Raw genomic sequence first — 72,089 nt, 5'->3', positions numbered from 1 at the left:
TAACAATGTACGGCAGAAAATTAGATCCTTTCAGAAGATTGAGAGAGCCATTAGGCGCAAGAGCCGTGCGTCAGTCGGTGACCATCACCAACAATCCCAGCAAGATAGACCAGAATCAAACTCTGCTGGTTAGATTTCCAAACCTTGGTGAGAATGACCTCATTGTACCAGGCACTGTTCGACTGGCGTTCAATATCACGTTGACCTCCGACAACGACAAACGCGAGCTAGTGCGGAACGTGGGTCGAGCTATCATCAAGAAAACGACCGTCAAGATCAGCGGTAACGAGGTGCTGAGCATCGACGACAGCGACGTGTTTCACTGCTACAGGGATCTCTGGAAAAGCGAGAGAGAACGAGTCAATGATGTGTACCAGGGTATCAGCAAATCAACCCGGGCGCGCATAGGGTATGTCTTCACGCCAGACCAGCAAGACAAGCTATCGGACGGTGAAAAGGCCATCGCTCGAGCATACGGGAATCGATTCTGCGTGCCGCTCGACTTCGAGTTGCTCACGGGACACGCGCCGTTTTACCAGGCCGCGCTGGGTGATAGGCTTGAATACGAGCTCACGTTTAACGACTATAGCAAAGTAGTGCGTACGCCGAACGGTGATGAGGCCAGTTATACCATAGACAACATCTCTCTGGAGTTCGACATGGTCACTAGCCCGGAGCTGGCCAGGCAGGTTCGAAACCAGTACTCTGGGAAGATGGCTATCCTGTACGATCGCGTACTGAGACATAGATCAGTCGTGCGAGATAAGAGCGACACTGTGTGGAATATCAACCTGAACGTGCCGGCACGATCGATGAAAGGTATCCTGGTCGTCCCCGTGGAGGATTACGATCCATTCCGGAGGGACAGCGAGAAGTTTTTCAACCCCGAGATTGAAAAGGTGGAAGTGACCATCGAGGGCGTGCCCAACCAGCTGTTCAGTCATGGTATGAGACCACACCAGCAGTGGGATGAGATAAAAAAGCTACCAGGGACAGTGGGGGGAGCCCCACATTATATAACAAAGGACCTGGACCTCGGCTCCGTGCAGATCGGTGAATACCTGACCACCAAGTACGCCCTATGGTTGGACATGCGATCCACGGATGATGATAAACTGCACGGTAGCGGGCGCCGTATAGATAACGGCAGCGAAGGGATAACCATCCAGATTACTAAGAAGGCTCAAACCGCTGGTAAGTTGAAATTATATCTGTACGTTATTATGGACGCGCAACTTAATATAGACAATGGGAGATTCGTGCAAGCCATCTACTAGTGGGGGAGACCCCCAGGGGTACCCACAACTGCCCACTGACCCACACTGCGCCATAGTGTGCGGGCAGACTGGCTGTAGGAAGACCGTTTTCGTGTTGGATATGTTGGAGGGTTACTACAAGGATGTGTTCGATAACATCGTTATCATGTGCCCTACTCTGAGCATGAATAAAACGTACGCGCGACCTTGGGTGATGACGGACCCGGACGTACACAAAATCGACCCTGGAACATGCCTGCAGGACTGGTTGAAAGCTCTTCACGAGAAATTTAAAGGAGAACCGACGCTGTTTATACTGGACGACTGCAGCGCTAATCGCGAGATAACAAAAAAAAGAGACATGCTATCGTACCTGGCCTTCTCCTGCCGGCATGCAAATCACAGCGTCTGGGTGCTAACGCAGAAGTTCAACTCGGTGTTGAAAGACCTCAGGGAGCAGACGCGATGGGTGGCCTTATTTCACTGCAAGGACAGGGATTCGTTCGAGGAGTGTTTGAGAGAGAACGATGTGATGAGCAAATTAGAACGGGAACGGGTGAAGAAACAGCTCGCTGAAACTAAACACGCTAAGCTCGTTCTAAAAACCGACCAACCAGTAGCATATATAGTATGCTAAGCAAAGCTAAGCAAAGCTAAGCAAAGCTAAGCAAAGCTAAGCATATAGCTATGATATTTGAAGTATTTGTCGTGTGCAACTTAACCTTCATTTCTCTGTGTTTTGTCTGTATCGGGTATTATATAGTTAAAACTAAATCTTACTTGTTATATTATAAGATGGAGTGTGAGGAATTGCTCGAACAGTTGGGGGTCTCCCCCACTGTGGGGGATTCCCCCAAGCGAGAGAAACTGGTGGCGTTGGCTGTTGGCGGCAAAGCCAAACATTACTTTGGAGACTACACCCCGGATAAAATTCACAAAATATCAACCGAAGAAATCGATAAGCTGTACGCTAGATACGAGTCCCGACTCGGAGCAGAAATGACAAAAACAATAGGATCGGCTATGACCCAGATATACACCGGTATTGTATCACACTTCCTTCCCATTCCACCAGAGCGCCGACTTTACCTGTGGGAGGACCTCGAGAAAGACCCTTTTATCGAACACGCCATGAGCTCTATCAGCTGCGGGCTGTACCACAAATATGGTATGTTGTTGGCTCCAGTGACGGCGGCGATTATCACGGCAAAACATTGTCAATTTGAGAGAAAGAATAATAATAATAGTATAGATGGATGCTGCACAGGAACCAGTGGAGGTACCCCCAACAGTGGAGGAGACCCCTTCACAGGAACCAGTGACCCCAGTGGGGGTACCCCCAACAGTAACCAGACAGAAGAATCCTAAGAGAGTAGCTGCCGGTAAAAAGCGGTGGTGTAACCAACATAAAGTGACCAACCCCCGACTGTTGTTGGCTGTAGGTGTAACTGCTGCCCTGGCTATCTCGTGGTTATACGTGGGGGTACCCTCCCACAGTGAGCCCCCACCCAACATTGAGCCCCCCACCCCCACGGTAGACCCGCATATCATGTTATAATTTTAATATTTTATATCATATACATAATGTCTGAGGGGAAAACGTTCGTCAACGACGCATACCACGCCACAGTGGTCGCCAGTCTAGCCGTAGGGTACGCTCGGTTGACTAAAATGGTGCTTAAACAACCAACTATCAAGCTAGATTTCAACCTGCAGGATATGGGTATGCTTATAATGAACCTTGGTATGGCGATGGCCACAAAAGACATCCTAGTAAAACAAGGAATAATACCTGATAATATAATGAAATAAATATAAGGATGGCCACGATAGCTATGATGGTCGGTGGGGCGTTAGTGAATGCCCTGGCATTTTCCGGGAGTAATTTCCTCTTCTCGAAACTACGAGATGATCACGCGGCTGAAATACAGGAAGAAAGGAAGCGACACGATCTCGCTACTGAGAAATTACAAAGAGCACAGGCTGATTACGCTAAAAAACGCCTCCAGAGGATCGATTTTATTAACGAACAACTCAAGCGTGAAAACCATGCCGTTCAAACATTCTACGATGTCGATGAAGCAATGAAAGGATACTATCTACTAACTGGTAAACAATTGGAACCGCTCAATAAACCCACACTCGCTCAGTACTACACACCATCCAAGGGACAAATGAATCGTGAACTGGGCTTCATAGTGTTGGGTATAGCAGCTACTGCGTTGGTTGCGAAGCAATTAAATTAAAATACCTATATGAGTAAGTAAACATGAGACCCGCTCCATACCGATGCGAATACATACTTATGGGGAAGACCGAGGCCTGTGGTAGGAAATGCAGGAATCAGGGGTTCTGTTGTTTCCATATGGGAAGTCCTAACTACACGTGTTCTGTGTGTGGTATCGGGGTTAAAGGACACTACTGTCTATGTAAAGCTCACGGAGCGAACGTAGTCAGACATCAACTCATCTACGAGAATAAAAAAGGCTACATAAAAGAACGTAGGCGACTGCTCAAGATAGACTCCAGTGCGTGAAAGGGTTACCTCCCCTTACTGTGAACCAATTAGACATTGGTTCTCTTAGGTGTAAACACGATGTCTACTGTACGCGAGCTGAAGAGGGTCGCAAAACAGAGAGGTGTGATCGGGTATTCTCGAATGCGGAAGTCAGCATTGTTGAGATTACTAGGTTTAGAAGCCCCTCCTACGGTAAAACAATTAAAAGCTCAAGCAAAACAGCTTGGATACACGGGTTATTCAAACCTGGGGAGAGCCGGGTTAACCGCATTGTTATCACATGCCCCCGTAGCACGTCCCACTGTAAAACAACTGAAAACTGAGGCACACGATTTGGGTTTAGGCGGGTATTCCCGTATGAGAAAACCACAGCTTGTAGAATTATTACGACAGAATAGAGCTATTGACCTACAGTTCGTGCGCACCCACAAAACACAAGAGCATAAAGCCTGTTCGTTTGGATACATTGTTGTCCGTTGTGACGGGGAAACGAAAGCTCCGGTAGTGTATAGGGGCCCTGACGCGGCTGAAAGGTTTCTAAAGTGTTTGCAGGAGGAAGAAAAAATTATTAGGAATACATTGTATAAAATCGCTCCCATGCGTCTGACCCGAGTCGACAGGCTAGCCCACGCTAGTAGCACTAACTGTCACGTGTGTGACTCACCACTTAACGGTGATTCGGTGAGAGATCACTGTCACATAACTGGTAAGTATAGAGGCGCCGCTCACAACGCGTGCAACCTCAAGCTTAAAATCAACCCTAAGACAATAAACATCCCCGTTGTATTTCACAACTTGAGAGGGTACGACTCACACTTGATCATGCAGGCCATCGCGAAAATCGATGGTAATATAACGTGCATCCCCAACAACATGGAGAGATACATCTCCTTCAGTTTAAACGGACTTAGGTTCATTGACTCGTTTCAGTTCCTCCTGTCGTCACTCGACAGTCTGGTCAAGGCCAACAATACCTTCCCTATCACCGATCGATACACAGACGCCGAGACTAGACCCCTGCTTATGAGGAAGGGTGTGTACCCCTATGAGTACATGGATAGTTGGGTCAAGTTCACCGAGACCAGACTACCCCCTATTGACTGCTTTTATAGCAAGCTGAATGAGGCGTCCGTCTCACGAGATGATTACTCGCACGCGACTAACGTATGGAATAAACTGGGTTGTAAGAACCTGGGTGATTATCACGACCTGTACTTGAGGACAGATGTACTGCTGTTAGCCGACGTGTTTGAGACGTTTAGGCGGACGTGTTTAAAGCAGTATAAACTCGACCCCGCATGGTATTACACCAGCCCAGGTCTGTCGTGGGACGCCTTGCTTAAAAAGACCGGAGTTAATTTGGAATTGCTCACAGATTACGACATGCACCTATTCATTGAGAAAGGTTTGCGAGGTGGGATTTCCATGGCATCCAAACGATACGCGAAAGCAAATAATCAATACGTGAAAGGTTACGATCCTAACAAGCCAACCAATCACATTCTCTACCTCGACGCAAACAACCTGTACGGCTGGGCCATGAGCCAGTATCTACCTACAGGGGGATTCGAATGGGTACCCCACGTTGATGTTATGGGGGTTGCACCAGATTCGAACAAAGGGTATATCCTCGAGGTTGACTTAGAGTATACCAAGGAATTACACACATCACACAACAGCTACCCCCTGGCCCCCGAACGTATGAGGGTTAACCCAGACTGGATGTCTGAGTACCAACAGAACTTGCCAGGTGGGCGTGTGACAGACGTTGAAAAACTCGTGCCTAACTTAATGAATAAGACCAAGTACATCGTTCACTATCGCAACCTACAGCTGTACCTGTCGTTGGGTATGAGGCTGACCAAAATACACAGGGTGCTCATGTTCGACCAGAGCCCATGGATGGAGCCCTACATCAGAATGAACACAGACCTACGAAAAAAAGCCACCAGTGATTTTGAGAAAAATCTCTACAAGCTCATGAACAACTCGGTGTTTGGTAAGACTATGGAGAACCTGAGGAAACGCGTGACCGTGAAGCTGGTTCGGTCGAGTGAGGAAGACAAGCTCAGGAGATTAATATTGATAGCCAGTCCGGCATTCAACCGTAGTAAGATATTCACAGACAACCTGGTTGCCCTACACATGAAGAAAAGCCACATAAAATTCAACCGGCCTGTTTACGTGGGGATGAGCATCCTCGATTTATCCAAACACCTGATGTACGATTTTTACTACAACGAGCTCAAGAAACAGTACGGTGACAGGTGTGAAGTGCTGTACACTGACACGGATTCCCTGCTGATGGAGATTCGAACCGAGGACGTGTACAAGGACATGAAAAAACACCTCGATTTATACGACACCAGCGACTACCCTAAGACCCATGCCATACACAGTACGGTAAATAAAAAGGTCCTAGGTAAGATGAAGGACGAGTGTGCTGGCACGCCCATAGCCGAGTACATAGGTTTGAGACCTAAGATGTACTCCATACTGAAAGCCGACAATAGTGAGATCCGGAAGGCTAAGGGGGTTAAGAAGTATGTGGTGAAACAACACATCAAACACGCCAGATTCAAGGAAGCCCTGTTCAAGACCCGTACCTTTAGACATAAAATGAACACACTTAGAAGTGATGGACATAAGATATACGGACTGACTATAAACAAGACGTCCCTGTCGCCTATGGACACGAAACGTTGGATAGCTATTGATGGGATAAACACATACGCGTATGGACATGAAAAAATTTGAGGCTATTTACTACAGCCCGCGTGGGTACTGGAAAGGAGCTAGCGCAGTAGATAAGCTAGCTAAAATAGCGCGAGTACCCCCGGAGGAAGCCAAAGCGTGGCTTGAAAAACAAGCCCTGTGGCAGATCTATTTGCCGGCACCACGCTACGTGCCTAGAAGGAGGTTCGGTATTAACATACCTAATAGCGTTCACCAGGCAGACCTACTGTTCCTACCCCACGACAAGAGGTACAAGTATGCCTTAACCGTAGTGGACGTAGCCAGTCGTTACAAGGAAGCCGAACCCTTGACCACGAAAGATTCGGCCCAGGTAGCCAGAGGATTCGAACGCATATACAAACGCAGTCCGCTGACGTGGCCAACAGAGCTGCAAGTTGACCCCGGACGGGAGTTCATGGGTGCCGTGTCACAACTGCTAGCCAAACACGATACAAAGGTCAGGCGTGGCACGGCCGGAGCCCATCGCAGCCAAGCCATAGTTGAGAGATTTAATAGGACTTTGGCTGAGCGCTTGTTCGGTCATCAGTATGCTAGGGAGATGGCCACCCCTGGAAAACGATCGACTGAATGGGTCACGAGGTTACCCAAGGTGGTGTCGGCAATCAATCATGAAGTCACCCGTCTCACCGGTAAGAAACCGGCAGACGCTATCAAACTAAAATCAATAGTTGCAGAGTCGGCCGCTCCATTGCGTGGGAAGGAGAAACAGATACCAGATAGGGCCCTAGTGAGGTATCTATACCAACCGGGGGAACACGAGGGTGATAGCCGTAAGCGGGCCACCGATCCTATATGGTCAGTCAAAACTTACAACATAGATAAAGTGGATATGAAAGCCGACGAACCTAACTTGTACTACTTGAGGGGTGGGCCGGGTAGGGGGTTTGTAAGAGAAGAATTATTGATCGTACCGTACGGCACAGTGTTACCTCCAACACACGTTAAGTAGTAGGGGTAATAGTAGCAAGAGCTAAGGACCCAACCAAAGCCTTATTTACTAAATAAGGCTTTGTAGAGACTTTTCTTGAAAGTGTTTTAGAACTGTCATTCCCTATACTACTGATAGGCTAGAGGCTCATAAAGCCTACTGTTACAAAAAGGCTCAAAGAGTGGTTTTACCTAAACCAGAAGAAGCAGTGTATCAGTTTGGGTTAAGATCACAAAGCAAGACTGAGAGGGCTAAATTTTTTATTGTAGCTGATTTTGAAAGTTTATTAGTAGCAGAGAGAAACAATACTTCACGCGTGAACCGTCATGTACCCTGTGCTTATGCTTACAAGGTGGTGTGTACTGATGAACAATACTCCAAACCTATTCAAACTTATGTGGGGGAAAATGCTGCAGAACATTTCATTGAAAATATATTAAAAGAATATGATGAGATTATGAACTTGTTTGCTTCAGTTAAACCAATGCAGCTTACCAATGAAGATAAAATAACTATTGCAAATTCAACTCACTGCGGTTTATGTAAACAGCTGTTTGGATCAGATAGAGTATTAGATCATGACCACTTGTCTGGTAAATTTAGACAAGTCTTGCATAAGAAATGCAATCTTAACTTTCAGTTAAGAAAAAAGGTAATCGTGATGTTTCATAATTTGGAACATTATGACGCACATCTTTTGTTCGAAGTAGCACACAATTTTGGTGATCGAGAGATTTCTGTCATACCTCATACCACAGAACAATTTCTATCGTTTACTGTTGACAATAAGTTGGTCTTCTTGGATTCCTACAAATTTTTACAAAGTTCTTTGGATGCACTGACACAAAATCAGTTAAATAAAGGACTTGATTCTTTCATTAATCTGAAAGAAGAATATCCACAACATATAGACTTATTAACGCGAAAACTTCCATTTCCATATGAATACATGGATTCATGGCAGAAATTGCAGGAGAAGAAATTACCACCAAAAGAAGCTTTTCACAGTTCATTGACTGATCAGGACATTAGCGATGATGACTATGCATTCGCTCAACAGTTGTGGTATACATTTGTATGTCAGTCTATGTCAGATTTCATGAGATTGTATGTGACAGTAGATGTCTTGTTACTAACTGATATTATTGAAACCTTCAGAACTGGTTGTTTAACTGACTATGGACTAGACATTTGCCATTACTATTCCATGCCAGGTTTCTGTTTAGATGCTGCTATGAAAATCACAGGAGCAAAATTGGACTTATTTACAGATGTAGACACTTATAATTTCATTGAAAATTCTATTCGTGGTGGAGTAAGTGTCATTGGTAAAAAGTATGCAGAAGGCAACAATGAACACATGGATAATTTTGCTCCTGAGAAAGACACTTCCACACTTCTCTATTTTGATGTGAATTCATTGTATGCCACTGTAATGTTACAACCTCTTCCTATAGAAAATTATCATTTCCTTGAACCTGCTGAGTTCAATAGCATAGACTGGATAAACATAGACACAAAAGGAGACCATGGTTACATCTTAGAAGTTGATTTGAAATACCCTAATCATTTACATAATGCGCATGCTGCTTTCCCTATGGCTCCCACCCATGATGATATCCCTTTTGAAGAGTTATCACCCACACTGAAAAATCTTCTTGCTCATTTTAACAAATGTCCCATCGAAAAACTTCCAAAGCAATCTTCAGGTAGAAAACTTTTTTGTACCTTGAAAGACCGCAACCATTATGTCGTTCATTTCAAAACTTTACAGCTGTATTTGAAACATGGTTTGGTTTTGGGTCACATACATAGAGTGCTTAAGTTTAGCCAGGGCCCATGGTTGAAACCCTATGTTGAACGAAACCTGAGTCATCGTAAAAATGCCAAAGATGATTGTGACAAAGACCGTTACAAATTAATGAACAACTGTGTTTTTGGCCGCTTCTGCATGAATAAACGCAAGCACAAATCGGTGCAAGTGATAACACAAAGATCTAAACTTCAAAAACTAACGGCCAAAACTAACTTCAAACAGGTCAAAATTTATTCAGACGAGGTGGTTGCAGTGGAAATGGAAAACACAAAAGTTGTTTTAGATCAACCCATTGCTGTTGGTTTCACCATTTTGGATCTGGCCAAATATGAAATTTATGACTTTTACTACAATGTCATGCAGAAACAGTATGGACATGAACATTTGGATTTGCTCATGACAGACACAGACAGTCTTTTCATGCAAGTACATGCAGCTCCACATGAACATATCCTTGATCCTTATGTTTTCATGAAGCAAAATCTCCATTTGTTTGACACTTCCAATTATATGCCTGATGACTACAAGAGGTTGTATTCTGACAAAAACAGAAAAGTCACAGGTAAGATGAAGGATGAAGCAGGTGGAAACATTATCTTTGAGTTTTGTGGGTTAAAATCAAAGATGTATTCTTTTTTTATGAAAACAAATAAAGAAATTATTGAAAAGAAAATCGCTAAAGGTATTAAAAAATGTGTTATCAAGAAATTTCTCAGACATCAGATGTTTAAAGAGTGTCTATTTGACAACAGAGCTGTCACCTGTTCCTTCCACCTGATTAGATCTTTCAATAATACCTTGTACACAAATAAGGAAAGCAAAGTGGCTCTGACATCCATAGACAACAAACGCTTTATTTTGGATGATGGTATTCACAGTGTACCTTATGGTTATTCACCATCAGATTGAGTCCAGAGGAAAGAAAGAAAACTGAAGTCTTTAGTCAGGTATATGCTTTTTAACACATATCTTATCCTGCTAAGTGTATCTATCATTCCTTTTTTTTTATGGTTAATATTAATCATACTTATTAAACTTGTAAGATAATTTGATTTGGGGATCATTGATGTTAATTGCAGTTTTATTTTTCTTCAACAGGATGGCAGACACTCAGGATACATATAGAATAATGCAACATTTGTCAAGGACTTTTCCTGGTTGATGCTCATCGAGAAGATCACCAAAGACTATTTACTGTGACAATTATGTTTGTGTTACAAACAGTGCTAATTGCTAGCAGTTGACATTTGTGTGTAATCTAAAGAGATGGGGAAAACATTCACATCAAACTTATATACACCTACCAGAGGTTTATCATACGTGCTGTTCAGTAAGGAATGCTGTATGGAAGAATAAGAAACTGTGCACATGACACAGTATATACCATAAGAACTGACAACTATGTGTTTGTGTAGCAAACAGTGCTAATTGCTAGCAGCAGTCATTAGATGTTGTGTGCAATATCAAAAGAGATGTGAAGAACATTTGATCCTCAAACACAAAGAACTCATAATAAAGTTCCATCTTTTATTCCTTGTTGTACATACCATAACAATCAATATGATTTCAGTAATACAATTCCAATGTTTTGGATTTGTTCATCCCAGGCACACCTTATGATGCTTTTCTTTTCATGTATAAAGAATTTTTAACAGTCTCTGTTTTCTTTTTCTTATGTATTTTAGTGATCAGACGATTGGGTACATGTAAACGTTTTAAGAGTTTAAGAAACCGTTTATAGGCTACAGGTGAGTGTTTACCTCGTGGTGACAGAATAAAAAAACGAATCATATCTACAATGTTTGAATTTTTCACAACATCTCCATTTGACAAAACAAGTTGTAAATTTGAATCTACATCTAGTTGTCCATTTTCTATGCTCTTTTTCACTAAGAGCCACATTGACATCAATTTCCCAATAGTCTTGGTAGAAGTAATATCTTTTATTAATCGTACAGGAACTTGAAACAGGTGTTCTGGTTTCTTGCTGCATACTGGTTGATCCATGTTGTGAACCTGTTGTGAAGTGTCATCATTATGTGGTTCACTCACTTTCTGAGGCTGAGCTGTCTGTTGTGTCTGTTGAGCTGTCTGATGAGCTTTCTCTTCTTCTTGTTTTGTAATGAATCTCTGGTAATTGTCTCTTGTCAAAAGAATCATTGGCTTAGACATCTTGTATAGTGGTTAGATAGGTTAGATAACTCCTTATGCAAATAGGAAGAACTGAATGGTGTAAGATGAGGAGCTCACGTTTTCTGTGTCTACTGACACCCTTGTTGGCTAGCATGCGAATGGTCTTTTTGCGACGAGACAACCAAGTTTTATCTTCTTCTGACACCTCTATGTTACCCATAAGAATATTATACACAAGTGTAATAATTGATAGGAATTGATCTGATGAAGCATGAGACAGCATAGCCTTTCTCTGTATAGGATTAGCATCTGCTAACACTGTTAAGAAACTTACATGGTTTTTTATGAATCCACTCATGATGATGGTGTAGTAGGGTGGCTATTCCGCTTTCAAATGAAGAAACACATGTTTAGTTATTGTTATTTATCCCCACACAAAAATCTTCTTTGCACTGGTTACAATCATGCGGTGGGTCACTTTGCCAACTTTCCAGCAAATCTTCACCCTTAACACACACAGAGCTAGTGTGTTTTGCGACTTCGTAATCTTGTAAAGACATAGCCTTTTGAAATATATTATTAGCTACCGCTCTGTCATTTTCAGTACTGAAACATTCATATCCTACCCTTCCATCTATCCATATATCTTCAGCCAATATGTTGGGACACAGTCTGTTATTCCACAACAAGTCTTTAATGACTTCAGTCCAAGAGTCATAGTGATGTTCTATTTGTAAAGCAGCATAATCGTCTCCCCACACTGACACTGTAAACAACATTCGAGAAGCTGTTTCTTTCAATGTTGTACCATTCTTTCTGTGTTTTTCAATAATGTTGATGGCACAGTTCCTTTCTTTCACTGCATACATTTTGTTTGCTGAAGGAGAGGTGGCTGTAGTAGAATGAGTGAAGTGAAGTGAATTGACTGTTATATAAGGTTGATAGTTGTTGCAAAAACATGATGATTTTGCATTTATTCACAGTTGTATGTTTCGGAGCTGCTATCATGTTGATATAGTTACAATGAGGAGACAGTCTGAAATGTTCAGCCATTGGGTCATCTTCTGATAGCCACTGTGATGCATAAAGTTTACACTTGAAGCAGTAGACTTTATCATATTGTCCAGTGTAAATAAATCCAGCTTCAGCCATGGCTTTAGGCGATTGTTTGATCTGAATTGGCCATGTCTTGAATGAAGTCAATCTATCATTAAACTTTTCTCCATAAGGAGAATTATGTGTCAAACCAACACAATCTGCTTCTGCATGAGGAAAACATTCAAATGGCCCACATGTATCCATAGTTCTGTTCAGTTCAGTTCAGTGGTTGTAAATGAAATGGTGTATCAAATGCATCTATGTGCATATTTAAATCATGCTAAGTTATTTCTGTGGTAGGTAGACTGTACACATTCCATCATCAGTAAATATGTTGGTCCTTAAACGTCCATACTGTTCATCAGCATAAGGTGACACATCTAAGACAAGATAACCATATTTCTTTCCTCCTACTGCATCTTGAAACGATTCAGCAAAATACTTAGCTTGACCTGGAAATACTTGCGATGCTAAAATCTTGTATTCATGTGCTGAACGTGGATTGGACAACAAGACAAAGTAATGTGTGTTCAGTGACATTGTTCTTGCATATTCGCCTTTAGGGTAGACACTTTGCATAATGTTGATCACTGTAATCCCTAAATGATGTGATAGTGTGGTATACAGATCTAAAATCAAAGGACTTTTACAAATTTGTTGCATGTAATCATCCAGGACAAGTAAACATTGTTTGTCTGATTCATGAGAATAAGCTTTCAGTTCCTCTTCAGTAGGCAAGTGATCTTGAAATCTAATATTGGAAACACTTTTTTCAAGCTCTGAATAAATGTCTTGCCACACAACATAACAGTAAATAATCAAGTGAGGTGGTGGATCAAACATGGTATCTGCTTGTTTTATAAGACGAGCAGTCCAAACACTTTTACCACTAGAGGATCCTCCAGCTACAGAAATTGTAGTAGGTGTATGAAAGGGTAACAGACATTCTTCCATGGTGAGTTGCACACTTTGCCTGTGTATTGTACTAGTGAGTTAAAACCTCAAACTGATGATAGAAATGATGAAAAGTCCAGTTGGCACTGAATTTACATAGCAGATAATACAAACAATACATTCCACATACATTTGAATCTACTGATTGTAAACGTATGCTACTGTAGGTGTAGGAATGAACATAAGACTTTAGATAACTATGAAATACATCATCTACAGGTTCAGCTAAACTATCAAACAGTTCTACTTTATTTCCTTTAAGATAGATAGCAATCCAGTGTCGACCTTTCTTGCTTGTAAAGTCAGTATTTACAATAAGTCCAACTCCTTTCCTTATCATAGAAACTGACAGTATAGGTAGGGTGTCTTTGGCAAACACACCCAAAACATGATTGTGTAAAACAGGGTCACATTGTAGTGCACATGACAGTTCAGTTGCTTTCATCTTCTTTACTTGATGTAAACATTTCTGGCTCTATCCACTTCTATAATAGAGTTTCTTTCACTCATGATGATACAGCTCAATGTCTTTGTAAGAGCAGATTTAAATTCTATTTCTAGTCTAACATTTCCTGATTTGACAAGATTAAGATAGTCAGTACCTATTTCATCAAGATGATAAACAAACAGAGCACTTCCAAGCAAGAAGTTCTTTCTTGAAATGAAGTTTCCTTTGTCTTGACTCCAATATTTGAAGTTATCAAATAGGTTGAGATAGGTGTCTGCATCATCTGAGGGAGCAGCTCTTCCAGGGACACTTACTCCATTGACATACAGGTTAACAGTTTTAATCATGCTAGATTGAAAGTTAAAAGGATTCTTAGTATACTTCCCATTGAAACTGTCACTGTCTACAAACCCAATGGTATACTGGTTAGCAATAGGGTTTGAGATATTGTCTATGGTATGAGTTAACTGTGAGACCGGAATGCTGGTGACCTTCACCTCAGACTTAATGAAAGGATAGAGAGCATTAGAGTTGTTTTCAAACAAGGTGTTGTGAGCCAGGATGAGTGCAGGGTTGACTTTCAATCTGCAAATTTTGAGATAAACATCCAACAGTTTAATACTGTACTCTTTATCAGCAACCCCACTCATCAGACAGAAGTCAGGAGATGATCTGAAGAATTTCAAACTCAGGTCTACACCATTAATCATGTGTCTGTTCATGTCAAACACATCTTCAAAAAGATTACCAGACATGGTCATTTCTTTGCTCAATGCGATAAAGTTTGCTCGTGTTGACAACCCACTGTTAGAGCCTGTGACTGGATCAGTGGATTCAATATCATCATTATCATCTCCTTCATCTTTATAAAACAACTGTGAGCACAGTTGAGTTGATTTCGCATCAGTTCCATACTTCAGCAATGCTTTCATCATGCTCTTGTAAGCATAATGGTTGTTTGTGGAAGAAACCAATTGTCCATTGAAATAAACTGACAGTGAACTGAAGATGGATTGAAGGAACAGGTTCACACAGGAACAATGTTCATCTTTTGCTAATGGTGTTCCATCTACATGAGTAACCTTCAGTTTCACATGTAGTCTTGTTCTCTTCAAATCAATGTAATCACTACCTGAATTGGAAACATGGAATTCCAAAGGTGCCGAATCATTGATTTGACTAAGTGGACGAACATTTTCATAGTAATGTTGTTGAATACATGTCTGAAAGGGTGGCAGGGTAAATAAGCTCAAAGAGTCCGGAACTACTTCCTGTAAACTTTTACTTGTCAGCAATGCCATAATGTTAACTGAAGATATCGTTTTCTTTCACAGGACTGCACTTCAGCACATGAGCTGTCTTTGAAGGGATGGTACATGTGCGACGTATCTTCTTGGTTGTGACCACTTGTTCTCCTGCAGCTCTTTTTAAGGACTTGTGACGCTTCTCTTTGGCATCTGCTCTTTCCACCACACTTTGAGGTTCAGAAGTCATCTGCAGTTTGACATTAGTCTTGACTTTTGATGAGTCTGGTGAGTGCGATGTAATGATTTTAGGTTGAATTTTTCCATTTACAAGAGGGGAACTGTTTGTCATGTGTGTTTTAAAGTAATTCTGCCATTTGTTATAATCAGGGACATAAAGTGGTAAAGACTCCATATCAGTTGGTAAAGGGGTAACGTTGAAGGTGAAGTGTGAGGTGTGTCTCCTCTTTTAAGAATGAGAGAGGTGTTCCATCACTTGCTTTTATACATACTTCAATGTCTGGAGATTCTTTAACCATGACATGAATATTGTATTCATTGGCAAATTTGAAATTAGGTCCCTCTCTCAAATCAATTTGTCTCAACAAAGGAGCTTGAGTATCGCCTACTAATGAACTGTCGCATAAGTTACACAGCACATCTACATAAGGGTTGTTCATGTGTGTGAGATCAGTCTTTCCAAAACTCAGTTCAGTGAGAGAAACAACCCAAAAACCATCAAACACTAATCTTTGATTCAGTTTCACTCGAAAATGATAAGGAGAGTTTTCTTTAAAATATTTACTTTTAGAGTCTGAAGACTTCAGAAACACATATTTCTCCATTACAAGACTTTCAGTTGACTTTCTTCCACATAAGAATCGAAGGAACTAGGCCAACCTAGCCAGTGAACCAAAAAATGTCTTTCCATTCATCCGCTTCTTTTTTAAAACCTTTTCCACCTGCCACTCAATATCTTCTGCTTTATCAACCTTCTGCAGTTCATTAGTGTAAAATGTGCCTTTGATCATTTCATCATGAAAATCTTGGATTTTGTAGAGAGGAATTTCCTGTCTCTTGTAACGGTGAGCTACTTTAAACAATTCCTGTGTCCACTTCAAATCAAGTTCCTTGCTGAATGCACTCTTCAGATATGGAATGCGAACAATGTCACCTACTTTATATTTGAATTTCTTCCTTTTGTGGAGACTTTTCAGTTGGTTCATGTAAGGTTTGACATATACATGTTCCCAAACTTTCAGTTCATTAGCTTTACTGACTTGAGCTGGAGATACACCAGGTAGAGAGGAATGTAATGTATGATTGTAGTTGTGTACTAGTTTAGGTAGAACATCTAGGTAGTGTTTGGTGTTGTTGTGAGTCATGTACCGGGTGATCAAAGATTTCAATGTCCTGTTAAAACGTTCCACATAATTACTTTTAATGTTTTCATTGTGTGCAATGATATGAGTTATGTTTTTTCCTTTTTAAGAATGAGCGAAACTCTGCTTTGAATTCTGATCCATCATCTGTACGTACCTTCTTAGGTTGTCTAGTATTCAGTATTTCCTTGAAGGCTTTCAACACTGTTTCAGGTTTTTTATTGGTTAAAGGTAGAACAAAAGCATATCTGCTTAAGATATCAATAGCTACCAGCAAATATCTTATACCATCATTGTGTTTGCTAAATCGTGAGAGATCCGTTAGATCCACATCAAACATTTCATTGATGAAATTGACTCTGACTTTCAATCTCTTGAACTTATGCTTGACTGGTTTATGTAAAGTATATGCATCTTGATTATTGACAAATAGTTTCACCTTCCTCAATTTGATCTTGTGTGGTTTGTTTTTCGCTAATTCATCACGAAGTTGTGATGGACCAAAATATGCTCCTGGATTTTGAGCATTGAAATAATACTTTTCCAATCCTTTCTGTTGCTTAGTGCTGTTCTTCTTTCCAGAATTCATGATGAATTGAAAAAAAACATGTTTTACAATGAATATATAACATAATGGAAACATACATTTACTGCTTTATTTGTACTATATATATATATATATATATATATATATATATATATATATATATATATATATATATATATATATATATATATATATATATATATATATATATATATATATATATATATATATATATAAGGGCAAATCCGACCGTTGGGCGACAGTTCTATAAATTGCGACCTTTGGGCGACATTGCCATATATCACAAACGTACATTCATTTATTAGTCTGGTTCTGTTTAAAACATCTATATTGGATAATTAATCGTGTTTAGAGGATAAAACCTTGTAAATATATACAAATTGAGAATATATTTTTGGTGTCGCCCAAACCGTGTCGCCCAAAGGTCAAGTGTATGGTGTACATGTATATATTCGACCTTTAGGCGACTGTCGCCCAAAGGTCGTATATATGTGTCGCCCAATGGTCGCTTATGTAATATACATGTGCATGTCGCCTAATGGTTGCTTATGTAATATATATGTGCATTTCTCCCAGTGGTTGCGTATGTAATATAGAAGAAAAGTTAGTTTATTTAAGTGTTACATAAATCAATAAAAATGGCTTAGGAATTACAAATTAAAAGTAAACCTGGCCAATAAGCCTATGAGACACTAATTAACGTTAATACCATGACATATAATTTTAGTTTACATGTGCATGTCGCTCAGTGGTCGCTTATGTAATATACATGTGCATGTCGCTCAGTGGTCGCTTATGCAATTTACATGTGCATGTTGCCCAATGGTCGTTTACGTAATATACATGTGCATGTCGCCCAATGGTCGCTTATGTAACATACATGCAGCATTGGGCTTATGTAATATACATGTGCATGTCGCCCAATTGTCGCTCACGTAATATACATGTGCATGTCGCCCACTGGTCGCTTATGTAACATACATGCAGCATTGGGCTTATCTAATATACATGTGCATATCGCCCAACGGTCGCTTATGTAACATGTACATGTCGCCCAATGGTCGCTTATGTAATATACATGTGCATGTCGCCCAATGGTCGCTTATGTAATATAAATGTGCATGTTGCCCAATGGTAGCTTATGCAATATACATGTGCATGTTGCCCAATGGTCGCTTATGTAATATACATGTGCATGTTGCCTAATGGTCGCTTATGTAAAATACATGTGCATGTTGCCCAATGGTCGCTTATGTAATATACATGTTCATGTCGCCCAATTAGTGTAACCCTAGCATAGGATTAGTTTTCATTCTACAACTCCTGGTTTGCTGATGATTAAATTTTGAGCATATGTTAAAGTGAGCATGATGACTGTTTTCCAGGCATGATGACCAGTTTTGTTTCCGTTCAGTTGTCAGCGGGTGTCGAGTTTCTAATTTTGTGAAACTCGACATTTATTAGTTTTACATTAGTTTACATTATTTTTAACGCCCTGAATGGCTAAAGTTTTGAGGATATGGTTAAAGTAACCAACAACTAAATACCAAATATCCCCATACGCAATCACGGGTACCCCCTCGATTTCCCAATGAACAGACAGAAATGTAGTCGTGGCCAATGGTGTGAGCTCGCGTCTTTGCGGAAGTGACTCCCTCTGAAAAAAAATGGAACATCACAATGCTACCATCCTGATATAGATCAAACCAGACTATGAACGCTGTAATCTCTAGGGGCGCCCGTATGTTATATACGTGTCCACAGACTGTGTTGTCGGACTTAATGCCTGGGTGCGTTTAGCTGCCAAGCCACGACGCTCTTGCGTTGCTAATGTGCAAATCTTTACATAGCCTTACTGTGTTCATGTCATATTAAACTTGCAGAGTTTATGCTTTCCTCTTTAGCTACGTTCATGCGCTAGTGTTGCAATGCATGGGTTATCGATAGTACGAGCACGGTACTCACACACATTCAGTCGTCAAGGCGATGTTCAAACAGCTTGCGATATTGTCCTGTGATCGGCACAAGAAACGAAAAAAGAAAACAATATATCAATAATGCGGGTATTGAGTATAAATGACCTTCTTCTTGTTATCATCAGTTTTGGATACGCTCACCGTAAGTGGAATTATATGGAGAACAAGAACACACTATCAACAGTATTTAGTTTTGACATTTTTTTCCGCCAGGTGGGTAAGGATGTAAGTCAATGGATATCACAAACTGGCACAAAATCCTACATACCTACATACATACATTGATACCATGCATATATGTGATACAGTCATACTTCAAATACCAACAAGTAATGAATACTAATGATATACGTACATACACACACTGATACATTTCATGTCGAGAAAATGTACACGGGCTGTATAGATGAAATGGCGATGGCCTGTCATCTATGGTGGCACTTACTGTCACACTGGCACCCTAGAAATAGTGCACATGCTTTTTTGTCTGTCTAATTCCTCCGCAATCTCTAACACTGGTTTATGTTAATAATTACACAACCAAAATTTTCCCCAAAACAACTGTAATTTATTTAGAACATAAGGAATAAGCACGACACCACAGAGGATGTCCTTAAACATCAAATCTACGAAACAAATATATTAACTTCCATGAGTGTCTGACCATGCGAAACGCATAGAAAATTCACCTGTTTCGCGAGATAAATACGGACATAAATGCGACAGGAATTCAAGAGTTTCGGGAGATAAGTGCGACAAAGTTTTAACGTGTTTAATGAGTTAAATGAGACAGGAATTTCACAAGTTTCGGGACATAAATGCGATAGATATTTCACAAATGTGGAGACATAAATGTTATATGAATTTCAATAGTTTCGCAAAGTCGCTATACAGAAAGAAAACTACATACAGAGGCCACTGCATATATAAAAAATACATCAACATACATACTTTTATACCTACAAACATACATTAGAGCATACATAGAAATATTACCTACACACACACATACAAATACATCTATGAACATAATAACAATTACATACAATGGTACTTACATTCATACAATAATACTTACCTCTATTCCCGTAAACTACATACTTACATTAATACCTACATGCTTACAATGGTTCCTACATACAAACAATAGGTACACAAGTACAAACATACATACATACATACAATAATACCTACATTCATACAATACCTAAATACATACAATAATACCTACACACATACAATAATATCTAAGTACATACAATACTACCTAAGTATGTACAATACCTACCTACATAAAATAATACCTACATACATACAACGATAACATACATACATACATACATACATACATACATACATACATACATACATACATACATACATACATACATACATACATACATACATACATACAATGACTGTGCTTACAAATGGTTCCTACATAGTGGGTGCACAAGAACAATGAAACATACATACATGCATGCAATAATACCTACATTCATACAATAATACTTAAATACATGCAATAGTACATAAATACAATAAAACCTACATACAATGATACCTACAAGCATATATACAACCGTTCATACATACAAACAATGTCTACACAGAAACAAGTATACCTACCCAAATACATACAATACCTACATACACACAATAACACATACATACCATGATACCTACATACATACAATAATGCATTCATACATACAATAATACCTACTTACATACAATATATACAATGATACCTACATACATACAATAATACATACAATGATACCTACATACATACAATAATACATACGATACCTTCATACATACAATAATGCATTCATACATACAATGATGCCTACATACATACAATAATACCTACATGTATACAATCATACTTTTAAACATAGAATTAGGAGATAAACATCATGTGTTGGCCAATTTCCGGATGTTCTTGAGTATTTGAAGCACAGGAATCCATTTGGAACAGACAGCATCAGCCGGAGGTTTCAAATGAAATATTCCATTGCTTCAAATACTCAATAACACCTGGAAATTGGCCAACATATGATGTTTATCGACATTGTAAACCAAAAAGTAAACCAAACGGTTTTACTGTCAATGATACCTACAAGCATATATACAACCGTTCATACATACAAACAATGTCTACACAGAAACAAGTATACCTACCCAAATACATACAATACCTACATACACACAATAACACATACATACTATGATACCTACATACATACAATAATGCATTCATACATACAATAATACCTACTTACATACAATAGATACAATGATACCTACCTACATAAAATAATACATACAATGATACCTACATACATACAATAATACATACAATGATACCTACATACATACAATAATACATTAATACATACAATTATGCCTACATACATACAATAATACCTACATGTATACAATCATACTTTTAAACATAGAATTAGGAGATAAACATCATGTGTTGGCCAATTTCCGGATGTTCTTGAGTATTTGAAGCACAGGAATCCATTTGGAACAGACAGCATCAGCTGGAGGTTTCAAATGAAATATTCCATTGCTTCAAATACTCAATAACACCTGAAAATTGGCCAACATATGATGTTTATCGACATTGTAAACCAAAAAGTAAACCAAACGGTTTTACTGTCACTCGTTTACATCGAGTACTGGTACAGCAGTGAGTCATTATCTGGTCGTTTTAGCTGGTCCCCATCGTAGCATCTGGAGCTGCTCATTTGAGACATTTATGTCACAATATGATCTGAATGCCGTCACCACTGCCGATGACACAACAAAACAATTGTTTGCAATGTTTCTAGGTGTCAATATGCAGCGAACAGTCTTGCAGTTTCTTGGAATCAAATACCATTTGATCATGTTTTTCAACCTATCACATTACTTTTGGTTTACAATGGTTGTTACATGCAAACAATGCCTACACAAATACAAGTATACCTATGTACATACATACAATAATACCAACATACATACAACCATACCTACAAAAGTGCAATGGTTCCTACATAAAATACCAACACAAATACAAGAATACATAAGTACATACATATAATACCTACATACATACAATAATACCTACATGCTTAAAATGATACCTACATACATACAATAATACCTACATGCTTACAATAATACCCACATGCATACAATGATACATACAATGATACATACATACATACATACATACATACATACATACATACATACATACATACATACATACATACATACATACATACATACAATAATAGCTACATACATAGAAATAATACCCTACATGCTTAGAATAATACCTGCAAGCACACTACGGCTCCTACATACAAACAACGGCTCCTACATACAAACAATGCCTACACATAAACAAGTATACCTATGCAAATACATACAATGATACCTACATACATACAATAATAACTACAAATGTGCAATGGTTTCTACATGCAATCAACATCTACACAGATACAAGAATACCTATCTACATACATATAATGATACCTACATATTTACAATAATACCTACATACATACAACAGTTCATACTTAGAAACAATGCCTACACAGAAACAAGTACCCCTACGTACATACATACAATAATACCTACATGCTTACAATAATACCCACATGCATACAATGATACATACATACATACATACATACATACATACATACATACATACATACATACATACATACATACATACATACATACATACATACAATAATAGCTACATACATAGAAATAATACCCTACATGCTTAGAATAATACCTGCAAGCACACTACGGCTCCTACATACAAACAACGGCTCCTACATACAAACAATGCCTACACATAAACAAGTATACCTATGCAAATACATACAATGATACCTACATACATACAATAATAACTACAAATGTGCAATGGTTTCTACATGCAATCAACATCTACACAGATACAAGAATACCTATCTACATACATATAATGATACCTACATATTTACAATAATACCTACATACATACAACAGTTCATACTTAGAAACAATGCCTACACAGAAACAAGTACCCCTACGTACATACATACAATGATACCTACATGCATACAATAATACTTACAAATGTCTGATGGTTCCTACATACAAACAATGCCTACAAAAGTACAAGTAACCCTACTTACATAGAAAAATACCTACTTGCTTTCTATAATACCTACATACATACAATGATTCCTACACACAAACAATGATATACACATAAACATGCATACCGACGCAAATACATGCAATGATACCTACATACATACAATAATACCTAAATACTTACCATAATCCCTACATGCTTACAATGGTTCCTACACACAAACAATTGGTACACATGTGCAAGCAAACATACATACATACAATAATACCTACATATATACAATAATACCTGCATGCGCACAATAATACCTACATACAATGATACCCAAATACAAACAATAATACCTACATACATACAATAATACCTGCCTACATGCTACAAATCTGTTCCAATACTGAGCATATACATGTATATATGCATATTTACGTACACAAAATAATATCTACACACAAACAAACCTAACATAATACCTGCACACATAGAATGATACCTACATGCATGCAAACAATGATACCTAAATAACACATACAATGAGGCATACAAGCATACAGTCTGTCTCTCTCAAATGGTATGGGACCTTCCCATACACACATATACAATAATACCTACCCACCTACCCACCTACACACACACACACAAACACATTCAAGGACACTAACATACATCATGCATACAATAATTATACCTATACAAACAACAGCTATGACAGGCGTCAAATACTCACATATTATTAGTGCATTAATAATTGTCAGTAACATCCACATTCCACATCCTTTCACCACCTACATCAGAAGGCATCAGTTCATCACTAAAATATTTGTCTCAACCAAAAACATTTTATCACTACATTCAGTTACTCACCCTGAGGGTTAATAAAAATATACTCTCATTTCAACAAAACTTTTAACTTACTGTGATGCTTTCCTGAGACGATTTATTTGGGATCACACTTTTTCAGCTGATTACTTTTCCTGGTACTTTTGAATTTCAGGGTTGGGTTCAATTTGGGACTTAAACTCACAGTCTCAGAGTGACACACCAAATCACCAGCCATAAAATCAGGCAAGTCTGAAACCTGGTAATGTTTGCAACATGTCCCCATGATGAAAGCTTTCAATACAGAATACCATTTAGAAGGTGGTCAAATACAAGGGATTACATTTTTGACTAAAGCATTTCTTACTTACTCTTGTGGTTGTTTAGTAAGTATAACTGCTGACTTAGAGGGCTATGGTAAGGTGTCTCACTTTAAAAGGGTGGGTTGAAATCACAGATGGGGCTCAACCCCTGCTCAAAAGTACTAGAATCTGGGAAAGTGAAATCCCAGGTATAACATACCACAGAAAACACTTGTTGTCTGATGTCAACCTTATTCTCTAAATGCTTGCCATCTCTTCCTTGTCCTTTCCTGTTGTTTCCTCTGTTCATTCATAATTTTTGTTCTGAGCTGAACATATGAACATTCAAGCTTGGAAATCTGCAGAAAAGCCAGAACGGTCTCCTTTTCTGAAACATAACAAAGTTTTCAAAAATATGTTCAAACAGCAATATTCAATTGTAGTTAGTTTCACCACTAAGGTTCTAGTCCAATAATCCTTCCCAAACTCCCTACCTTGAAGACTTAAAACTACAAATAAACATTTGTCACTTTAAAGATTTTGCTAATTTGTAATCATCACATAACTGGCTCAGTCATTTATTTCCCCAAATATGTAAGTATGATGCAATTGGAACTGTTTGATGCCTACATTATGTAAATCCATTTCTTGCAGTGCTGGGCCAGTTATGTTAGGATAAAGATGTGGTAGTTTTTCAGACTTGAGAATTTAGTAAAGCAATTAATAAGCAGACATTTCTTTTGGAATGGACAATTTCAGCTTTACGTTTCAAATGTAGGCAATCTTTGCATTCACTATGCATTGAACCTACAAATCTAAAAACAAACAAAATTGAAATGCACTGACTTACTCGGTAATGAACTGCCACTTGGCAAACATATCCACTCCGCAAATTCTTCTCGGACAAGTCTTGTACTTGCCTCCGTCCACTTGAAACGTTTGGTAACATCTTCTTGTTCCTTGGAATGAGATTTTGAGCCACTTTCCTCAACAGATTCTTCACACTCAACTGCGGCCATATCAATATTCCTTGTTGTCGGCTGAGACATCGATGGTGCATCACCTGATTTAAAAAATCATATCACTGCCATTGGTCACAGATGTTTCAAGGCTGATACAGGTTTGGCTAGTCTTGAGGAATGAAAATACAGCCAAACTTTAACTGTCGTATCAATAAAGTTCCAAAACTCATAATACTTAATCATAATTTGTAAGAATTTGTATGAAATAGAAATTCCATATTCATCAAAATGACAAATTCAAATTCATTGAATGAAGTGTAGTGATCTAATTCAAAACCAAGTATATTTTGCTATCTTCTAATTAAATGCACATGGCTATTCGCAATTAATTCACCTGTAAAATCTTTAGCTGCACCAAATGTGGCACCAAATTTCTTATGATGATTGTTTCTTAGTTTCTTTCATGGAGGCAACAGATGGAATTCAAGAACCTCAGTAAATACATGAATCTTTTTCAATCTGCAGTTCAAACATTCAACAATAATGCATATGCAGTTTGGCTGATATGAAATCATTTACCATGAACTTGAATATTCCATTAAAAAAATACTGTTTTGTTTTTAATAGAATCACAGTTCCATTCCATATTCTTAGAACCCGTATGACACATATTACAATTCTGCATACACTCTTAACTGTTAACTAGAACTGTCACTGTTGATAGTAATTTTGAAAATATGGTGCACTGACTGTATGGAAACAGCCACTGCATGGTTCTACAAAGTCTACTTGTCAGTCACTTAAGTCAGCTATTAGCTGAAGTCATACACACCTTGATCAATGTGAAGTAGGTGTTTCCCAACTTTGGTTACTTCTTGAATTGGCAGAGGGTACTGGTAGACGCCTTCATTGACACCCTTGCTGTGCCCCATATGTTTATAGAAATATTCCCTTTCACTAGTAGGAACTTCAAGTGAGGCATATATTGTACTTATTCTGTGTCTTTGCTTCGAAGCTGTTAACAACTCTGGATGCTTGACACCAGCCGCATCACACATACTCCTAATGGCATCCCAACCAAGAACATGAAATGCAGACTGTTGTGTATTGGGAAACACATATGGATTTCCTTCCAGAATTCCAACTTCCTTCCTCTTGTCTTTGTCAGTAAGAATGGACAAGGCACTGACGCAGTCTCTAGGTATCAGGACTGGAACTAAGTGATTGCCTTTCCCAGTTTGGTATGCTACCAGCATTTCACTGAACAGCTCTTTTTCCCATGGCTCTAACTGCTCAATCCTGGAGTCATCAATCCATCGATTGGCGAACGCATCCTCTAAGTTGCTGATCTTGAGTCGAGAGGGCTCACCACCACGACGGGCATTGAACAAGGTGATTCTGCAACATACAGAATCCCTGAGAGTGACATACTCATTGCGGCCAATAATTTCATACTCAGACATTAATCGTTTGATGACAGAAAGGGTATGATTCCTTAACTTCGTGACTTCTTCTTCTTTCGCATGCTGTTCCGGCATGCGAAGTCTCTCCTGCCTACTTTTGTTGATAGAATATGCGGCATCTCCAAACAGAACATTCTGGTTAAGGTCAAGCAAATGAATGAATTTCTCGATGTCACTTGCCCTGCCATCTTCTTCTTCGCCAAATGCTTGCAACATTAAGATGTTGGCTGATTGTCGCAGTAGGTAGAACAGTGAATTTTTCAAGCCATATTTTAGACGCCCTTCATTTGTTGTTACCTCCTCAATAGCCTGTTCCAAAATAGCGAAATTCCTTCGTCGAAACATATCTTCTGCTGTCATCTGCTTGTGTGATTTTTCTTGAAATGCAATAAGTAACCTTGACAAAAGCCTCATATCATTCATCACTGACTTTCTGGTCTCCATTGTCTTTTCAATTTTCCTCAAATTCTTCTGAAAAAGCCTCCTGCCTATGGCAACTATTGTAGGTTCAGTTCGGCATGTCTTTCCTACATCATCCGAGTGGAAATGCAGCAATACTTCTTTAATGAAGATATCCTGATTGGCAGTAGCTCTCTCTTCTAGTTGCAGTGCATCTGTAGATACTGAGCTTGGCAAAATTGCACTGTCTTTCATGCATGTTGCCTTATGTCTATAATAAAGCTGGCGACTATAAAAGCCTTTGCACGAAGTGCAACAGACAAGATCTTTCTGTCCTCTTCTTTCTGATACAAAAGCTGGCTCGTCTTCCAGTGCCTGAGTCTTATTGAATTCAAAAATACCACGCTTCCGAAAATTGTCAAATAGCATATTTCTTTCTTTGGAATTTTTTTCAAATTTCAAAGCTTCAGATACTTCTGCAATATCCTTATGCTGCAGAGCAATGTGTCTTGACAAACGTGTTTGCGATATGTTGCAGAAAGGGCATCTTCGCTCTGGCTTCCGGTATGCACCTGAAAAAGAACATAATACAAAACAATGTACAGAAGTCCTCAGGACATATCTGGATCAGCTTCACACATACATACATCTTTATCAGGAGACCACTGAGAAACACATCGTACATATCATCATCATCATCACTTTATATATACCACCATTAAGAGACCACTGGGCTACCTATGTACATTTATCTTAAATGTCTTTTTCTAATGGCAACTCATTCCGTACTTTGTGGTCATACTTTTTTAACACTGAATAACTTTGAATCATGTATGATGCATGGAAATTACTGATGTGTTGCAAATTCAAGTTGATGGAAGGGAGATAAATAAATCTGTTTTTTCTTGTGTCGTCTGCAGAATCTAGTGATGGCTACAAAATGATTCGGCGCGCATTCCAATATATATATTTTGACAAAATGTTCAAATCTAGTCTGTGTGAATATAAAGAAGAGAATTACACTGCTAAGGCAATACCTGCGTGAAATACAGCAATTCAAATCTTTCTAATCACACAGGTTTGCTGAAGTGTATGATCTGATACCCATGCTTCAAAAAGTTCAAAACATACATTGAGGTGTTGGGTAAGATAAATAGGTTGTTTCCAGGGGTTTCTGGGAAAATTGAACAAACATTGAGGGTACATCAGATCATGCACTCCTTGTGACCAGTGAACAACTTAAAATACACGATGCCGTCTTGTAATTCCATGCACCTAGGCAAATCAATTGCAACTGGAGATCTGAAGTATGAAAGCGTATTAGGGCCAGATTATTTTTAAAATCACTTCATCAATGTAACGAGTGTCTCATATTATATCCAAAATTGAATAATGACGAAAAAGGATTAAATGTCTGGAGAATATGAAATTACCGAACTCAGTGGTGTCCATGCACACACGCATGGTCTACTGATAACATGTATGTGTTGCCCAATGGTATAATGATAAAATGTACATGTTGCCCAAAGGTCTACTGATAACAAGTATGTGTTGCCCAATGGTCTACTGATAACATGTATGTGTTGCCCAATGGTCTACCGATATTAAGTATGTGTCGCCCAAAGGTCTACTGACAATATATGTATGTGTTGCCCAAAGGTCTAATGATAATATGTATGTGTTACCCAAAGGTCTAATGACAATATATGTATGTGTTGCCTAAAGTCTAATGATAATATGTATGTGTTGCCTAAAGTCTAATGATAATATGCATGTGTTGCCTAAAGTCTAATGATAATATATATGTGTTGCCCAAAGGTCCAGTGATAATATGCATGTGTTGACCTAAGGTCTACTGACAATATATGTATGTGTTGCCTAAAGTCTAATGATAATATGTATGTGTTGCCCAAATGTCTAATGATAATATGCATGTGTTGACCTAAGGCCTACTGACAATATATGTTTGTGTTGCCTAAAGTCTAATGATAACATTTATGTGTTGCCCAAAGGTCTAATGATAATATGTATGTGTTGCCCATTGGTCTACTGACAATATATGTATGTGTTGCCTAAAGTCTAATGATAATATGTATGTGTTACCCAAAGGTCTAATGATAATATGTATGTGTTGCCCATTGGTCTACTGACAATATATGTATGTGTTGCCTAAAGTCTAATGACAACATTTATGTGTTGCCCAAAGGTCTAATGATAATATGTATGTGTTGCCCATTGGTCTACTGACAATATATGTATGTGTTGCCTAAAGTCTAATGATAACATTTATGTGTTGCCCAAAGGCCTAATGATAATATGTATGTGTTGCCCATTGGTCTACTGACAATATATGTATGTGTTGCCTAAAGTCTAATGATAATATGTATGTGTTACCCAAAGGTCTAATGATAATATGTATGTGTTGCCCATTGGTCTACTGACAATATATGTATGTGTTGCCTAAAGTCTAATGATAACATTTATGTGTTACCCAAAGGTCTACTGACAATATATGTATGTGTTGCCTAAAGTCTAATGATAATATGTATGAGTTGCCTAAAGTCTAATGACAATATATGTATGTGTTGCCTAAAGTCTAATGATAACATTTATGTGTTGCCCAAAGGTCTAATGATAATATGTATGTGTTGCCCATTGGTCTACTGACAATATAAGTATGTGTTGCCTAAAGTCTAATGATAACATTTATGTGTTGCCCAAAGGTCTAATGATAATATGTATGTGTTGCCCATTGGTCTACTGACAATATATGTATGTGTTGCCCAAAGGTCTGCTGATAACATGTATGTGTGGCCCATAGGTCTAATGATAATATGTGTCTATTAATCTTGGTATTTGATGTAATGTATTGGTTAAAAATTTGTATCTTTTTACTTCTATCGCAGTTGCATATTTCATGGTGGTTTTTTTCACAACGAATACAATAAAAAAGCAAAATTTCCACTGATAATATGTAGGATGTGTTGACCAATAATTATTATAACATACAGGATGTTTTGGCTAATGAGCTCTGATAATAACATGAAAAATGTGTTGCTTAAGCATCTAATTTTTATGAACATATTATCCAAACAAGTCTGATGAATATTAGCAGATATGGTACGTGGCTCAATGGTCTGTTGCTTATGATTTTTAGAAAGATAATAAAATAGTTTGTACCTTTTGACTTCAAATGCATCTGCTGATGAACAGTATATCCACTCTTAGATTTTAATACCTTCTCACATATACAACATCTGAATTCTGAAAATGTAACGGAAGAAATGAAAGTTTAGGCTTAACAGTTGGATTTCCCTCCATGCATAACAATGTTATTTGTTATGGTAGGTAGTGCAAACTCTATAACAAAATAGATGCTTCTTTTTGGTGTCCTGTCGTATCAACAATTCTTTGAATCAAAATTGTGGTTTCACCGAGTTTGTTCCGCACAAGTTTAATACATGCATGTGATTTTAAAGGATAACAACATTTTTTTCTCTCCAAAAGTGTAGTTTTATCAATTCTTTTGAATTTTTTACAACAGACTCAACAACTTCTGGCAAGCTTATCCAACAATAGAATGTATTACCTGTTTCTTTGTTTGGTATTTCATCTCCTGGAAGTGAAACCACGTCAACCATCTCTTCAAATCCCCTGGGCTTTACTGGCAATACAAAATTATGGCACATTATCTTTAACTACATTTAGCTACACAGCTGAAGATGTAAAAAATTTCTGATGTCTATGAATTACTGCCATCATTCAAATGGACATTTAGTCATATTATCAGATATATTTCCTGACGGTATACTTGACAATGTTGAGCTACATGCTTTCTCTTGGTGATCAGATATATTGCATCAACTATCTATGAATTTAAATGTGGCAACACCTATTTTCCTAAAAAATATTATTACATGTTTCTTTGTTTGGTATTTCATCTCCAGGAAGGGAATCCATGTCAACCGTTTCTTCAAATCCCCTGGACTTTACTGGCAATACAAAATTATGGCACATTAGCTTTAACTACATTTAGCTACATAGCTGAAGATGTAAAAAATTTCTGATGTCTATGAATTACTGCCATCATTCAAATGGACATTTAGTCATATTATCAGATATATTTCCTGACGGTATACTTGACAATGTTGAGCTACATGCTTTCTCTTGGTGATCAGATATATTGCATCAACTATCGATGAATTTAAATGTGGCAACACCTATTTTCCTAAAGAATATTATTACATGTTTCTTCGTTTGGTATTTCATCTCCTGGAAGGGAATCCATGTCAACCGTCTCTTCAAATCCCCTGGACTTTGCTGGCAATACAAAATTATGGCACATTAGCTTTAACTACATTTAGCTACATAGCTGAAGATGTAAAAAATTTCTGATGTCTATGAATTACTGCCATCATTCAAATGGACATTTAGTCATATTATCAGATATATTTCCTGACGGAATACTTGACAATGTTGAGCTACATGCTTTCTCTTGGTGATCAGATATATTGCATCAACTATCGATGAATTTAAATGTGGCAACACCTATTTTCCTAAAGAATATTATTACATGTTTCTTCGTTTGGTATTTCATCTCCTGGAAGGGAATCCATGTCAACCGTCTCTTCAAATCCCCTGGACTTTGCTGTCAATACAAAATTATGGCACATTAGCTTTAACTACATTTAGCTACATAGCTGAAGATGTAAAAAATTTCTGATGTCTATGAATTACTGCCATCATTCAAATGGACATTTAGTCATATTATCAGATATATTTCCTGAAGGTATACTTGACAATGTTGAGCTACATGCTTTCTCTTGGTGATCAGATATATTGCATCAACTATCTATGAATTTAAATGTGGCAACACCTATTTTCCTAAAGAATATTATTACATGTTTCTTCGTTTGGTATTTCATCTCCTGGAAGGGAATCCATGTCAACCGTCTCTTCAAATCCCCTGGACTTTACTGGCAATACAAAATTATGGCACATTAGCTTTAACTACATTTAGCTACATAGCTGAAGATGTAAAAAATTTCTGATGTCTATGAATTACTGCCATCATTCAAATGGACATTTAGTCATATTATCAGATATATTTCCTGACGGAATACTTGACAATGTTGAGCTACATGCTTTCTCTTGGTGATCAGATATATTGCATCAACTATCGATGAATTTAAATGTGGCAACACCTATTTTCCTAAAGAATATTATTACATGTTTCTTCGTTTGGTATTTCATCTCCTGGAAGGGAATCCATGTCAACCGTCTCTTCAAATCCCCTGGACTTTGCTGTCAATACAAAATTATGGCACATTAGCTTTAACTACATTTAGCTACATAGCTGAAGATGTAAAAAATTTCTGATGTCTATGAATTACTGCCATCATTCAAATGGACATTTAGTCATATTATCAGATATATTTCCTGACGGAATACTTGACAATGTTGAGCTACATGCTTTCTCTTGGTGATCAGATATATTGCATCAACTATCGATGAATTTAAATGTGGCAACACCTATTTTCCTAAAGAATATTATTACATGTTTCTTCGTTTGGTATTTCATCTCCTGGAAGGGAATCCATGTCAACCATCTCTTCAAATCCCCTGGACTTTGCTGTCAATACAAAATTATGGCACATTAGCTTTAACTACATTTAGCTACATAGCTGAAGATGTAAAAAATTTCTGATGTCTATGAATTACTGCCATCATTCAAATGGACATTTAGTCATATTATCAGATATATTTCCTGACGGTATACTTGACAATGTTGAGCTACATGCTTTCTCTTGGTGATCAGATATATTGCATCAACAAACGATGAATTTAAATGTGGCAACACCTATTTTCCTAAAGAATATTATTACATGTTTCTTCGTTTGGTATTTCATCTCCTGGAAGGGAATCCATGTCAACCGTCTCTTCAAATCCCCTGGACTTTGCTGTCAATATAAACTAAAATATGTTAAAAAGTGAGAGAGCAGGATTCTGACTTTTGTAATAGGCTGTACCACTGAGGCAAGTGAGGTCATTGTAACAATGGTGCCTAAATAAACACTGAAAGTAATCTGCATTCAGAATCTGAAAAGACAGAACCTTTCAATCAATTTCACTTCAAAATAATGTACCCTATTCCTGTGATCCTTCATAGCCCAAAACATCAATACTAAACCCTAAAATCAAAATGTTTTAATCTTTTATAAATGTACTATTACAAAGAGCACCTGTTTTGATGACAATTATTTTTGCAGTGTATTTCCCTCTGACACTGACCTTTTATATCGCTATACATACACATACATATATCTTTCAGTGAAAATGTCTGATGTTTCACTTGCACATGTAGTTTTGGTAAAAGAGAGAAGCTAATAAGAATCTGATCATAGATAGACACAGATTTTAATAAGCGAATATGAATATATGAACGACTGAAACTATTGTTATGTTAAATGTTAATCATGTTATAACAGTAACTGTAAGGAGGTTACTTGCCTACTGATCCAGTGACGGGCACCACAGATGAAGCTGCATCAGAATCTGAAAGAAAACAACCTGCACTAAAAAACAGACAGATGACGTCAAAGTAAAGCCAAACAAATGTTTAATCAAATATAGTTTTATGAGCATCTCAGGGAATGAAAGTATATCAAAGTAATGCCAAGAGTGTGCGCATTGGCCGAATACAGGATTTCCCCTGTCAATGGCCCAATGTAAGCTTTATAAGCCTACCCTGCCAATCGTCCACTACCCATATCGGGTAAGTTACCTAGCTGCCACTCTAGAGTCTTGAATCAAGACCAAATTCTTTTTCCACTCATTGTTTATTGTTCTGGGGATATTGTATTGACTTTGTGATAGACTGTGAAGAGGGAGAATCAGTATAGGAATAAGTAGGTTTTGTTTTATTGGGAGTAGGTATAAGGGGTGGATGTAATCAAAAGTTAACTGTATTTAAGCAGGTTTTAGGTAGACAGGGAGGGGAAGAAACACGTAGGACTGTTTGTTTCTGAGTATATGACAGGATCAAACCTTCCAATACAAGTTTTTACAATAAACAATAATGGAAACATAATACTCTTTTCTTGTGACTGTGACTTAAATTGGGAAAACCTGTTAGGAACCACTCGCACAGCACCTGCAGACAAGATGTGCTAACCATGCCAAAAGATCTATCCATAAAACACAACGCAAAGTATATTACTTCAGTAACCATGTGACACTCATCAAATATTTGAAACGTTTTGTTATCACTGTGTGTCTGTTTTACATAACTCATGCGCTTGGCGAATATTAATGCATCATAGATACTATCCTGTCTTGTAAACCAAAAGTCACCGTGCTCCTTAATCTGAATGGTTGAAAATCATTATCAAATGGCATTAGTTTCCAGGAAAAACTTTTCACTGTGTATTGACATGTAGAAATATTGCATGCAATTGTTCTTTTTGCATCATCAACAGTAGTGATGTCCTTCAAATCATACTGTGACACAAAATCGTAATGACGTCACAAATGATCAGGAGAAAGATGCTACGCATATTTTAAACTTTATCAACTCTTGTTGATATAACTGATATCAGTAGACATTTGGGTGAGGTGCTCTATATACCACCCAGATTTAAATTTTAACATTGATGAAATATTACAAAAACCATAGACATTCACTCTTATTCATACAGCTTTAAATAATATTCAGCTATGACCTTTACCTTTGGAAGTTTCATCTTGATAGTAGGTAGGATCATCTACATCAGACAAATCAAATGGATTGTCATCATCAGTATCTGTAGTGAATGAGCACTATATAAATACTTTAGTTCAAAAGTTATAAAATGTATATTACACACCTGGTAACTTTGCAAGGAATAGTTCAAATTTACTCCACACTGACAATAACTTCAACATTTTGAGTTTCATTACTTTAATTGCACACATAAAAAATGTCACTTGAAGCAATATCAGAGAGTAGAGGATGTGAAGTTTTCAAACCTCTTAAAAAATATGGAGCTTTATCATTTATGGGAACATGTATACAAGGATTCTGCTTCTCTGAGGAGATTATGTTCACAGTACACTGAAACAAACTTTGAGAGAATTTAGAGCATGGTCATAGAGCTAAACTTACCCTATTGCAAGAACAAAACCCCAAAGTGGATTATATGCAATGAACATCACTACAAACAGATATTAAGAAGCAAATGACAGACAGATGATGATTGACTAATTTGAATTGATATGACAGTAGTTCTGCACTGAATACAAAACTGTAAACAGTATTTCTGCCTGAATGTGTTTTTTAAAGTGTGAGGAAAATCTAAGTTATGTGACCAAATTTGCTCTAATCAAGAAAAAACACTCTGCAAAAAACTTCCTTATCATCAAACAGTACAATGAAAACCTGCAAAATATGCAGCAAAATCTAGATGAATGTTGTCAAGGAGTGAAATAACATTTCACAAGTTCATAATGACAGTTGGAGGAAAGATATCTGCAAATACTGTTGGGGACAATAACACAATGCATGGGTCAATATGTACACAATTACCATCAATTCACATTTTACAAGATATGTAAAAGGTTTAACTTTGACACTAATAACAATGAAACTATTGATTTTGGCTATATTCGATACACAATAGTCTTCACTAAATAGACAATATATGTAAATAAATGCATTCAAAAAACAAAATATTTCTTAAGACACAACAAAAAAACCTGCAGACTGCAGTCTTACAGGGAACTTTGATTTGCAGACACTTCCTTTCAATTATTATTCATATAAATATGTATCAACTGTCACTTATAAGAAACAATAAAACATAACAACTAACGTTATGCACACCTTTGCCTTACCTGTGAGTGCATATTGCCTCAACAATCTCATAACACAGATAAGATTAGCTGATGGTGTACTGCTGGACACTAAAGCGCATATAATTATGTAATGATAGCTGTGTGTACACTGTAGCTTTCCTATAGACTATGCTGGACTAGTTATACTTAAAACAACAATGCACTGACCAGTAGGATAACCCTACAAACAAGAGTCATCAGAAGATGACATTTCCCCCCGACCCCCACATGTTTGACAAATCATCTCACAGTTAGTTATTGGTTTTTTTTAGACTAAGTTTGAATTGTTTCCATGAAATTCATGAAAAATATAAATGCCATATATCTGTGATCAGCCAAAGTCACCATTTCAAGATCTGCATTATACATCAGCCAAGATCTGTTGAAAGATATGACATGGTTTTCGAGTTTGGGGTCTGCCTACAAATCTACCAAGTGTTGCTGAAAGATATTTAGAAGTTTTTGAGTTCTACTCAGGAAACAAAGCCCGTCCCTCTGTTTTGATAATAAGTCCGAAACGTGTCCATGGAAACCAAGAAAATAATAAATCACAAAACGCTATACATAGCAAAAGGCACCACTTTAGGTTGTGATTAATATATCTACAAAGTTCTGCAGAAAAATATTGAACTGTTTTTTAGTTCTGCTCCGGAAACGAAGCCCATTCCTCCATTTTGAGACTAAGTCCGAAACATTTCCATGGAAACCGAGAAAATAATAAATCACGAAAACCTGTATATACCAAAAGGCACTACTTTGGGGTCTGCCACACATATCTACCAAGCTTTGCAGAAAAATATTGGACACTTTTTTTTTAGTTCTGCTCCGGGAAAGAAGCCCATCCCTTCGTTTTGAGACTAAGTCCGAAATGTTTCCATGGAAACCAAGAAAACAATAAATCACATAAAACTTGTATATACGAAAAGGCACTATTTTGGGTCTGCCACACATATCTACCAAGTTTTGCTGACAGACATTAAGAAGTTTCCGAGTTTTGCTCGGAAACAAAACACATCTATTACTTTTCAGACTAAGTCCAAACATTTCCATGGAAACTGAGAAAACAATAGATCGCAAAAACCAGTAAATAGCAAAAGGCACCACTACAGGTTCTTACTCATACCGGTATACCTATCGAGTTTTGCAGAAAAATATTGAATGGTTTTTGAGAGTTCTGCCCTGGAAACGGACAAACCCCACCATTTGACTAAGACCAAAACGTTCCATGGAATAACAAAAATTATAAAAATGCCAAAAATCTGTAAATAGCAAAAGGCACAACCATACGTTCAGATTACTGTATCTATCAATTTTGGTCTAAAAGTATTAAACGGTTTATGAGTTATGCTCCGGAAACAAAATGATTATGGATGGACGAATGAGGCATTGACTATATCACCCCTGCATTACATGCCGGGGGGATAATAACACGGAACAAAGGTAAACTGCAACTGTATGTTTCATCATATCATTGGAGGTGAAGAAACAAACTTTGAAAATGAAAATAGATGTGTGTGTAGGAAACTATGGCATATTTGTCCAAGTTGATACATTGGTAACTTCACATTAACAAGTACAACTATTAATAATGTTTTTAAAAGCAAATGAAGAAACGTCAAACAACATAAATGTATCTGTTTTATAGCACTTGCCAGCCTGGGTGAGCGCTTCTTCACTGCCAGATATTTTCTGCAACACATGTTCTCATTTGTAAAATTGCTGATTTCACAATAATGTCAAAGGCAACCCTAACCTTTGATGGACATGCCACTGTCATAATAGTAAAGAGAATTTCTGAAAGACTCATTAGGAACTTAACCAACAAAATTAATGCATGTGTTATACACCTGGTTGACCTATCTGTAATTTCTTAAAGAAGTGTAACATGTCAGTCAATATTTAAGTAAAGGCATCTCAGTAACATCAATATTACATGAAAAAAAATGTATAAAGGGATAAACTTAACTTGCTGTTAGAAAACATTTGTATTAATGGCACTGACTCTAAAAAAGTGACATTAAATCACAAAAGAAATTTACATGCAGTTAATAAGATGATGTGTTTGCCTTTGATCGGAATCGAACCGATGTCTAAAGATATATCTCTCAAGACTACCAGTCAAAAGCTTCATTACATCTAACTTCAGTATTACAAATAAATGCTTGGTTATTAAGAACATCACAGTGTGAACCCATCACACTTGTGCATGGACTAGAGATTGTGTGAACCCATCACACGTGTGCATGAACTAAAAAATGTGTGAACCCATCACACTTGTGCATGAACTAAAAGCTGTGTGAACCCATCACACTTGTGCATGAACTAGAAAATGTGTGAACCCATCACACTTGCTAACAAACTAAATGTATGCAAAGATAAAAGATCACTCACTATAAAAGATGAATCCCATCAGACTTTCTTCAGCCATCAGATTGTGCAGAGCTCCAGCAATGGTTTAATATGTTTCACAAATATTTAGTAACTGCCTCATGCTTAAATGAAGACATGTACAGTCAAATTGTAAATCATAACCTGGCAGCACTTACCTGCTTTCTCCAGCTTACGGTATTGTCACCATAGTCATAGAGTAGTTCCTCTCCGGGTTCAATGTCCTTGGTGGCAAACAAGCAGAGATGAGGTTGTCCTTGATGATTTATGAGCTTCATGAGACAGTTTTCAGTTTTGGACCCAAAATCGTTTACCATTCGTCCTAGGTACGAATAGGCGTCTGTTGCATCTATGCTGAAATCGAGAATGCTGGCAGGCTAAATGAGGTACAGGGTAAGCAAATCTATTTGATCACTGATACTTACTTTCAGGATACTGCACTGTTTGAACTTCAACCAATGCTGCAACACCAATAGCTTGTCATTATATCTTACCTAATATATTATTTTGGGGGGTTGAAATTCACTCTCCACTCATACATTTAAGCATTCATTTCGGAAAAAAGACTCAAAATGAATATAGACATACTAAACTTTGAAAAATAAATGTTAACAAAAGTGACAACCATTTTAAATTTCTGCAGAATACATTAAGTATATTCTGAAATACTGAAAAATACAAAAACAAAACATGAAAATGAACAAAAGAAATACCAATCAAACCTATAGTTCATCCCGCCCTACCATCACTTCTGGTAAAGTTCCTAATTTGAAAGTCATAAAAATTTGTTAATGCAATGCTAGAGCTATTTGTAAAATTCAATTCAAACTTTGTCCTGTGTTACATGTATTTTACAGGTGCAAGTGGTGTGTTGCACACAATATCAATGTGTAAAGGAAATGAACTTTTAGGCAATATTGTATATCCATGTAACAAACTTGTCTCAAAATCTTGTACCTCTGCCTAAGTTAATTAAAATATTGCAAGGGTGGAAGGATACACAGTTAAAACAAAAATAAATGGAACTTGTTGACATGGTAACTCAAAAGACTAAATACAGTTTCAAACTGTCAAAAAGCTCAAGTTCACCACTATGCCTATGAGTCAGGTTTTCTTTCAAGCCAGTATTTTTCTGGCAACTGCTCAAGATATGACATGTGGCACAAAGTGGGCCATATTTCCAGCTTACAAATATATTGTTCTAAGACCTACCATTTCTTCTTGTCTTGAAAAGAAAAATAAAACATGAAGCAACCCTCTCGTGCTTTAGCATGTTTTTTTTCTAACTGCTTTGCCCTTTCAATGTCAATGAGACTGCCACGATATTCCAATAGAAAATCCCCTTTTCCAAAGCTCTTCGTCGCAAACACACCAAAGCCTGAAGTGCATAAAGGCAATATACATATCAAGCAGAGAGGTGGTATAGTGACAGAAAATAAAAGGATTTGCAAGTTTAAACAGTTCTCAAACTTCAAGGATAAACTCTTTGGATCAACATGTCAGTGAATATTTTTATAGTTACTGAAGTCAAATACAATTTTTCGAGTATCTAGTATAATGAAAACAATGATATACTGGAACGTGAACTAAATATTAAAACGATACCAGTATACTGAAACAGAAGAAACTCAAGCATATTTTCCCCTCATATAAGTGGATACAAACCCACTCCTATCAGCTAGGCAGTTCCAACCTAACAGTGACCATTCCTCTCTGCAAAAACGTTGCACATACAGATGAACACATAACTTACTCACAAAACTAATGTGTTTTGTGCTTCAGCTTGTATTTGAGAGACAAGTTCATGAAAATACTTGCCAACAAAATCCGACACAAATTTTAGCTGAAATCCTTCCTTGTCTAGGCCAAGGGAAATCCACCATATAGCATCTTCTCTCGGAGTCACTCTCTTCTACAACTCACAAGTAAGTAACTAACAAATGCATGAATATCCCACTACAATGTATTGTTGTCATTTCACTAAGAGCAACCTAAAAATCATAAACAACAATTTCAGTTAGTTTGAGTGTAAGCAAACTTTAAACACAACACACTTACAGTTAATAGATTTTGTGAGATAATTGATTCTGCACACTATTAATATTGTTGAGTTAATATGATAAAGTAATACCTTCTTCAGTGTCTGCTGCTGTGCACTTCTTTGGAGCTGAAACAGGCAATGATTGAATCAACCTTCACGTAAAATACTTTAATTTCATTGGTCAGTGACACTTTAACAAGTTTCCATTTCACCCCTTTCAAGATGTTGACAAATGGAAAAAAAATTTACCCACTGCCACAGTAACCACCAAACTCTCTGCCTAGAAGCTGTATTGCTAACAATCACAAGGCGTCATGATATAACATTTGATAAACATGTTGTAAACTTTTCAACACTTTTTGTAGTCGTATCATCTGTCGACTACGTGCTTGAGTAACATTGCTACAAAGTGGTGTACAGCAGACCGTATTAATCTTGGGAGAAGCATACAACTTATATCAAAAAGCCATACAATAGCCAAAAGAGCAAACAGTTTCATTTTTTCAGCAATAAAAAGATTCTGAGGTCACCAAAGGACCTCGGTGACAAAAACATCTTGTGCCAAATGAACTTAACTGATGTTAGCTACTTCAGTTGATTTATTGCTTGGGAAGCCCTGGACCCTACGTTTTAGCAAGTCCAAATAAACCTGGCTTGCACAAATAACAACATGAATTTGACAATGTTTTCAATCATAATTCACTTCATCAATGTGTTGAGTTTAAAGGTACATGTATAAGGAATTTGTCATCACATGACTTAATGGTAAAAAAAGACACTTTGCATCATGACTTTATACTTAGGCCTAATACTAGTGTCTAAATATTCAACTTGTGACCTACACAACATTAACTATACATTTCTGTTGCTATACAGAGAATCTCTCCCAAGTGTCCACTGATATCAATGACATGAAAGCGAGATGTTAAAGTTACATATACCTGAGGCTTGCTGAGGATATTTTAACTTCATCAAAAAGTGTTCACATAATTGTGTCAGCAGACACAAGGATGAGATTCTATTTGTCATCAAAAATCATTCTTCATTAGTTTTCAATAAGAAATTTACATCTCTCAAGACTGTACTACCATCAGACTTGCAGTGCAACAAAGTCATAGCACTGTGACACTATCAAGTTCATGACATCAAGGCATTGCACAAAATCTACTGCCTAAGCAACATCACCTGTGGAACACAGTTTGGGAGGATAATTTACCTTTCTTTTTACTTTTTCTCTACATAAATATTTCACTATTTGATCTGAATTCTTTGTTGGTCTGAATAGTGTTTGCTTCAGCGCAAACTAGTTTAATGTTACTCTCATCCCTATCAGCCGTCTGCAAAAACCTAATCTGGACAATACTCAGCCAGTGATCATGAGTATTTAGGCAAAAATATGTAAAACAAGAAATATAATTGGTCTAGCCTTAAGATGAAAATGCAGAGGGTCTGGGCGACATATTTTCTATGACCATAAAGAAGAGTCTTTAACTGATGGAGCACCTTCAGAATCACTCAATTAAAACATTTGTGTGATGTCAAAATGACATGACAGTTCTAAGTTGTTTCATAAACATGACAGTTCTGAGTTGTTTCATAAACATTGATAAATTCCATGAATGGATGAGCCCACTTATAATGAGCCTCATGAAAGTATGTTTTTACTGAATAACATTACCCCACTTATATAGAACCTCACAAATTACCGAGATGCATATTTTATTTGAATGCATAAAAAATACTGACAGTGCCATGGGATAATTATCCCAAGAATATGAAGAATGAATACTGTAACACTGTAAATCAACTTGTGTCTTGATACATAGTTTAATAGCTAAAAAAACCCCATAAAACATACTTGGCAAAAGGGAGGTAATCAACCTAGAACTAAGGGAAGCAACTCTAATTAAGCCTAAGTTAAATATTACATGTCAGTGCGTATTACAGTTGATTCTGGCATCGGGTAGTCGGGCTCGCTGACTTGGTTGACACACGTAATTGGTTCCTAACTGCGCAGATCGATGCTCATGTTGTTGATGGCCACTGGATTGTCTGATACAGACTCGATTTTTTACAGACCGCCGCCATATAGCTGGAATATTCCTGAGTGCTAAACTCACTCACTTACTCACTATAAATGTAGAGAAAAAGTAATTACAAAAAGGCTGAAGTCACTTTGGTCCTAGTTTAGATTAAAGTCTCAGCATAGTTTTGTTTGCCATCTCTTTTTTGATCCTATCCATTTGTGACGTGTCTTGTCAATGTTAACCTTTAAACCGGAAAATCTGGCAAAAGAGTTTAGCAAAAGTAAATGCTGCACAGGGGCAGCGTTCTGAACCATCAAATGCACATGTTGTGTTATCAGCGAATTGATTTAGCAAATACTTAATGTTACCTAACAAAATACCCTTTATTGTTATTGTTACGTATCATTATTGCTAGTATCTCTGTACACAAAATGAAAATATAGCAGAAAGTGGATTCCCTTGGCGACAAACTCTTTGAATTCATAGCCGATTCATAGCCGTTGACAAGAACATTTGATTCAATAACTTGATATATATAATTCTGAACCATTTACGAAATGATTCGCCAAAGTTGAAAAAGGATTGTGTTTTATCAATAAATGACCAAGCTACTGTATCAAAAGCTTTTTTAAAATTAATAAGCAAAAGAAGGCCAGGAATTTGGCGAGTTTCCATTAGGTCGTAAACTAGTGAAATACTAGTAATTTCCCCCCGATATATATATATCTGACATGAAACGCTTTTGATCATCGTTTATTAATTTAACAAGCAATGATTTTATTCTTTTGGGTACTGACACTGAAGTTAATTTGTAGAAAACAGATAATAGGGAGATAGGTCTCCAGTTTTGTAAGCACAATTCAGTCTTGTTTCCATTAGGTATACCCATTCTAAGTCCATGTTTCGGTGAAACAGATAATACTTCTCTCATATAGGACATATTTAAAGATCTGATTAAATATTTACTCATATCAGTCCAAAAGAACTTTAAGAATTCGGCCGATCCAGGACTTCTATCATTTTCTAAACATTTCACAATTTTCAGTGCAGCCACCAGTTCATGATATTTGAGTTGCCCTTCCACCGCTGCTGAAGTAGCATCGTCTAACTTTGGAACATTAAATTTTTTCAATAATTCTTCAAGGTTTACATTGCTTATGTCATTCAGTTTCTGTATAGTTTGGAATAGAACGATTTAACGTCATCCTGTATGTCCTTTTGTTTTGTGAGAGTTTTGCCGTCATTACTTTCTTAATAAGTGAATGATTTCAAGAAGTTTCTAGTTTGACGGCCTAGAAAATATTTGGTAGGTTTTTCCTCTTTTTCGGTCCAAATAGCCTTTGACCTAACCATTTGTCCCTGGGTTTTTGTTTTATTTAGATTTTTTAGTTTTTTATTAAGGTCATTGATTTTTTCCAATAAGGTAGCTTTAGTCTGCGAGACATTTGTTTTTTCCAAAACTTCCGTTGTTTCTTCAATATTCTGTATCAACACTCTTTCTTCTTTTTCTCTGTTGAGGGTTTATTTGAAGATTATTTTATAGTTTCTCCACGAATAAGTAATAACAAGGTTTAAAAAAAAGTTGGTCATCAATAACAAATTGGCTGTTGTTGTTCTCTGTTATTTTATATCTAAGGCATGTTTCTGACATTGTCTTCTTAACTAAGTCAACATAAGTTACATCTTTTCAGAGAGAGTTAATAAATTACCAAAACCCTGCACCTCTATCTAAATCATTTAAAGGGAAATTGATATTGGAGAGTGGTCTGACTTGGAACTAGATACTATTTTTGTATCAATTATAGAAGGAATGATATTGCGGGAGACCTAGAAATAATCAAGTCTAACTTGTTTCAGTGGGGATGGTTGTCTCCAAGTATATCTTTTTTCATCAGGATGTCTTTATCGCCAAGAATTTCGAAGATGAAATTCATCTTTCAAATTCAACTGAAGGATTCTATCTCTGGCTTTTACACTGTTTTTATGTTTGTAGTTTTAACATCTACAAAATAGTCTTGCAGTACATTCCAATCACCACAGACAATTACATGCTCCTTGTAAAGGGCACATGTTATCGAGTCAAGTTCGTCATAAAAGTTGGGGTTGTCAATATTTGGGCCCTAGAGATTCATAATGGCTATTTTGTGGTTTCATTGAGTCAACTCCACAGTTAAGACATTGCCTTTATAGTCTCTTTGCACTTCATTAAGTGTATAGTCTACCTACTTAGAAAACAAGATCTAGCGTTACTTTGGAAAAAATTAAAATAACAGTTTTTACAGCCCCAATCATCCATAACTTGCTTTTCCATATCTTTGGTAAAATGAACATCTTGTAAACAGTAGACTGAAGCACGCTTTGTTTTCAGAAATCTGAACATTTCTCTTCTCTTTACTCTGTCGTGTAATCCGTGACAATTCAACAATGTTATTTTCAACTTAGTCATGTGTTATGTTCATTAAATCCATCCAAAGACAAAGAAGACATTTTCATTTTTGAATGGTCACAAAATACTGTTGGATTTTGGAGTGTAATATTTATAGTGGTTTAGTGAGGCATCATGTCCATATTTAGAAAAGCTGTAAAACATGTATAGTGATAAAAAAAGGAAGATCAGAAGAACGACACCGATCTGTTGGTTGGTACTCATATTCCAGGTGCCCTTGGATGATAAGCAATAGCAAGAAGGGGTATATGAATATAGAGAGGTCAAAAGAATACTTACACACTCATATCCAAACATTAACAAGAAATCAACAGTGCGTCACATAACTGCAAAATGGATCCATAAAGCAAGCACAAAACACACAGATACACATCAACACAGGGTAACATTAATCCAAAACAGATCCACGAAGCAGAAATAAGATGTTATGGTTGTATCGATACTGTTGTATGGTTGTGAGGTGTGGGGTCCATAAAAATCTTGTTACTGTTGAAAGAGTTCACCTTAAGTTATACAAACTGGCGGTTGGTCTCAAAACATGTACTACTTCATTCATGCTTTATACTAAATGTGGAAGATGTACATTGCACAAAGTTATTTTTACAAGAGTTATTTAATTCTGCCCTGAACTTGCATGCGATATGCAATCAAGAAAACTTTCCTATCCATAAATATTCAGTATACTGTAAAAATTACTACCCAGTTTCTGTTTATCAAGTTAGTTCTCGAAAAATATGAACTGAATGAAAAAAGTGGGCTTTTTAAATAATGTGGCTTCCACACATCAGATCGCCTGGTGGATGTAGTGCGAGACAGTTGCTGTGCAGGATTAGCGGACATCAGAAAGGTCAACCGTATGGTATAATACAATGTTTTAATCTTACAGCCATCAGTAAAACGTATATTACTAAATATCATGCATGTTTATTCAAGTAAAATAAAAAAAAATAAGAGATTTTAGATGCCATTTTGGGATATACTTAGGTGCGCGGAATATCATGGCATACTTCATTGCCGATGGTTAATACAACACTATAGATTTCTAAGGAAAGGTTAAATGTAGAAAACTACCATTACCTTCTTGAAATTAATTGATACTAGGGATACTCTACAACAGGGATTGGTCACTGGCTTGCTTTCTTTACCATTAAATTGTACTAATTAATGTGTGCCTCGTCATGCTCCAATGCACACAGTGACTTGGCTCGTTCCCAGTGCAACTTCAATTGTGTTTAACCAGGGAGACAATATAGAGTACATACTTTGTAGATTATCCCTGGTTTAACAGAACTTCAGCCAGTTTATTGTATCAGTCAGAATTTTACAATGAATGAATGAATTATAGTAAGAATTCAGAGCAAGAATTATGTGAATGAATGAACAAAATAAAGTAAAAGAATACAAGATAGTAGTACATATATGAATGAATAAAAGAATAAATGATACACTGCGGCCTTTACTCCCAAAACATTTTAAAGAACACAAAAGTATAGCGAGTACACGTGTTAACATCAGTTGTCCTTTTTAAAAAATCTACTTTGAAACATTTTTGTTCACATTAATAATTAATTCAGATATCTTACTGCATGTGGGGAATGGAATGGACATTCACAAAATGTTAACTGACACTGTCATACTGCCCTCAAAAATAAAGTGTAAAACTTTCACAAAGTGTTCTAAAACACCTTTCCAGTTTTGGCAAATAATAAGATCAACAAGAAAGAAATAAGTTATGGAACTATAACCCTCATGCATCAATGGCGGTTCAGAGCAGATCAGCAATAAGTCACATTTTTCACACACTTCAAATACACCCTTACATTCATTTTTAGATTATGAAACTATCACTATTACTTGCAAACACATTTTACCTGATAGTATATTCCCCTCATATGAATTAAAGGTGTATGTGAAAGGTGTTTTTGAGGAAGTAACTAGTAATACTAAAACAACAGCGTATAGCATTTCAATGGTGAAATGTCATGTTTTTCACACACTTCAATTACCCTCAAACAATTGTTAAGTCATAAAATTGTCACTATTACTTGCGAATACCTTTCAACTAGAGGTATGTCCTCCTCCTAAAAATTAAACGAATGTGTGAAAGAAGTTTTTATCGTTGAATCGAGAACAGACGCTATAACTTTCCGACTTGAAAGTTTACTACAAATCTACTGTCCTAATACGGACACTAACACCAATTATTTGACTTACACTGAAGTGAGAAATAGTCTGTCTTATACATGTTTGATTTCAGTTGTCATAACACTCAGTGAACTTAATCGGCTGTTGAAAATAAACCGGGCTCAATCTTTAATACTACGTTGCCACCATATTGGCTACCCTGGTTACGTAACGACCCGAGACATACGTTCAGCGGCTTTTCGAGGAGTTTCTTCTCCCCCACTATATAGGCCCCCTGTTGATACTAATCCTCTGTCTCTGACTAAATAATCAAAAGTTCCCGACTGAGTGAGCTCTTACGAGTATGGATCAAGAGGAACATATACGGATGATGTCTGGTGTAGGTCCAGTCATAGTTCGAATGGCAAGAGCAAACTATTTCGTCAACTTGCGAATTTGTCAAATAAATTGTGTCATGAGAGCAATGAATGAGACAAGCATAGTCTCACATGCAGCCGCTACGAACAGAAGACGATCATTATGATACAAACCATGCGTTTTCCATAGCTTAATGCTGCCATGTCAATTCTCGGGCAGTGCGTGTAACGGTAACTTCGAACGGGTTCGGAAAAGACACAAAACGTGAACGGGCCACCATGTGAAATATGAATTCAATTTATTTACAAATTATTACACTGTTATTTTTTTAGGTATCAGATAGATGTATTAGATATGAATAGGTGCTCTTTGTGGCGCATTGTCTGTCAGCTACCATAATATTTACAGCCGTTATTGAATTGTTAGCTTCGTGCTCATTTCGACGTTGCCGCTTTTGAACTTTCACTTGACGCACGCAACGTGCCGACGTATCGTCGGCATTTAGTGGGGCTCGAAACAGTGATGTAATGACTAATATGTATTCTCATGTATGTTTGAAAAAACAGTACAAAAACTAATAGCCCATATGTAGACAATAATTTCTCAATGGTTTAGCACTGAACATATATCCAGGTGTTAGAGAATTTTATAGAAAACCCCGTGTCGCCGAAAGGTCGCAGACGTTATATACATGATGTTTTATTTTTCCAAGAAAACAGCACTGCAGATTAATATTAATTCAAAAGAAAGCATGCCTGAAGGTCCTGAGACGACTATCTATCCAACCATCCACTTTGGGATAGGTGTTAAGGAAAATTATCGTAGTTGTGACATGCAGATATTTAGGCGACAGAAATATATGCTGAGGGCGACACGGTGTCGCCTAAACGTCGCCCAAATGTCGCCCAAAGGTCGACTTTGTATAAATATATATATATATATATATATATATATACATAATGATATGATACATGTTTTAAGAATTGTTTGTGCACACTGTTTAACATTGAGCAATAATAAAGCGGTTCATCACACCAACTTTCATAAAGTTCTAGAGCTGAGAAATATAATCATGTGAAAGTGATTACCAATATAATTTCATGTATGATACATAATATACACTGTGACATGTGTGCAACATAACAGCTGCTTTACATTATTGAGGTGACAGACAATTATTCCATAATAAGTTCTTAGTCATGTGCACTGTTCTCAAGTACTGTACCTCTTCTAGTGTGTAGATAAAGAAATAATGTGATGATAACATTGGGATGACAGCTTGAAAGTGACACCATGTTTCTTCTTTTATGATGATCTAATTCTGTGTTTACCACATACACAAGGATGATGTTTGAAAAAAACCACTATTGACAAATGTGAATGTTTAGAATTCAGACAGTAAGGATATGACCCTCAAAGTCTTGAGATACCATGTGTTCCATCATACCGCCAGGATCATGATAACACAGACAGTTCATAAGATCCATACAACACACATGACACCGAACCTGACCACTATTACAACTCATATGTCTTAACATATTATTGTGGAGACATATACTACAACCTTTTTGCAGAGGTGTGAGTTTTTCTTCTTCAAATGGATCATCCAACAAAGAATTGTCTAACCATTTACCATCAAAGTAAAACATATTTGGATTCCAGTCATCCAGTGAAGGAAATGTTGTGGATTCTATGATAGGTGGTGTTGTGAATTCTATGATAGGTGGTGAAGTTGACAGAGTTGACATTAAATTGTTGGGAGGAGTATTTATATCATCCACACTGTAAAGAGAAACAAAAACAAGATAATATAGTTTGTGGAACATACAAGAGCATTATGTGAATGAATAGAAATGACAAATTACAAAGAAAGACATAACCTTGAAGGAGACGAAATACCACTTACTTTGGAGGAAAAGTGATTGTTGCAGCAGGAGTTGATTTCTGTTTTAGTGTGCTGTGCTTCTGTTTAACCTTCTTTGGTTTACAATTCATTGATTCCTTGGTAGTGCATTGCTTCTTCACTTTTCCACTCTTCTTAGCTTTAGGAAGAGAACTGTTAGAAGGTTTAGCATTAGTACACGCACCGACAAGTTTAGTGTAATCCATCATCAGAAGAGCAGGGGATACTAAGGGAAGCTTCTGTTGTACAGTTTTCATCTTCTCTGTGATGTGAATGTATGTGGATTTGTACAATACACTTGTCCTCATCATGGTTTAATGCAAATGTACTTGAACATTTATGATGTCCCTGACTTCTTGAAACACAGTAGTAAGTAACTGATCTGTGGAAAAGTCCACATGTGGAATGTCCAATATATTCTCTGCCATACTGACTATGTACACAGATGCTTTTCTCAATGTTGTCTGGTTGATAGTGACAGGGAAAGTGATTATGAAATAAGTTTTAAGTAGAAGGTGCAACATGGGATTGTGTAAAACATGAGTTGTATGATTGGACATGGAGTAGAACTACTACCATTTGATTGGTTCACAAGCTTACCCAGTTGGAATACCTTCATTTAATTGTTGAATGTATATTGTAAAGGAATGTTATTGCATCACACCGCAGCTATGCTAAGTATTTCCATTGTTTAAACAGTTGCTCCACAGTTATGCAAAGTATTTCCATTGTTTAAGCTGTTGCTCCACACTGCTCCACAGTTATACAAAGTATTTCCATTGTTTAATCTGTTGCTTCTCACTGCTCCACAGTTATACAAAGTATTTCCATTGTTTAATCTGTTGCTCCGCACTGCTCCACAGTTATGCTATTGTTAAGTTCAGGAATGTTATTGTTTAGCTTGGAATGCTATTGTGTAGCGCATATTTTCCATTGTGTGGCTGTAAGTGATTAATTATATACTACTCCTGTCATGAAACCACCATAACGTCATGTACATTTCAGATTCAGCAGTGACAAATGCATTTTTTAATTCATCGTGTATTTCAGAATAAAATCAGTCTTTTTCAGCAATACCTAGTGTAGAGATACTACCAAACGAAATGTATTTGGTGTAAAACCAAACACTGTGCTTGTGTGAAATGCAAACACAGAACAATCACTTTTATCCACTGTGTAACATTTTCTCAGACTGACAGCGGAATCACCGTCCTTTCTAACTTTTCTATGCTGCAATAAATAAATAAATAAATAAATAAATAAATAAATAAATAAATACTTGGTGTTGATGTCAGTGAGTGCGTCATTTTATAAAAGTATGTCATGGATAGCGAGGTTGTATTTCAACATTGTTGTATATAGACTGATGGTAAAATTTGAGGCAACACCTCATTGAACTCGATGTAAATAAAACCATTCAAATTAATACAGCTTTCAGTGACCTACACATTCGCCTCACCAATTCAGAAAACGTGTTTTCCTCGTGCCTCCTGGTGAAATGGATGCATGTACACAATTACCAATACATGGTTTTGAGAGTAGTGTTATGTGAGTTGACGATTTAGTAAAATGGCTTACAACCAGTTATCTGAGGCCACAAAATGGCAAAATGAGAGAAGGTGACATATCCCTGCGACTGATTACAAGACAGGTTCGTGATAGAAACGCCACGAGACAGGTGAAGTCAAGGATGTCGCCGGTCGAGGTTAACTCAAAAAGGCCGAGTTGCTGGATTAGACGGCAGCTACGATCCGGGTTTGATTCCCCACGTGGGTACAGTGTGCGAAACCCATTTGTGGTGTCCCCCGCAAGGGTGTTGCTGGAATATTGATAAAAGCGACGTAAAACCAAGCTAACGCACTCACACTATCAAATACACATGTATAACGTAAAGCCCACTTCGGCGTCTCTGTTTGCTTGCCGCTAAGGCGATTTAAAGACTTATCCCATGTTTATAGGTGAGATTTTAGCATAGTCATTGGCGACTTGACAAACCACACATGCCACTGATCACTAACTGGCTGTTTTCAAAATTGAGTTCAATGGATACATATCCAACATTTAATTTACATGCATTCATACTGTAAACGATGCCGCAATGACGAATTCATCATGTGTCAAAATGGCGTGCATAATTACAGCCGGTCATTTCAGCAATTGTATTTCACCTAAAAACAGTATGTTAGATTGAGTAACAGAAGTGGAGGATATATATGTGTCCTTCTGGTATACAGGAATAAATAAAACTGAGAGGTTTTGTGTGATAATTGTTTTCAGTTTAAATATGGTTAAATCTTGCAATAATCAGCTACACACTTCCATTCTCCCTTTGTTAAGCAACAGCGACGACATGGTATTTGATTAACCAAATCAACACAGATTTATGTAAAGACGGTCGACGTTTACGTACAATCACTCATAGTTTATGTTTACACTCACTTCACAATTTTCTTACCTGATCCTGCGAGGTTCCAAACACAAATCATGACAAAATGTCTGAAAATACATTCAACAACTTTTATTTACATTAAAAAAAAAGGAAATCCCCTGTATTGTGACACACAACGACGTGAACGGCACACACCACGTCAGTGTCTGTAACGACATCTGCTCCGTCTCTGTCCACATGCACATCAACACTGAGTTCAGTGTGCACCACGTGACACCAGGAGATCCAACACTCGCTGATGTCCCCAGCGTCTGGCGTAGTCGACCGCTGTCAGCCTATTGTTGGCCCTGGCGTTGACGTCAACCCCGTCCAGGGAGAGGATCAGCTTCACGGTCTCCAGGTCTCCACTAACACAGGCCCAGTGAAGGACGTTGTTACCGTAACTGTTCACCAGCGACACATCAGCCCCTCTGCCTACCAGGAACTCCACCACGTCTCTGTGTCCCTTCCATGCTGCCATCATCACCGGCGTCGAGTTGTGCCACCTGCCCTTTCCTCTATAGTTGATGTCCACGTGCCCTGCTGCCAGGATCCTTTTTACTCTCTCCAGGTCACCATCCCTGCTGGCATTGTAGAGGCCGTGGCCTTTTGCTGGTGATAGAGTCGCTGTAACACAAAGTAAACTATGTACACCGGCATCTTTGTCACACATCTACAATCATGTTGATACGTGACTTGGACATTGGGCACCCGTGGCGAGCCACCTCCTCGTGGTGGGTGCTGGGTAACGCCAAGAGCTCGCCAACACCCCCGTAGTGGACCCGGGGGGATATTTGGTCCACCAACCCGTTTGCCGTGGGTTGCGTCCCGTGTCGGTGGAGGACGGGATCCTGGTGGTTGAGGACACTGGGGCTTTTAACTGCGTTCCATTGCCCAACACACCACTTTGGCCCTTTGTATGTTTATATTTTCTAGACTTGGCGAATTTCGAAACAGAATTTGAAAACGTTATTGTTTATTATTGCCTAGAGTCGTATCCCAGAAGGCGGTGGCTCATGGGCCAATCTGGTGGAATCATTAATCTTTTAATTTTTCTGCTGGAGTATATCATCTGAGTATCCTTGGTGCTGCAAGCCGGAGACCCGCTTGTTTTTAGCATTGTCCTTGTGATACTCCGTGGTGGGTGGGAAGCTCGGATGATGAACTATTCAACCATAACCATGGCTTCTCAAATCCCCATTACAAAGAAAAAACGTCCACTTGACAATGATCCAGATGATAACGACCAAAGACTGTCCACTTCCATTGATTACTGGCCACGTTTTGTCGTGATTGAGACTCAAGATAACAGCAGACTGAAGTTGAACCCTTTTGCGATACAGAAAGGCATACAAGGAATTGCTGGTGACGTCAAAAATATCAGACGTTTGCGTTCAGGTGCGTTGCTCGTTGAATGCAACAGAAGACAACAAACTACTAACCTGATGTCTACCACCACATTCGTCGGCATTCCAGTATCAGTATCTCCACATAGGACACTTAACACAAGCAAAGGAATCATCAGGGATAGAGATGGAGTATTTGCCGACATGTCTGAATTTGATATTGTTTCAGAAATGAAAGATCAAGGGGTCACGTACGTTAAGCGTTTTACAACACGTAAAAACCAGGAGACCATTCAGACTAATACCTACCTCTTTTCATTTTCCTCTCCAACAGCTCCCAGATCTGTAAAGGCAGGCTATTGTCACATCAATGTAGACACCTATATACACAGTCCATTAAGGTGTTTTAAATGCCAGAAGTTTGGTCATGGTGTTAGTACTTGCACATTGTCTGTTGTGTGTGCTCACTGTGGTGAGAAGACACACACAACAGAAGATTGTGACAGTGACTTTAAAAAATGCACCAACTGCTCAGGTGACCATTCTTCATTTTCTAAACAGTGTCCAATTTGGAAAGAACAAATGGAGATAAATAAAATCAAATTTACACAAAATATATCTTTCTCTGAGGCCAAAAAACTGGTAAAAAGATCTGATCTTCCAGAAAGTTATGCTACAATAGTAAAAACATCATCGGGTTCTAGCTCTAAAACAACATCAACCACAGGCTGCCAAACTACCTTGACTAGGGTCAATTGTGATTCTCCACAGCCTTTGTGCACTGCTATATCATCACAGACTGAGGAATCACTTCCTAGTACCTCAAAGTCGTCTTCTGATCACAAATCATCAGCATCTCAGTCACATTCAAAGTCTCAATCAACAGCTGATAGTCGACAAACGGTGAAAAGTAAACCGAAGCCAAAGCCTGATGCTTCAAAACAACAAAGTGGCAGAGCTCACAAGGGGTCACAAAATAAAGTTCAATTGTTTAATAAATAAGGGTCTCTTGAAGACATGGACGTTTCTGAAAACGTCCATTCTAGGGCACATAGCTTGTCACCCTCCAAAAGAGTGCGGGGTAGATCCCCCATAAATCCCCCCAAAAGATAGTTTATTCCAATAATATTGTACAGTGGAACTGCAGAGGATTAAGGACTAATGTACATGAAGTACAGCTATTAGTCCAAGATTTTACACCTTCAGTGATATGTCTCCAAGAGACATATTTAAAACAAACAGATATATTTGACCTTCGTCAGTTTAATGCATATCATTGTTTTTCGCCTCCGGGTGATAGAGCCACTGGGGGATCATCCATTCTTGTCAGACAAAATGTTATTCAAAGCCCTGTTTCGCTTGTTACTAATATGCAGGCTGTTGCAGTAAGAATTACTTTACATGTAGCGTTTACACTTTGCTCTCTTTATATTTCGCCGTCTTCGGCGTTTGCCAAAACCGATCTTCAAGCTCTATATGATCAACTCCCAAAGCCCTGTATTATAATGGGAGATTTAAATGGGCACAACCCACTCTGGGGTAGTGTAAATACAAACACTAGAGGTAAATTGTTGGAGGACTTTTGTTCTGACAATGATTTATGTATTTATAATGATGGTTCCAACACATATTTACACCCTGGTACAGGGACGTATTCTGCTCTCGACTTGTCACTCACAAATTCAGAACTACTTAATGAATTCGAATGGTCAGTCCACGATGCCCTCTGTGGAAGTGACCATTTTCCTACTATATTAAAAGCTATTACTCCATCTGATGTTCCTCCATCATCAAGGCGGAATTTTAAAAAGGCTAACTGGGCTTTATATGAAACACTGTGTTCTGAAAAACTTAAACCCGAACGTTTTATTGACGTTCCCGATGCTATTAAATGTTTTTCTGATGAATTGAACTCCATAGCTGATGAGTGTATACCAAAGTCCTCTGCAGTTCCACATATTCGAAAACCATGGTTCAACGATGAGTGCAAACAAGCTAGGAAGGCAAGGAAAAAAGCAGAACATTATTTCCGTCGCCATCCAATGGTGCATAATTTAAATAAATTTAAAATTTTAAATGCTAAAGCGCGGGGTACGTTTAAACAGAACAAACGCCAATCTTGGCAAAATTATGTATCTAAAATAAATTCTCAGACACCCATGTCCAAGGTATGGAACATGGTCCAAAAAATTAAAGGTAAAGGTACTAAATCTACTGTCCATCATCTTAAACATGGAGATCAGTTACTTACGGATAAATCAGATATTGCAAATAGACTGGGCGAAACCCTCGCTAAACACTCTTCCTCCTCTAATTATTTACCTAAATTCCAGCAGTATCAAAAACAACAAGAAAAGAAAACTATTAATTTCAATTCTGATAACGGGGAAGATTATAATGAAACGTTTTCTATTCATGAACTCCATAGTGCTCTTGATCAGGCTCATGACACTGCTACAGGAGCTGATAACATACATTATCAACTCCTGAAGCACTTACCAGAATCCTGTTTAGAGACGCTGTTATCAATATTTGATGATATTTGGACTTCCGGGAAATTTCCTTCTTCATGGCGTGATGCCATAGTAGTACCAATACCTAAACCTGGACGTGATCATACGGATCCATCTAACTATCGTCCGATTTCATTAACCAGCTGTGTTTGCAAGACCATGGAACGCATGATAAATAATCGACTTGTTTGGTACTTGGAAACAAATAACCTTATAACAGACATACAATGTGGTTTCCGTAAAAGCAGAAGTACTGTCGATCACTTAGTGCGTTTAGAATCATTTGTGAAAAATGCACTAGTCAATAAACAACATGCTGTGTCTATCTTTTTTGATCTTGAGAAGGCATATGACACAACCTGGAAGTATGGCATTCTGAGAGATTTACATGATTTCGGTTTGCGAGGTCGTTTGCTTGAATTCATAGGCAAATTTTTAAATAATAGACAGTTTCAAGTCCGACTGGGTTCTACCCTGTCTGATCATTACAGTCAGGATCAGGAAGTTCCACAGGGCAGTATTTTGTCAGTCACTCTTTTTAGTATAAAGATAAACAGTTTATCAAAAGTTTTAAACGATTCAATTGATGGATCATTATTTGTGGATGATTTTAATATTTCTTGTCGTGGTAAAAATATGCATACCATTGAACGACAACTACAGTTGTGTTTAAACAAAATTAATAAATGGTGTCTTGAAAACGGCTTCAAATTTTCTAAATCGAAAACTAACTGTATACACTTTTGTCGTAAATATAAACCACATAAAGAGCCTGAACTATCTCTAGATGGCACACCAATTAAAGTTGTGAAGGAAGCTAAGTTCTTGAGTCTCATTTTTGATTCACACTTAACGTTTTTACCGCATATTAAATCACTTAAGACTAAATGCCTGAAAGCACTTGACTTGTTGAAAGTGGTTTCAAATTCTAAATGGGGAGGGGATCAAGCTACCCTTCTCCATCTATATCGATCTCTCGTGCGTTCGAAACTCGATTATGGCTCCATCGTCTATGGTGGAGCCTGCAAAAGCAACTTAAAACTATTAGATTCAGTACATCATCAAGGTCTAAGACTTTGTCTTGGCTCCTTTCGAACTTCACCTGTTGACAGCCTGTATGTCGAGGCTGACGAACCATCTCTTGAGCAGCGACGTATAAAATTAGCTTTACAGTATGTAACAAAACTATATTCAAATGAGTCCAACACTGCATATAACTGTGTTTTCAATCCCCTGTATGAGGATTTACACAAAAAGAAATCTTCTCTTGTTCCGCCTCTTGGTTTAAGAATAAAACCACTTATTTCTGCTGCCAGCATTGAGCAGGAAAACATAGCTCCTTCCCGTCTTCTTTCTTCTCCTCCTTGGCAGTTGGTTAGGCCACAAGTTGACCTAACATTAACGACTTTTAAAAAATCAGAAACGAATGAATTACAGTATAAACAAGAATATAATCAACTGAAACATAAATATAGCAATTATAAATCCTTATTTACAGATGGGTCCAAGGGCGGTGGCGCAGTTGCTTGTGCCACTGTCATTGGATCCAGAACAATATCTTCTCGATTACCAGATAATAGTTCTATTTTTACAGCAGAAGCTAACGCCATATTAACAGCTCTCAAATATATTCAAAGACACCCTAAACGTAAACAATATATAATCTATTCAGACTCTCTTTCTTGCCTTCAGGCTGTTAAAAATATCTCTTGTAAACATCCACTTTTAATAGAAATTATTGAATTGTATAATAATCTTGCCACTGGCCAATACGACATCGTCTTTTGTTGGTTACCCAGCCACGTAGGTATTTCCGGTAACGCAATGGCCGATCTTGCTGCCAAGGCAGCACTCAACAAATCTGTGACACCACTTCTTATTCCATACTCTGATTATAAAGCTAGCATTAGAACTTACATCCTTGATCTGATGCAGAAGAAGTGGGACACCCAAGTAGGTATAAATAAATTACATGAAATAAAACCGTATATAGGTTACACTTACTTGGGTTGTCAGTCCAGATTTGAAGAAGTTATTTTAAGACGATGTCGTATTGGCCATACTAGATATACTCATGTGCACCTTTTGAAAGGTGAGGATCCTCCGTTTTGTATCCCTTGTGATGAGAGAACCACGGTCAAGCATATCCTGCTTGACTGTGTTGAATTCTCCATCACAAGGGATAAGTATTTTAGAGTTAAAACAATGAAGGATCTTTTTACTAGCGTTAATTCATATTTAATTATTGGTTTTTTAAAAGAGATTGATTTTTTGGTTGAATTTTGAATGTTATGTTGTGTAAATAGATGTATTTTAATTATTGGAAGTTTGGATTAGTAACTTGAATTGTTGGTGGCTGTACCCTCGAAGGGGGTTGAAGTATTGTAAAATTATTGTCCTCCTGAGAGGGTACGTAAGTCCAAAAGCATTCACAGTAAATTTAAACTGTCCACTGTTCTTAATCGTAGTATATGTGTATTTTTAATTTTTGGCTAGATATGACTAAATTGCTAACAGCTGGGGGGATGATGTAAATCCAACTAGGGTCCATGCAGGTAGCAAAGGTACTGTAAGTCCCCATGGTCCCTAGTATGGTGATCTACCTTCAGTTGTTGGCAATCTATAGCCTGATTTTATATTGTATTGTCCGAATAGTGATATTAGTTTTAACATTCCACACTAGTTTTAATCCCAGTTGTGATATTGTAGTTGTTTTACTGTCCGCCGTTGACAGGTTTTTATAGTATCCATATAATTTCACTTCAGTATTAAACGTTCTCGTCACGATATGGCTGAGATATTGCCGATGTGACGTTAAATATTAACTCACTCACTCACTCACTGAAGGAGAGGTGGAAGCTGCTCGTGTACTGTGAGCTCCATACAGTTCTGTGGTCACACCTGCTACAGACAGTACCAGACGTATCCACTATGGAAACAGTGTACTGTGAGCTCCATACAGTTCTGTGTTCACCCCTGCTGCAGACAGTACCAGACGTATCCACTTGGAAACAGTGTACTGTGAGCTCCATACAGTTCTGTGGTCACACCTGCTACAGACAGTACCAGACGTATCCACCTGGAAACAGTGTACTTTGAGCTCCATACAGTTCTGTGGTCACACCTGCTGCAGACAATACCAGACGTATCCACCTGGAAACAGTGTACTTTGAGCTCCATACAGTTCTGTGTTCACACCTGCTGCAGACAATACCAGACGTATCCACCTGGAAAAAGTGTACTGTGAGCTCCATACAGTTCTGTGTTCACACCTGCCGCAGACAATACCAGACGTATCCACCTGGAAACAGTGTACTGTGAGCTCCATACAGTTCTGTGTTCACACCTGCTGCAGACAATACCAGATGTATCCACCTGGAAAAAGTGTCCTCACTAACAGGTCTGAATGGTTTCTGGTAACTAAAAAATAACTCACTTCTACCCTTCCTTAGGGTTGCAGTGGCCTTAATGTAACCTTGCAAACATTTTAAAACACACAAACTTGAGTCTGCTTCGTATGTCTTCAGCAAAACAGGTTTCTGGTGAAACCCAGCTCTGGGCTGCTTTAACAGTTTATTGATATGCACAAGACGCTATTCCGCACTGAATTTCTATGAATCTACAGTCAACGAATGCAGAGATTGGCATCTCTGTCCAGTTAAAATGATGGCTAATAACATGACAAGTTTAAGTGTCAATTGTTTCAATGAGATTGACTCATAACAAGGAAAAGTTTTCAAATGCAACAGTACAATATTAAGATCCCAGACCTGCACACATTTGGGTAATGCTGGTTTACACTCAAATACCCCTTTCAATAGTCTTTTCACAATGGAGTGTTAACCAAAGGCTGAACCATCTAGCATGATAATCACAGATGAAAGTACACATCTCGCTGTATTAAAGAACAAATAAACTAAATTTCTGGTACTCTTTTTACCACTGCATATGAAAGATTTCTGGTTAGTCATAAACGGAACACGATATTTTTCTTTTCTTTCTTTTTTTTTGGTTTTTACATAAAACCCTTGTGGGTAATTAATACCAAGCACTTAAAAGTTGCTAAAACTCTGCCTGCTTCTCTCTCGCCCGCAAACGAAACCACAGACAGGTTACGTAGTTCTTTCACCAGAGCCCTGCAGTGACGTTATAGAAGGAACGATTTTCAGATAGTTGTATAGAAAATATGTAGGAAGCTCGTCATTTTGCTGATTCCTCGACGTCACCAAAGACATGCCGAATTGCTGTGTTGCCGGCAGTTGCTCCTGGGGGTCGGGTGAAGGTGTCACTATGCACAGATTTCCGCGGACCCTGTATTTGTGCTTAAACTGGTTATTTGTGTGTGCGAAACGAGCCTTGTGGAAGCCAGTGGCATATACTAAATCGGATGGTTTCCCCCCTACCATGCTTCCAGGATAGATATTGGAGTTCAAGTTTCATTATAAAATCAAAACTGCTTACCACACATTGCTGACCGAAAGGATTTTGTGTGAATATTACGCTTTCTTTCTCGTAAGCGAGGTTGTGGTCGAAGTGACAATATTATCATAAGTAATATTATATCGACCCCCGCCTCGCTTCCAAGAGTGAAATTGTTATGTTTTAAGCGATGTCATGGAAAACCCTAATGTCTATCAATAAAATAGATATTTTACTACCAGTGAAAAGTAATTTTGAGTCGGTGAAAACACTCTCAAATAGCATTTATCCCCAGACAGGGCTCCGCCATTTTTGCAAATCATGAGTTCACGAGTTAAAGTCCGTTAGAATTACTAAGACTATGGTTTGCTTTCATCAAGATATAAAATCAAAACTACTTTTTACTAGTAGTTAAATATGTATCTGAATCAGGACCAAAAGGAGTTTGCATGACACAACCTGAAACATAACATATGCGAGGTCGGGGTCGAGTGAAGATAAATTTCCTCACTTGCTAAATTTACTTGGTTTGCAAAAGTTCACTCATCAGTATGTAGACACTTGTCAATATACGTCTTTATACTTGGTCTCTTAATCCTAATGACTTTATAATCATACGTGTATGCATTTTGAAACTTAACTCATTAAGCCCGAGAGCCACTTCACTGCTCAACACCTGGAACCCCGTGCTCATTGCCTGGCCGGCTGTGGCGAGACTAATTAGGGCTAATCACGCCTGGATCCCTGGCTGGTTTCGTAGATTACAGGAAACTGTCTCGTCATACGAGCAAGTCCTGATTGTTTAATTGTTTCATTGCGTTGTAAAGGTATATGTTGAAAGAAAGCAGGAGTGAATACATGTCACATATGTAACGTTTTACGTAATTTTATTACACTCTCTCTTGTAGACTTTTGGTGGCGTGTGTATTTTCTTAACACATGTTTGTATTCTTTGTATGTTAGACATACTTAAACAAATTGCCCCTCTCATATCATTGTGTAAGGTTAAATTGTTCAAAACACCTATGTCAATGGCAGTAAGAAGAATTTACGCTCATGCCGAATAATCTTGGTGCATGTGCATTTCCTTAACACATGTTTGGTTTGTATTATTTGTATGTAAGACATACTTAAACATATTGCCCCTCTCATATCATTGTGTAAGGTTAAATTGTTCAAAACACCTATGTCAATGGCAGTAAGAAGAATTTACGCTCATGCCGAATAATCTTGGTGCATGTGCATTTCCTTAACACATGTTTGTATTCTTTGTATGTAAGACATAATTAAACATATTGCCCCTCTCATATCATTGTGTAAGGTTAAATTGTTCAAAACACCTATGTCAATGGCAGTAAGAAGAATTTACGCTCATGCCGAATAATCTTGGTGCATGTGCATTTCCTTAACACATGTTTGGTTTGTATTATTTGTATGTAAGACATACTTAAACATATTGCCCCTCTCATATCATTGTGTAAGGTTAAATTGTTCAAAACACCTATGTCAATGGCAGTAAGAAGAATTTACGCTCATGCCGAATAATCTTGGTGCATGTGCATTTCCTTAACACATGTTTGTATTCTTTGTATGTAAGACATAATTAAACATATTGCCCCTCTCATATCATTGTGTAAGGTTAAATTGTTCAAAACACCTATGTCAATGGCAGTAAGAAGAATTTACGCTCATGCCGAATAATCTTGGTGCATGTGCATTTCCTTAACACATGTTTGGTTTGTATTATTTGTATGTAAGACATACTTAAACATATTGCCCCTCTCATATCATTGTGTAAGGTTAAATTGTTCAAAACACCTATGTCAATGGCAGTAAGAAGAATTTACGCTCATGCCGAATAATCTTGGTGCATGTGCATTTCCTTAACACATGTTTGTATTCTTTGTATGTAAGACATAATTAAACATATTGCCCCTTTCATATCATTGTGTGAGGTTAAATTGTTAAAAAACATGTATGTCAATGGCAGTAAAAAAGAATTTACACACATGCCTTATTATTTTCTATGAAAGAAGCGTTTTCGTTGATACGTTGCTAGTATATACTGAATATTTTAAGGTAAGTACTAATAAGCTAATGTGTGACTTACATGGAACAGATTCACAGTTTGTCACTTTGGTTGGTAGAAAATATACGTTATCACGCGAACATACATACATGCATATTGTATAAAGCTTTTCCTTACACATACATAAGACAATGGGTCATGGGATGGGCGTCATCAAAGTTCCCGAATAGGACGTTTTGTATCTCAACTGTTCAATATAGTGGATGATTTCTTATCTATGACCAATCGTATCAGGAGATACCTGTCACATTGGAAATGACAGGTGATGGGGCGTGGGCTAAATTTCTGAAGAGCACGTTCGGTCACTAGACAGCGTGGATACAGATTGACTATTGGTTAGATCGTTGACCAGTTGATATGCTAGATTTCGGCTTTATCAACTCTAGCTATCATGAAAAAGTTTGCGTATCGTGAACATACATAATCGTAAGGATGCCTGAAATGTACATGTAAGACCAACAAGCACTTTGACGAGTTTATGTTTCTTTAAAGCGCTCAAAGCGCTACAATCCGATTATTTTTACCCAGGATAACCCAATCCAACCATTGAGTAGAGTTAGTATTTATTTGCATATACATTTTGCGCACACTACCTGTACATCAAACATAACGGCTTGCATTTCAATATAATCTGCACATCGTTACGAATAAATATCACAATTCAAGTACATGTATTATAGAATTAAAATAAGTTACACGATACTGATTTATTGTGATGTATACACTTGCAGTTGAATCTCCCCAAATATTTATGAAGATGGGCGTACTTATATTTGTTTTGAAAACAAACGAATTTCAGAAGATTGACAATGAACTCCACAAAATGAATGAATGAATGATTTAATTTAGAAGGTTTTGTAAACTTGTCACCGTTAATTCAATCAATGTGCAAACATAGTATCTTAGTACTCACTCCCAATGACGAGTAACAAACACTTACCTCCTGTAACAACATCTCATAATCCCCTTTCTTGCAGACATGTCTTCATGCCTGTATAAGACCCCGACATTGCAAGCAATTGTTATCAGAACACATTAATAGTTCTTCTGATTAACACAGAAAGTAACCTCTCTCGTAACAAAAGGTAATCTTTGATCATTACTGCTAAATTGATTGAATTAATAGGTACAATACGAATTTAAAATTCAAAACCCCCAATACGCGGCTCTCGCTGAATGGGAGGTGTTTTTATCACCCCCAATATGCGTCTCTCGCTGAATAAGAGGTGCTTTTTATAACCCCCAACACGCGGTTCTCGCTGTGAGAAGCTTATTAATTTGCCCCACATATGCGTCTCTCGGCCTTAATGAGTTAACAAAAATAAGCGATCTGCTTATGTATAACAGGAATGTAATATCTAGACATTTTATAATTTGCCTATAAGAATCATAATTCGCACGCACGCCCAAGTGTATGTCGTCTGTATCATTACACTTCGTTACGAAAACAATGATTCAGTTGAAAGCTACGACAACTTAATAAAAACAAAACGTAAATATTAAAATTAAAACAAATTAAAGTTATAGGAGCAACGTCAGGCTATCACCTTGTTCAAGGAATGTATCTATCAATATCCACAAAAACGATTGATATATAATTCATCTGCAGATTTTCCAAGTGATGTTTTGTTTAACAGTTTACTATAGGAAAACGTGATGTATCGTTTCAGGTTTTTCACACTGGTATGTAGTCTCATTGGTCACCCAAGATAGCACACCTGGCAATTAACTGCATAACGTCCATCATTCTTTTTAAAAAGTAATTTAGTTAGCCAGTAATGAACAATCAATCAATGTATTGGCGATTAATCCTTTGAAAGAAGGGTGTTGTTTTCACATAGACACAGTGTGTATTTAGTATAGCTTAGTAAACGCACATACATAAACAGTACCTTTTGACAAATCCCCATTTAAATCCGCATACAAGTAGTTAATTAATCAGTGTGTTGTCGGTTAATCGTTTGATCGATCCAGACACAAGAAATGCAAAATGGGGACCTTTGTCTGGTAATCTGAGTGACATTATCACTAAGTATACCTGTTATGAATTCATTAACTGAGCAATCAAGTGAATGATGACAAATAACGTGTAGGTTTATACCACCTAACACGGAATACAACCTAGCGACACCAAGTGATTTTCACAGAATCGTCCATGAAAACAAGGGTTGTAACTCAGAAACTAGGCAAAGCAGGAGACAAAACTAAATGATAGTAGATTTTGAGAACATATAGCTTTCATTTTTCACAACAGCTGTCGCAATTTCAGGTTTGTACAAACCTGTAAACGAAATAGTTTTCCCCCCTCAAATGTAGATGAATTCTGTATAGACCCTCATATTTATACCTACAATTACATCACGGAGACGTGCCGCTCTGATTGGTTGATATTTCGTTTGCGGCTGAAGAATTGTGCACTGTTGTCAAAAAGGTCGATTTAAGGTAATTAAAGATCGAAATGAGTAGTTTTTATGACGGTGTTTATAAGGATGTCAATGAGTGATTTATGCGTTTGCACCCCTAAAGTATACGTGATAACAGCACTGTACCCTACTTTCCGACTAAGTTCTACAAGACAGTTAACCCCTGTACAGAAAGGGGCCGAAAATGGATCATACCCTGAGGAATTACAGACAACTTCCCATTCTTTAAGGTAGGTCTGATACTGTTTTTGTGTAGTGGTTCACCAAGCATGGAGGACATGCTGGATAGCGTCCTCTGAAAGTCCAGTCTTATGGAGCTGTCACCTGACAATAGGCAGATTAGGAGTCAGAGAGACTTGTGTGGATAGTGATGTTCCTCCGGGTGACATGGTAGCCGTCGCCCCTCCCTCTCCAGCTTTTGAAGAGTCTGTGATATCACACTGAAAGGAGAAAAACAGTGATTTCATTGGTTCAATCAGACAGTTAACAGCACATGAACCTGGATCTGGTTTAAACGACATGTATTTTTCAAACTGATGATTATGTCTTATGTAGGGGATATCTCAGCATATTAAGAACCGAGGAGAGCATTTGTGAATTAAGTTTCCAGTCTGTAGGCTTTCTAATTTGTCTTGACTCTTGATCAGCTTGATGATTATTTTTCCCTGCAATATGACCAAGACTGATCCAAATATCACCTTCAACACACCACGCCCAAATTTCTTTCCTGATTGAATTACATTCATGAGAATGAGAGGTGCCCATATTGTTCAGATATGATGCAACAGTTATACTATCAGACATAATTCTCACATGCTTATTTTCCAAATCTGACTGAAATACCTTCAATGCTATTAAAACTGCTCTAAACACCAAGTATTTCAAGTGGTGATTTTTTTTCAATTTCAGTCCACTTATCACCTGCTCTAACAGAGTCCAGCATTGTTCCCCAGCCTATTTTGAATTGAATTTAAAACCCAATTTTGTTAAAATATCTGCAGTTTCTAAGGCATTATTGATACAGTCACTTTCAGATTCACCTTGCAGGTACATGCCATCAATGTAAACTGTTGATAAGTAACCTCTGTGTCTCAAATGCGTAAACACTGTTCTTATAAGTTTAGTACATTTCCTTGGACAAATGCTAAACCATTTTGGAAGGAAACAAACTGCTAAAACTGCCCTCTCCACTCAAATGTAAGGCATTTTTGATGTTCAGTGGCAATCGGACAGGAATAGTAGGCATCTTTCATATCAATTGATGCCATGCAACAATTTTTTGTGACCAGTTTCAAAACCGACTGCAGTTTTTCCATTTTAATATAATTCTTGACACTTTTATTCAATGGTTTCAAATTGAGAATCATGCGATAACTTCCGTCTCGCTTTCCTCTTAAAAAGATGTTGGATATAAAATCACCATTTTTTATTGTTTCAATACTACATTCTTTAAATTCCGAGAACCATAAACTTGGTGGATTAGCAACTCATTGAGGGTTTACTATCAAATTCAACATGCATGCCAGTTACTGTGTCAAGGATCTCTGGGTCATTTATCAACATGTCCAATTGATCGACATAATTTGCAAGTTGGACGCCTTCAAATTTCGAAAAAAGTGTTTCAACAGAGCATTTCAGATCATTGATATCTTTATAAATGATAAGGACACTCACCTTATCAACAAGTGTGTCTATTGTTGACTGTCATCTTTAGTCGGGACTTCTGTGGACGTTTCCGATGTGGGGGTTTCCGTCCTTGACGAAAATCCCGTTGTTTATTGTGGGACGAGTAGTCTCCCTCATACTGTGACTTGGACATGTACTGCGCCTTGGAGACTTTTGATCCCAGTTTGTTTGTTTCAATATCGTCCTTCATTTCCTTTTGCAGATCGTCTCCAAATAAGAAAGCAGTGATAGGGGGATCAGAATTACACAGACCTTTATAGTCTGGGTGTAGAGCAGGTCTCATGTGTTCTCCTCAAAGACAGATCATATTGAACCGTACCCAACATAGTCATAGCATCAGTTACAGGAGTTTTAAGCATGTCCATGGCCATTTCTTCAGGTTTCGGTTTGGAGTATAACTCATTCAAGCAATAGGACAAGTTTGCCCCTACTGATTCACAAGTTTTTTAATATTCTGCATGCGATTGTCTCGGCGCTTATGATTGTTTGAGAGTCATTTCCATACAGGTCCATTCACTCGTGGGGTTCGTATGAATTCTGCATTGCCTGGTCGGATATATTTGTTCATTTTCTCCTTCAGGATTTTCTGATCGAGACGTTTGTCCCACTGCTTGTTAATCACACTAGCCACTCTGACATTCACATCTGGCCCCGTCTGAACACATTCAAGCTCCTGGTCCAGTTCAGCGAGATTTGCTAGGTTTGACAGGGATTTCATCAGGTCGAGATCCAGATTTTACGAGCGCTTCAGCGTCGTCGCTAGATTCACAGCTCCCTTTTCGACATTCTTCACTTGTACTGTCGGAAGGTACAGTGTCATATCGAGCATATTTGTGCGACTTGTGGTAACTGTCATTAGCAGTTCGTTTCCGTGTGTAACTACACGATGGATGATGGGCCTTCCTCCAAACAGAACTCATGTTCTTCATAAAACATGAAACTTTATCAAGTTGCTCGCTCTGTCCCACTTGCACAGTTTTTTGGGTTTCAGCAATCTCACTTGTTGGCACTGGTTTCGCCAATTTGCTAAGTGATGTTTTTGTTTGGCTTTGTTGAATGTTAGAGTCGCTATCACTATCCTCGTTGAGGAGATTCTCATTCAAGTCAATTTCATCAGCCATCATGGCGGCTTACAGCGGACATGGTGGTCGGAACAAACTGAATTCTGGTCGTATATAACTAACTCCGTCAGGTAAAAGAAGACAGCAATCAACTTAAAAATGATGTTGCTCATCAGTTAGCAAATGCGTCGTATGCTTTAAACTTGATCACCAAGCGTCTTGCCAAAAGAGAGTGAAGCGTCACACTGAAGGTCAAATGCGCGCGCACCATCTCAAGAATTATTTTCTAACAATAACTCTCATTTTGAAATGATATAAGCGACGGTCCAACTTCTCGCTTCTGGTCTGGTTCCCGACTCAATGTGTGTTGCAACAATTTTCTAAGTGTACAGACAGAACCAAGCTTACTCATTGCCCTGGTCACCTTCATTAAATAAAAACTCTCCTTTACGACGAAAAGCCATTAACTGACACGTTTTAGTTTGACTTTTTAGTTTAGAATTCCATAAAGAATGTAACATTTAGTTAGATATATATAAGTTACGTTTTGAGCAGCAGTTCCTCACTCCTCTGAATCCATCTTGGTTTTAAATATACTTAAACTAAAGCAATACACCTATTATCCAAGCAGTTAGTCGGTTGCGTCAGAAACACCAGTCGTCATGGCTTGAAATAAAATACTTATCCCACTTACAGCTCTTAATATAAATAGTCAATGAACAAATTTCAAATTTAATAGATCATATGTACAGTGACTGAATAAAGTCATGCATGTGTAATGTAATATTAAAGTACACCTGCAAGGCACACAAAAACTCAGATAGAACTACAACACTGTACAGTGCAGATATATTGTAAAGTGGGAAAATATCTTGACTTTATTAATATATTTGTGTAAGAATTAGAAAATAAAATCAATGTAGTGCAACAAACCGTGAAGAGCTAGCTCCAACAAGATAATAATGAGCCTTGTCATGACTATTATAATAATCTGACCATTGTGAAGACAAGATGTATGTAGACACTGCAGGAAAATGTAAACCATTTGATGCTGACGACACTTAACAGTGCCAGTAATTATGCTAGAGATTGAATATATATTATCAAGGTGAATATGTGTTGTTTAGCTGTGTAATGAAAAATAGAATTTGGAAAGTGCCCTTGCATACGTACTTAAACTAATGGTAGTTTTGCTTCTTCTGTGTCGCACGTAGTACATTTAATAAATTCATATTTTAATATTATTTCCCTGTAATAAAAGTTTAGAAAGCAAAACATTTTATTTATACCCGTAATTCAGGATAATTAAAATGCAGTCATTGTAGAACTTTGTAGTAATTTTTGCATTATTTATCCATACAGTAATTTTATATTTCATGCATCACAAACCGTTACAGACATAAACAAAAATAGATTTTAGTTATGCCCATGTTTATCGCGTAGGTTACGTGTAGCGGGTGATTGACATAATTCATCTGTTACTGTTATTTTACATTCACGTGACCTCTCTCTGTATCTGCTAAATATTTGTGTTGTCAAAAATCTCAATCCCATCTTGTACAACGCATGGAATTTACTAAGAATGCCTAATCTCAAATATGACGTATGATAAACTCAAAAGAAATCACTTTTCATGGACAGACATATTCTTGCTCAGATAGATTCGACGTTTCGGTGTAGTTCCTATCATCGTTATCAAGGAATTGATACACATCAGAAACAAGGAGAGCAAGGAACAGACACGTGGAAATCTAGAAATCATATGTCCAGATACATTGTAAGCTCAACGTTCACATGTTTTGTAAGCCCCTGGTTGGCTGTATGTCCAACAAACACTGTGCAGGACATGCACCAGTGGCATGTCCCTTTAGCCTAATGATCAAATGTACAATAAACTCCACACTGCACGTATCTACAATACACACTATCTTATATGTACACATACCCAATAAAATATATGTCCTATCAACATTATGTTCACATGCACAATAAAATCTGCATGTTGTGATCAGTATTTGAAAATGCCCTGTAATGGCTTAACCTTTATGTTCACAAATTCTACTGGTAAATATGCGTTTGAAATATGGTCAGTTCAAAGACTGTCATATTCGGAAATGAATGGTTTCCATAAAAACGCAGAAGGTTTACCTCCAACATATTGTTTCAAAAGCAGAAGACACATAGTCAGTAAGTATGTGGTATGGCTATAAGAAAATTGAATAAATTACAACTAAATACTAATGTTTTTCGCATATGTTTGGGTTGGAATATCAATATTTTAACCAAATCTCTGCTAAAAGCCTCACCTGGTGTAGTTCCTGGATACGTCGTTGTCGCTGTCGTTAACGCCCCCTGCGACAGGGACGATGTTGTCAGCGAACTCTCATTACCACCAGTCTCTTTAGCTTCTTTCCTCATTTCACAACAAATGATATTCAATGTCATCAAGTCCTTGGTGAGACCTCTGATTTGTTTGTTTTGTAGCAAGGAGATCTTCATTGGTCAGATTCAGCTGCAGTGTACGGACGTTTTCGATCATGTCTCCTCGTAATTGTCCAAGACTATTCCTGTCAATGCCCCTTTCTCGTTGAACATGTCTGAGCTCTCGAGTTATTATTTTCAGGCGTGTCTTTGTATTCTGTAGGCTGGATTTAAGGCTGTTAATCTCAGCGGACGCCAGTCTCATACGTCCAGCCAAGGTATCCCGTTCGGTCTTAGCTTGTTCAGTTACAGCTGTCAGTGATTCAGTTTTCTTCTCCATTTCTGCCACACGATCAGCCAAGTTTGGACTACTGCGACCAGCATGTCCACCAAACACCGCAAGGAAAAAGACAAAGATTGAGATCTTCATTATACCAGTGAACTGTGCAGAACGCATCTAGGAAGACGACTGCCCCGCCGCCGACTAAACGTCTTTTATACAGCCCGAATCAGGTGTTGGTGCAACGCCAGCTCAGGGAACCAACCACATGCTACACCAGTAGTGTGCGTACACGTGACGTCATAACACGTAACATGGCGGAACAGTACATGAGAATACTAAGATGAATATCCAGTGCCAGATACTCAGTAATCCAAACACTTTTCTGGATATTGCCTCTATTAAATCAACATAAAATATATTGACTTTCAATGTTTTATACAACTCCAAACGTTTGCCATCCTTTGGTTGTTCGCGCCATCGCGGCTGTTCCTGCAGAAGTACTACCGTTATTTTACCCTCGTAAACCTTCACACGGAAAACACAGTGATGATAGCTTGATAAGTAATTTATTTCACATTTGTACAATGTGTGAAGCCCATCTTCTGGTGTCCCCCACCGTGATATTGCTGGAATATTGCTATAAAGCGGCGTAAAAGTAAACTCACTCACTCACTCCTTATAAACAAGATTCTAAACACCATGTGTATGTTGCTTCTTTGAATGATGAAGATGTTGTCCGACCTAATATGGTCATCACACTACAGCATCATCTCTGGAGACGTTATCTGCAGAATGAAAAAACTCGCATCGGAGCGATTGCCGATTGTCGACGACATCTGGTATTTACAAGCAGTGCTGCGTCCTCGTTACCGCGAGACAAGTCTTGTTTAGTGAAGTCAGTACATCAGGTTTAGAAGACGCGACTGGGACGCAGAATTTCAGACCCATTTAATCTCACTGGGCTCACTGAGGAATTGTCAGCTTCTAACAACATTTATTGGACAAACATGGAAATGAAACCATCATCATGGATGACTTGTTGCGAGTATGTCACGAGGGTATACGTGGTACATGCGTGACAAACTTGGAAAACAAACAGCCGTACAGACAGATTAATGTACTGTGTCTTGCCTTGATCAGAAAAACACTGGTCCCTATACATGATACTTTGGTTCCGTAAGAGATACTGATCCCAGATCGTGGTGCCTTGGTTCTGTAAGAGATACTAATCCCGGTTCATGATACTTTGGTTCTGTAAAGGCACCCGTGGCAAGCCACCTCCTCGTGGTGGGTGCTGGATAACGCTAAGAGCTTGCCAACCCCCGTGTGGACCCGGGTCAATTTGGTCCATAGCATCCCATTGCTGGTCGCAAGGAGCGATCGAATTGGGCAACCTGTTTGCCGTGGGTTGCGTCCCGTGTCGGTGGAGGACGGTAGGCTGGTGGTTGAGGACACTGGTTCCAGGAATAGCGTTCCTTTGTCCAACACACCACTTCGCCCCTTACTTCACCTAGACGGGTGGTAGAATGGGCCCGATTCTACCAATCGGCTGGTCATGCCAAGCCCTGTGGTATTACTTGTATCTGTACAATTTATCTTATGAATTATATTTTGACTTAGGTCTTGGCTCGTTCTTTTGGTTGTACAATGTCATTCAATTTTGAAATATGTCTTCTTTCATTTGCCTAGAGTCTTGTGCCCAGAAGGCGATGGCTCATGGGCCAATCTGGTAGACTGATTACTTGTTTAATCCTTCTGCTGGAGTATATCACCTCAGTATCCTTGGTGCTGCAAGTCGGAGACCCACTTGTATATAGCATTGTCTTTATGATACTCCGTGGTGGGTGGGGAGCTGAGGTGATGAATTTTTACAACTTCAACATGGCTCTTGAAACCCCCTTGAAAAAGAAGCGTCAACTTGATAATGATCATGATGACAATGATGGTTGTCAAACTCCTAAACAAATTGAGTACTGGCCGAGATTTCTTGTCATAGAATCTCCGGACAAACAACCTATAAAGTTAAATCCATTTGCGATTTCAAAAGCTGTATATGG

The 72,089-nt window shown here is 37.8% G+C and overlaps 3 protein-coding genes across 3 annotated transcripts; all 3 read right to left on the bottom strand.

Moving 5' to 3' along the window:
- Window positions 1–13,910: 13,910 nt before the first annotated feature.
- Window positions 13,911–14,840, bottom strand: LOC137259681 (uncharacterized protein F54H12.2-like). Its single transcript, XM_067797279.1, has one exon. The coding sequence runs from the start codon at window positions 14,838–14,840 to the stop codon at window positions 13,911–13,913; it is 930 nt and encodes a 309-aa protein (XP_067653380.1).
- A 9,153-nt stretch (window positions 14,841–23,993) lies between these two features.
- Window positions 23,994–49,674, bottom strand: LOC137259679 (uncharacterized). The gene is made up of 21 exons (XM_067797278.1): window positions 49,367–49,674; window positions 41,424–41,433; window positions 40,573–40,608; window positions 40,260–40,353; window positions 39,654–39,819; window positions 38,600–38,795; window positions 37,706–37,742; window positions 34,910–34,984; window positions 33,693–33,737; window positions 33,068–33,142; window positions 32,740–32,814; window positions 32,412–32,486; window positions 32,084–32,158; window positions 31,756–31,830; window positions 31,428–31,502; window positions 31,100–31,174; window positions 30,772–30,846; window positions 30,363–30,446; window positions 26,153–27,754; window positions 25,209–25,421; window positions 23,994–24,746 (listed from the first exon to the last, which is right to left on the bottom strand). The coding sequence occupies exons 1-21, from the start codon at window positions 49,672–49,674 to the stop codon at window positions 24,610–24,612; spliced, it is 3,603 nt and encodes a 1,200-aa protein (XP_067653379.1). The 3' UTR covers window positions 23,994–24,609.
- A 2,334-nt stretch (window positions 49,675–52,008) lies between these two features.
- LOC137259678 (ankyrin repeat domain-containing protein 29-like) lies at window positions 52,009–53,456 on the bottom strand. The gene is made up of 2 exons (XM_067797277.1): window positions 53,447–53,456; window positions 52,009–52,418 (listed from the first exon to the last, which is right to left on the bottom strand). The coding sequence occupies exons 1-2, from the start codon at window positions 53,454–53,456 to the stop codon at window positions 52,009–52,011; spliced, it is 420 nt and encodes a 139-aa protein (XP_067653378.1).
- Between the last annotated feature and the right edge of the window lie 18,633 nt (window positions 53,457–72,089).

Source organism: Haliotis asinina, chromosome 13, assembly GCF_037392515.1.
Source record: "Haliotis asinina isolate JCU_RB_2024 chromosome 13, JCU_Hal_asi_v2, whole genome shotgun sequence".
NCBI classification, from domain to species: Eukaryota; Metazoa; Mollusca; class Gastropoda; order Lepetellida; family Haliotidae; genus Haliotis; species Haliotis asinina.
This window is presented reverse-complemented; position numbering and strand designations above follow the sequence as displayed.

Coding starts and splice junctions, on each gene's coding strand:
- LOC137259681 (XM_067797279.1), bottom strand. CDS start 14,840: ATGAAAGCATTGCTGAAGTATGGAACTGATGCGAAATCAACTCAACTG.
- LOC137259679 (XM_067797278.1), bottom strand. CDS start 49,674: ATGATGAGGACAAGTGTATTGTACAAATCCACATACATTCACATCACA. Junction 31,175..31,427: donor AATACCAAACGAAGAAACAT/GTAATAATATTC, acceptor TTGTATTGCCAG/TAAAGTCCAGGGGATTTGAA. Junction 27,755..30,362: donor GATGCATTTGAAGTCAAAAG/GTACAAACTATT, acceptor GTTCTTTTTCAG/GTGCATACCGGAAGCCAGAG.